We start from the raw sequence: 72089 nt of genomic DNA on the forward strand, positions 1-72089 counted from the left end.
TGCGGATACTTGCACTGTCTAGCCCCATGTACCATCTCAAAGCACCACCAGTTAGATTGTCTTGGAAGTAGTGAATCAATAACTAATCATTATCAGTTTGAGTTGACATTTTCCTAGCATACATAACAAGGGGGCTAAGTGGGCAAGTATTTCCCTTATACTTTTCAAAGTTGGGGACTCTGAACTTCATCGGGATCTTAACATTTGGTACCAAGCAAAGTTCAGCAACACTTTTACCGAACATATTTTTTCCTCTCAATATCTTCAATTCCTTACGCAACTCAAGGAACTGATCCTTCATCTCATCCATCTTCTTATAAACATCAGGGGCCTCAGATGGCTCAGAAGGATATATGGTGTCCTCAATACGAGGCAAAGTATGAACAACTAGAGGAGGCACAGACATGACAGAACTAGATTCCGACATAGAAGAAAAGGTGGGTGCAAACACTTCAGGTACAAAATTCGGTGGCATTCCCCACGGGAATCCAGCAGGCATTGTTGGACCTGACTGAGTAGCAACAATAAGTATGGTTGAGGTAGCAACCTCGGAGATGACAATCCACTGAGGAGGAGGAGTTACAGGAGTTGGAGAACACTGATTCTGAGCAGCTAGAACAGACTCCACCATAGCAGTTAGACGAGCAATCTCATCCTTCAACTCTCTATACTCTTGCTCTAAGTGCTCCATGATTCTCGGTTGATTGGTGCAAGTGTTATATCAGTGAGTCAGTTTGGCTGAAGCACAGAAGAATAACATGTAAGACATCTGGCAGAAGAAAACCTGTTATGCAAATGATGCATAAAATGCAATGTTTTAGTTTGTTTTTATTTTTTAGGAACATACTATTTTATTTGCAAATATATAATAACAATAATAACAATTTGATTGATCATAAAATCTATTTTATTCATATAATTTAGAAGGATTACACTGAGTACAATTTCAGAAACCAAATACAAGTACAAGAGAAAAGGAAACTAATCATCCTAAGGGTCCCTTAGCAAGGGTGTCAGATGATCTGGCTGCTGATGCGTACTTCCTTCGGATGCAACGAATCTCGGACTCAAAATAATTCTTCATCTGAGCCTTCTCGAGGACAAGTCGATCAACAATCTTCTTCCAAGAACCACAAGGTTGAAGCATACTAGAGGAAGATGAACCCTCTGGCTCTCTCTGTCTCTTCACCTCTCGGTCTTCAAGAAGTTCAATAAGTGCTTCTTTATCCTCTAACTCAAGCTGCAACTCCTCATGCTTTCTGCTCAAAGCATGGAACCGCTCTTCCTACATATCCTTCTCTTGCTTCACCTTGGAGAGTGCGCCTTCTAACTCCTCTATATCTTGGTTAGGGAGAGTTGATGACTCAACCACAACCATAGACATAGGTATTTCACAAGCATACAACATCTTCAACTCCAAAGCTCTCTTCTTCAACCAAGTAGTGTCAGCTTCCAAAGCTACACAATTGCGTGGACCATGCTCGGATCTGCCTTTCCTATGCATGTTATGCCACGAGGAAATAACTTAGTGGGGAAAAGAGAAAGGTTAAATTATTTCTTCTTAATGGGCTGACACTCTACCATTGAAGGAGGACAGACGCACCAAACCTGCATGGGGAAATAATGTCACCGTAGCAGGGAATCAGAATAATAAAAAAGCGATAACAAATGCATAATGAAATATTTGATGTTGTATTTTATGCATGAATATGTATATGTTTGATGTTGTATTTTATCACATATTTGAATCACCGTTGCAACACTCGGCTAATCTCAACAAGATGGGAACGCCATTTGGAGAAAAAATGTTAGGGATTAACACCAATAATTTGGCTCTGAATAACTCAACCCTAGCTAGGGAAAGGAGAAAAAGATCTATTGAGGATCCAAGTTGTCAACACTGCGGGGAATTTTAGGTCAACACCATATCAAATGTGGGACAACCTCGCAGGGGACCAAATCAAACATCGCTCAAGATCAAACACTACCAGAAATCAGAGATCTTCAATATCTAAAGATGGACTCAGTTGGGGAATGCCGGAGATAAAACTCTGCACGGGGTCTGAGCCAATTTGCTAGGGATGTGAGCCTTTAACTCAGCTGGGAAAATTGGCAAAAGGGATAGATCACCAGTTCAACTAAAATGGGGATAAATGATAAATTGTTTAGGAGTTACCGCCCAACTAACTGCTTGACGGAGACCAACAAGGCTCTTCATTTCAAGACTTACCTGTTCTCAGGCTGCTATTGATATTCCTTATTAAATCAATTGCTTTTAAAGTGATTGCTTTCATATTCTTAAGAAAAATGATTTTAATTTATTAATTCTTTTCAAAATTATCATCACAAAAATTCAATTTTATTTAGCTGAAATAAATAAGAGTAGAAACAATTGGATAAAAACCTCAACTTTATTTAACATAATGGTAGTCTATAAATAACAAGACTCCGTGGATCTTTTACAAAGTTGAAAGTGGTAATTTATATGGAAAAAGGGCTACATTGAATACAATGATCACTACTCTTCCTACCAGACTTCAATATCCAATGTGATCTTGGATTTGGTTGACAATAGCGAATCAGAACCAAGCGGCTTGCTCAAAACTGCCTCAATGACTAGGACCAACCGAATGCAGTTACTTTCCATAATCCCAAATTTTTGCCTAGATTGCCCCAAGGCGGGGTACTCAATCTAGCAGGATAAAATTTTGGTTTATGTTTCTAATTTTTTCCTGGATCGCCCTTTCAGGTTTTCAATCCACCGAAATGCTCATTTTTTCCTAAGCCGCCCTTTCGGGTTCTCAACTTAGCGAGTTGTTCTTTTCTTTTTAGGCGAAGTATTTCTTGACTGCATCGGCATTCACAAGACAAGTGAACACTTCACCATCCATAGTTGTAAGAATCAAAGCACCGCCTGAAAAGGCTCTCTTAACAACTTATGGGCCTTCATCATTAGGAGTCCATTTTCCCCTAGCATCGGGTTTGAAAGACAAAATCTTCTTGAGCACAAGGTCACCTTCTCTAAACACACGAGGTTTGACCCACTTATCAAAAGCTTTCTTCATTCTCTGCTAATATAACTGACCATGACACATGGTAGTCAACCTTTTCTCTTCAATCAAATTCAACTGGTCATATCTGGTCTGGCACCATTCAGCTTCAGTCAACTTGGCTTCCATCAAGATACGCATTGATGGGATCTCAACCTCTATTGGGAGCAAAACTTCCATGCCATAGATAAGAGAGAAAGGGGTTGCCCCTGTTGAAGTGCGGACAGATGTACGGTACCCATGAAGAGCAAATGGGCATCTCATGCCAATCCTTGTACGTTACAACCATCTTTTGAATAATCTTCTTGATGTTCTTATTCGCAGCTTTGACATCCCCATTCATCTTAGGTATGTAGGGAGAAGAACTATCATGTGCAATCTTGAAGTCTTTGCAAAGAGCTTCCACCATATTATTGTTCAAGTTTGATCCATTATCAGTAATGATCTTACATGGCACACCATAACGGTATATAATCTGATTCTTAATAAATCGGACCACCACCTTCTTGTCACATTTGAATACGACGCCGCTTCAACCCACTTTGTAAAGTAATCAATAGCCACCAAAATGAAACGATGTTCGTTCGAAGCTTTGGGCTCAATCATACCAATCATATCAATTCCCCACATGGAGAAGGGCCACGGAGAGGAAATGAAGTTCAATAGTGCAGGAGGAACATGAGTTTTATCTGCATAAATTTGACAATTATGGCATTTCTTCACAAACTTGCAACATTCAGATTCTATTGTCAGCCAATAATAACCTACTCTCAACATCTTTCTTACCATAGCATGTCCATTGGAATGAGTACCAAAGGAACCTTTATGGACTTCAGTCATCAATAAGTCTTCTTCGTGTCTATCCACGCATCTGAGCAAAACCATATCGAAGTTTCTCTTGTAAAGCACATCACCAGTTAGGTAGAAGTTGCTAGCTAATCCTCTTTAAGTCTTCTTATCTTTCAAAGATGCCCCAGACGGGTAAATCTGACTTTGGAGAAAACATTTGATATCAAAATACCACGGCTTCTCGTCTTTAACTTCTTCGACAACAAACACATGAGTTGGCCTATCAAGACGCATCACAGTCAGGTTGGGAACGTCATTCCAAAACTTTACCACAATCATTGAAGCCAACGTTGCAAGAGCATCTGCCATCTAGTTTTCCTCTCGAGGGATATGATGAAAATCAACCTTTGTAAAGAAAGTCGAAATCCTCCTCGCGTAATCTCTATATGGTATTAAACCGGGTTGATTCGTCTTCTATTCACTTTTGATCTGATTCACAACCAAAGCTGAATCTCCAGAGACGTCTAGATATTTGGTTCTGAGATCAATGGCTTCTACAAGCCCCATAATGCAAGCTTCGTACTCAGCCATATTGATCGTACACTTGAAAGTCAATCTAGCTATAAACGGAAAATGAGTGCCTTGAGGAGTAATAATCACCGCCCCCATGCTATTACCATATGAATTAACAACTCCATCAAATACCATGCCCCAACGGGAACCAGGTTTTGGCCCTTCTTCAAGCAATGGTTCATCACAATCTTTCATCTTCAAGTACAAAATCTCTTCTTAGGAAAATCATACTATACTGACTGGTAATCTTCAATAGGTTGGTGAGCCAAATAGTCAGCCAAGACACTACCTTTGATCTCTTTTTGAGATCGGTATTCAATATCATACTCAGAGAACAACATCTCCCAATTGGAAATTCTCCCAGTTAAAGTAGGCTTCTAAAAAATGTACTTGATTGGATCCATTTTGGATATCAACCAAGTAATATGATTCAACATATATTAGCGCAGAAGCTTAGCAGTCCAAGCCAATGCAAAACAAGTTTTTTCAAGCATAGAATACCGAGTCTCACAATTGGTGAACTTCTTACTGTTTTCCAGATTCATCTTGCTGACCAGGAACACAACCATGCTCTCTTCAAGCATATTCAGATACATGATTAATGGTCTTCGTTCAACAGGTGGAGACAGAATTGAAGGCTCAAGCAAATACTCTTTGATACTATCAAAAGCTTTCTGGAAATCTTCGGTCTAATCACAAGATGGATCTTTCCGAAGAAGCTTGAATATAGGCGCACATGTGGCAGTCATATGCGAGATAAATCATGAGATATAATTCAAGCAACCGAGAAAACCTCTGACTTGCTTCTCAATTTTGGGCGCAGGCATTTCTTGTATTGCTTTAACCTTGGCAGGATCAACTTCAATACCCTTCTCACTCACAATAAAGCCCAACAACTTACCAGATAAAACACCAAAAGTACACTTATTGGGATTCAAGTAGAATTTGTACTTCCTCAAACGCTGGAATAACTTCAACAAATGCTCAACATGTTATTCTTCATCACTTGGCTTGGCAATCATATCATCAACATAAACTTCAATCTCTTTATGCATCATATTATGAAAAAGAGTGGGCATAGCTCTCTGGTACGTTGCACCAACATTCTTTAAATCAAAAGGCATCACTCTATAACAGAATGTTCCCAGGGTGTAATGAATATGGTCTTCTCCATATCTTCAGGTGCCATTTTGATCTGATTGTAGCCTAAAAACCCGTCCATAAATGAAAAGGATTTGAATTTAGCTGTGTTATCTACCAACATATCAATGTGTGGCAGTAGAATATCATCTTTCGAACTAGCTTTGTTTAAATCTCTATAATCAACACACATGCGTACTTTTCCATCTTTCTTAGGAACAGGAACAATGTTGGCCACCAACTGCGGATATTCGGAGGTTACAATAAAACTGGCATCAATCTGTTTTTGCACTTCCTCTTTGATTTTTGTTGCTATATCAGGATGAGTTCTTCTCAACTTCTGCTTGACCGGCAGAAATTTTGGCTTCAACAACAATCCTTGCTCCACAATCTCAGAATCTAAACCAGGCATGTCTTGATAGGACCAAGAAAACACATCCGAATATTCTCAAAGAAGATCAATCAACCCTTTCTTAGCCTCTGGACACAGTTGAGACCCAATCTTGACTTCCTTCACGTCATCTTCAGAACCCAAGTTGACTAATTCAATCTGCTCTTCAAACGAATGAATGGCCTTTTCCTCATGCTCAAGTAGACGAGATAATTCATCAGATACTTCTTCATTATCTGTCTCTTCCTCAGTCTCAAACACAGGGAAATCAAAGTTTGGAGAGGGAGTAGGATCATTGTATTCAATTGGTTTGAAAACCAACCTGCATAATGATTTGATATTTTGACTTTAGAGAAGTGAATCGTGATAAAATATTATGCAAATGGAAGATTATTATTTATTCATGTTTTTTATGATTACCATTTTCAGAAAATAAAAAAGTAAAAATAAAACATCATAGATGTGGATGAAAAAAATATCATTTTATTGATGATAATAGAAATGCCCAACAATGTTCACTTCTCCCTTAGGCGTAGGAGAGCGATGAATAATAGTATGCACATCAACAGCAACCCAATTATTGCAAGTCTGGCCATGCGTCACAAAATTGGCACAAGCTTCATCTTCATTGTCACCATCATCAATCACAACAATTGAGTGTTGATCATTACCACGAATAAACCCTCCACTGCAAAAACTTGGTTGCTCAACTTCAGTGTTGATGTTGAACGGCCCTGGTTGAAATCCAAATTCGGCCCTATTCTTGTTCTCAACAATCTCTATCATACGGCCCCATTGGTCAGTGCTTCTAGCCTCAATAGCCTTTTGAGCATCCTTTAAAGAAGACATGGGTGCCCCAGTTTTCTTCTCCTCAACAATAGACAAGGCTTGGAACGGTGTTCCAATCTCCTCCTCATCTTCCACATACGTGAAAGATGACAGATGGCTCACCAACAATGCCTTCTCTCCAACAAGTAGCTGTAAGCCGGGTGGATATCCATCACTTGGAAAGTAATTTGGAAATCACTCGAATCTATCTTAACTGGAAGGTTCACTTCTCCAATGACGGTTTTATGGGAACCATCAAACACTTTTACAATCACGCCACTATATCTTATTGGGGCGCCTTAATTAGAAAGTTTGGACAGAATTGGCTTTGGAACCACGTTCAGTGATGACTCAGTATCAACCAACACATTGGACAAAGCGTCCTCCTTACAGTTCATTGAAATATGGAGCATCAGATTGTGATTTCTGCCTTCCTCAGGAAGCTCTTCATCACAAAAACTCAAATTATTGCAAGAAGTGATGTTGGCAACAATGTGGTCAAACTGATCCACAGACACATCATGCTCAACATAAGCCTGCTCGAAAAATTTCTACAACGCCTCCCTATGTGCCTCAGAATTCATCAATAAGGACAACATGGAGATTTTTGACGGGGTTTGGAGCAGCTGCTCCACCATATTAAACTCACTTCTCTTTATCAGCTTTAACACTTCATCATCATCACTAGCTTTCAGTTTGCTGGATTCACCAGACTGACACACTGGAGCACTAACTGGATTCATCATTGGAATCTCTATTTTCTTACTGGTTGCAGAATCTTCTACTTCATTCGGGAAAACTGGACCAAACACACGACCACCACAGGTCACCTTCGCAATATCAGTTATATTCACCACAGAATCTGCAATTGGTAAAGGAACCTCTTGACTATTCTGCACCATTGTGGCGTTATACTGATAAGGCGCAGCTTTATCGGATGCATACGGAACAGGGCCCGCTAACCATATTACCAACGGCATTACCGATCTATTAACATTATTGTTATTACTGCTACTGCTGTCAAACTATATAACTACCCGCTCACGGGTCTTGAACACAGACACAATTACATTCACATCATCTATGTCCCTCGACTATTGAATCTGGATTACATTCTCATCCATCAACTTCTAGATATCTCTCTTGACAATCATACACCCATAGGGGTTCATGCTACATATTGCACAACCATCATGGTCGTGCTCACAGTCACTGATCAAACACAAGGTTCTATGTATTTCCATCAATGACCTATGGATATGTCTTACATCGAATACTCGGAAATTTCCTGGACAGCTATCCATCATGTTGACAGTAGCATTACAATGAGCACGCAATGGATTAGCTTTCACATTAGTTGCTCTGTCCTTAAAGGACACCATACCACTCTTCACAAGCTTTTACACTTCATATTTAAATGGTAGAAGTTCGCTATGTCGTGGCCAGGGGCTCCGTGGTGAAAGGCACAACGAAGTTCAGGGTTAAACCACCATGGAAGTGACTTTGGAATTTGTGGAGGCTTTATGGGTTGGATGAGGTTCTTTAGAACCAAGGAGGGACATAATTATGCGTAAGACATAGGTATAGGGTCAAAGGAGACCTTCTTCCTCTCAAAGTTTTGTTTTTGATTATTGTTGTTGTTGTAGTTGGTTCTTTGTTGTGGTTGTTGCTGAATCGGGACCGATTGATTGTTGGAATTATTGGAAAAAACTAGAATCACTGAAGAAACTTGATGTTAATGTTGACGAGGTTGAGAACTCTTTATAACATGAGGCCTCCTCTGCCTCCCCACAATTACTGAATTAGTTTCCCCCTCCTTCCTCTTGGAGAAACTACCCCAATACTTCTTGCTAAACGATGCTTCTTCTTTAGACAAACGTCCTTTACGGACTCCTTCTTCTAACCTCATCCCCATATTTACCATTTTGGTAAAGTCATAGGGGGAACTGGCAATCATACGTTCATAATAAAATGAACTCAACGTCTTCAAGAAGATCTTAATCATTTCTTTCTCTTCCAATGGTGGACTAATCTTGGCAGCAAGTTCCCTCCACCTCTGAGCATACTCTTTGAATGTCTCCTTATCCTTCTGAGACATAAACCTCAACTGGTGTCTATCAGGCGCCATATCAACGTTGTATTTATACTACTTGACAAAGGCTTCACCAAGTCGTTGAAAGTATGGATACTTGCATTGTCTAACCCCATATATCATCTCAAAGCAACACCAACCAAATTGTCTTGGAAGTAGTGAATAAGCAACTAATCATTATCAGTTTGAGTTGCCATCTTTCTGGCGTACATCATAAGATGGCTCAACTGACAAGTATTCCCTTTATACTTTTCAAAGTCAGGGACCTTGAACTTCATCGGGATCTTCACATTGGGTACTGTAAGACCCTAATTTTGACCCTAAGATCCCTCATGTTATCTCATAATATGCATTATCATTGGGATCACACCTTGGCATCCTCCTTACTCCTCATCCATTGGGTTTGCATTGGGAGAGATCACCAAGCACCATTTGATTTTACCACACTTTGTATTTTATCATTTTTACTAACCAAAATACAAAAAATATGTCTTTGTATAATCTAACTCTTTTGTAGGTAGAGCATGTGCTCACCTTTGATCTATCAAGCTCACATCTAGGTTTAAGACCCTCAACGCAAGGAGCCCAATCAAGAATTGGTTTAATATGGATCTAAGCATCATATATAAATCCCCATGATCTTCACATGTTATTTTGATCAAGAAATCATCAAGAGTTTGGAGTTGGTTTGCCTTGGAAACCCTAATTCATCTGGGTATCTTGTGTAACTTCTTCAACAAGCTTCTTCACCAATTGATCAAATATTTCAAGGGATACTTCAAATTTCATCATGTTATGCATATATTATCCTCCATTAGTCCCAAAAGTCAAGAGAATGGCAAGCTAGCAAGTTGGTTCGTGGTGGTTGACCAGAGGAATTCATCTGATCAAAATTGGGGTTCCCTAGACCCTATCTCCTACAATTTATGTCATATGAAAATTCTTCCAAGAGAAACGTTACTCTAAATGACATTCCAAACAACTTTTATGTTTAGTTATAGAGCTATTTTTGCTTGGAAAGTCATTTTGTCTGGTGAAAGATTATAGGTCATTTTGTCTAAACCCTAATTTGGAGGTCAACTTCCTAAGACCATAACTTGCTCAATTTTCATGAGATGAAATATTTACAAGTTTCACAATCAAATTAAAGGTGTATAATTCAACTTTTATGTTTAGAGGAAGAGCAAATTCAACTTTTAAATGCATGTGATATAAGGATACATTATAGGTCATGTTTGATCAATGCCATTGAACCAGTGATTTTCCTCAACTTCAAAGATGCATAACTCCTTCATATTAAATCCAAATGAGGTAACATTTGTGACCATGTTTAAGGACTTTCAGAGAGCTACAACTTTTATGAAGAAACGTTTCTAATTTTAAGCTCACATAAAAAGTTAGCCAAGGTGGAATAAGTGAACATATGGCTTGACACTTAGAAACTTTTTTGATATGTTTGATTTTCCCAACTTCCACCTCAAAATTCATCATGATCCAAGCTTAAAATGAAAACATGTTCAACATGAAAGTTGTTCCTCTTGATATAGCCTTTCCAAAAAGTCCAAATTCATCCCATTTAGACAAAGTATGAGTGATTTGCGCATGGCTTGCACATGGATGACCATTTGGCACAATTGAACTTAAAACTTTCATACACAATTGCATGGCTTACCAATGTGACTTCAGCAATCTTTGTACTCATTTGTGGACCTGAAGAGATGATTACATGGGCCTATCACATGCTCATGCATCCATACAATGTACATTGCTATTTTTGGAACTTTGATTTCAAGTGTGCACTTAGCAATCATATGGCTATAAATAGAGACCCTTGTGATCAGAATTAAAGACCCTGCACACCAGCTTTGAATCCCAATCTCCAAAACCCTCTCATTTAAAGGATAACCTTGAAAATTTCCTTTGGAAATTGAGTTTGAATCTCACTGTTTTGAGATTCAAATCTTCAAGAGTCTTGTACCTTTTGTTGATTCATTTCCATTCCATCAAGTGTCCTGAGCAAGATCAAGAGCAATTAGAAGCAAGATTATGTTCATATAGACCTGCATTGAAGGTATTTTCCAGAAATTTTCATCTCTTCGATTCTCACTCAATTCTCCATAATTCTTCTTGATCTTTGGTTGTCTGAAGTCCTACCAATGTAGGCAACAAGATTGAATTTCTTTGAGGACAAATCGAAGCAATTCAGATCATGATCCTCAAAATTCAACTCCCTGTATTTTTCAATATACTTGGAGTGAGGATAAATTGAGGTCAGATTCGAGCTCCTGAATATTTTTACTTTAAATTCATGTCCTTCTTTTTAATTTTGGTGATGGTTGCGAATGAACCAGTCCGGTGAAGCTCACCGGAGAAGGAGACCAGAGCTTTGGCTCCGGTGGTGTGCTGGCACTCATCTGAACCACATGATCCTTTTGAAATGTTTTAATCTCGTGCATTGGTTTTGAATACCATCCCTGTAGTGCTTTGACTCGTGTCCATCATGTAACACGCGCTGAGGATCACTTGATATGCCACCTCAATTAATGAGGGAGATCAAGTGGTCCATATTTTCTTTTCTATTTTCTGATTTTCACTTTATTTGGTTTATTTTCATTAATTCATATTAATTCTAATATTGATCCAAAAAATATGAGAATTTCACTAAAAAAATTTAAATAAATTCCTCTTTCATTTTCCGAATTAAAATTATTTTTTGGATCACTATTAGTATTTTTTATAATTTAATTGTTTTTGTGTATATTTTAAATTGTTTAAAATTAGTTTTAAGTTTCCAAAATTAATGAAAGTTTTTCTCCAAGGTCTGACATTGTTTGACCTATGATAAATCTCATGGCCTGCTATTTGGTGTTTTGATAAGGTTTTAGGATTTGGGACAACCATAATTTAATTTAATGCATTATTTAATTAATTTTAATTGTTTAAATGCAAAATAAATTGTGTTGGGCTTTTGATATTGACTTGTGGAGTTTGACTTGTGATGTTGGGCCTCGGTCAAGGTTGATTTAACTTTGTTGAATTAAAATCATTGGATTTGGGGGATTGATGAAATGGACATTTCATCTCCTAAAATGAATGAATGATTTGAATTTGATAAAAGTCCTTCTTTGACCAATTTGTGTTGATTCCATTTCCCCCTCCCTCTTCATCTCAATCTCATTCTCTTCTCATTCATTTCATGGACCTATGATGTCTCTATATCTTAAGGCTAGTTGATTGCAAAATCAACATAAGTGTGGATGAGATTAGGTCCACCCATTTTGCATATTGTTTTATGTGTGGTATGTTTTAGGAGTATGATTCATAATACCATATCTCTAACACGCATTAACACTAAAATTTCCATTGCCCGATCTTAAATAGTTGTGACTTCTACATAAGTCCAATTACGATTGCTTAACATAGTGTTAAATTTGTGACACAAAAGGCATAGCATTCTAGTAAGTGAGATTGTAAGTATCCCCTCTTTCATGGTATTATATGGGAACTTGGCATTTATTCCTTCCTTTGGAAGATGTCTTGGTTCAAGGATCCATGTTTGTGAATAGTGGGTTGAGTGTTCTCAAAGAATGACTTAAACAAAACAAAAGCAAAAGCAATACTAACTTCTAATCTATTAACAACTAACATTTAATTTTAAGCTCTTTACTTTTATGAACTTTAATTTTAAGTCTTTATTCATTTGTGTAAGACACCAATTTTGACCATAAGATCCCTCATGCTATCAAAATGTATACATTGGCATTGAGATCACATCTTGTCATCCTCCTTACCCCTCGTTCATTGGGTTTGCATTGGGAGAGATCACCAAGCATATTTGATTGTATCATACTTTGTAATTTATCATTTTTACTAACCAAAATACCAAATATATGTCTTTGTATAAACTAACTCTTTTGTAGGTAGGGCATGTGCTCACCTTTGATCTATCAAGCTCACATCTAGGGTTTAAGACCCTCAAGGCAAGGAGCTCAATCAAAAATTGGTTTACTATGGATTTAAGCATCATATATGAATCCCCATGGTCTTCAAATCAAGAAATCATCAAGAGTTTGGAGTTGGTTTGCCTTGGAAACCCTAATTCATCTAGGTATCTTGTGTAACTTCTTCAACAAGCTTCTTCACCAATTGATCAAATATTTCAAGGGATACTTCAACTTTCACAATCTTATGCATATATGATCCTCCATGAGTCCCAAAAATCAAGATAATGGCAAGCTAGCATGTTGGTTCATGGTGGTTGACTAGAGGAATTCATCTGATCAAAATTGGGGTTCCCTAGACCCTATCTCTTACAATCTTTGTCATATGAAAATGATTCCAAGAGAAACGTTACTCTAAATTACATTCCAAACAACTTTAATGTTGAGGTATAGAGCCAGTTTTTCTTGGAAAGTCATTTTTTATGGTGAAAGATTATAGGTCATTTTGTCTAAACCCTAATTTGGAGGTCAACTTCCCAAGGCCATAACGTGCTAAATTTTTATGAGATGAAATATTTCCCAGTTGCACAATTATATTCAAGATGTATACTTCAACTTTGATGTTTGGAGGATGAGAAAATTTAACTTTTATATGCATATGATATGAGGATACATTATAGGTCATTTTGGACCAATGCCATTGAACAAGTGATTTTCCTTAATTTCAGAAACGCATAACTCCATCATATTAAATTCAAATGAGTTCAAATTTGTGACCATTTTTAAGGACTTCAGATAGATACAACTTTGATAAAGGACCTTTTTCATTTGAAGCTCACATAAAAATTTAGCCAAGGTGGAATAAGTGAACATATAACTTGAAACTTAGAATTTTTTTTTGACATGTTTAATTTTCCCAACTTCCACCTCAAAATTCGTCATGATTCAAGCTTCAAATGAAAAAGTGTTCAACGTGAAAGTTGTACCTCTTGATCTAACCTTTCCAAAAATTCTAATTTCATCCGATTTGGACAAGATATGAGTGACCTATGCATGGCTTGAACATTGGATCATCATTTGGCATAAGTGAGCTTGAAACTTTCATACACAATTGCGTAGCTTTCCAACATGACTTCAGCAATGTTTGTACTGAATTATGTACCAGAAGGAGTGATTACATGGGCCTATCACACAGCCATGCACCCATGCAATGTACATTTCTATTTTTGGATCTTCATTTCAAGTGTGCAAATATCAATCCATATGGGTATAAATAGAACCCCTTGCCTACAGAATTAAGGACCCTGCGCGCCAGCTTTGAATCCCAACCTCCAAAGCCATCTCGTTCAAAGGATAACCTTGAGAATTTTCTTTTGGAAATTGAGTTTGAATCTCACTTTTTTGAGATTCAAATCTCCAAGAGTCCTATGCCTTTTGTTCATCCAATTCCACTCCATCAAATGTCCCGAGCAAGATCAATATCAAGCAAGAGCAAGATCAATTGAATATAAACCTGTATTTATGGTATTTTCCAGAAATTTTCATCTCTTTGATTCTCACTTAATTCTCCATAATTCTTCTTGATCTTTGGTTGTCTGAAGTCCTACCAATGTAGGCAACAAGCTTGAGTTTCTTTAAGGTCAAATCGACGCAACTCAGATCAGACACCTCAAAGTTCAACTCCCAGTATCTTTCAATATACTTGGATTTAGGAGAAATTGAGGCCATATTCGAGCTCCTGAGCAGTTTTACTTTAAATTCATGTCCTTCTTTTTAATTTTGGTAATGGTTGTGAATGAACCAGTCCGGTGAAGCTCACCGGAGAAGGAGATCGGAGCTTTGGCTCTGGTGCTGTGTTGGCACTCATCTGAACCACATGATCGTTTTGAAATATTTTATTCTCGTGCATTGGTTTTGAATACCATCCCTGCAGCGCTTTGACTCGTGTCCATCATGTAACACACGCTGAGGACCACTTAATCTGCCACCTCAATTAATGAGGGAGATCAAGTGATCCACGTTTTTTTTCTATTTTTTGATTTTCACTTTATTTGGTTTATTTTCATTAATTCATATTAATTTTAATATTGATCCAAAAAATATGAGAGTTTCACTAAAAAAGATTAAATAAATTCCTCTTTCATTTTCTGAATTAAAATTATTTTTTGGATCATTTTTACTATTTTTATGATTTAATTGTTTTTGTGAATATTTTTAATTGCTTAAAAATAATTTTAAGTTTCCAAAATTAATGAAAAAATTTCTCCAAGGTCCTTTGACCTTGTTTGACCTATGATAAATCCCATCGCCATTTATTTCGTGTTTTGATGAGGTTTTAGGATTTTGACCAACCATAATTTAATTTAATGCATTATTTAATTGATTTTAATTGTTTAATTGTAAAATAAATTGTGTTGTGCTTTTGATATTGACTTATTAAGTTTGACTTGTGTTGTTGGACCTTGGTCAAGGTTGATTTGACTTTGTTGAGTTAAAATCATTGGATTTAAGGGATTGATGAAATGTACATTTCATCTGCCAAAATGAATGAATGATTTTAATTTGATAAAACTCCTCCTTTGACCTATTTGTGTTGATTCCATTTCCCCTCCCTCTTCATCTTAATCCCATTCTCTTCTCATTCATTTCATGGACCTATGGTATCTCTATATCCCAAGGCTAGTTGATTGCAAAATCGACATAAGTGTGGATGAGATTAGCCCATCCCTTTTGCATATTCTTTTAAGTGTGGTATGTTTTAGGAGTATGGTTCATAATACCATATCTCTAGCATGCATTAACACTAAAATTTCCATTGTCCGGTCTCAATTAGTTGTGTCTTCTACATAAGTTCAATTACGATTGCTTAACATATCACTAAATTGATGACACAAAGACATAGCATTCTAGTAAGTGAGATTGTAAGTCTCCCCTCGTTCATGGTATTGTATGGAAACTTGGCCTTTTTCCTTCCTTTGGAAGATGTCTTGGTTCAAGGATCCATGCTTGTGAATAGTGGGTTGAGTGTTCTCCAATGAATGACTTAAACAAAACAAAAGCAAAAGCAAAACTAACTTTTAATCAACTAACAACTAACATTTTATTTCAAGCCATTTACTTTTATGCACTTTAACTTTAAGTCTTTATTCATTTGCCACTATTCATACCATTCAACTTGTTTACTTTAATGCCATTTTCGCTTTTCTCATTTGAGCCTCATTTTGTGAGTATATTGTGATTGTATATAGTTGCTTGTTTTTGTGGTCTTTTGACCTTAATGTATAATAACAACAAAAACCCTAAAAGACATTTGTGTGGACTGTTGGATTTGATATGAGACATTGGACTTAGAATTAGGCAACACTCCTTATGAAAAAAGACTTGACCAATACCAACTATCATGAAACAAAGTGCTTGTGATTTGAAACTTTATTTGAAGCAAGTATTGTGATCCCATATGAGTTCATCTGCTACATGGTCTTATTGAAGTTGTTACTTTGAACCTGTGCCTAGTGCCTATATTTGAATTCATCTGATACATGGAAGATTATGAAGGAGATCATGAAGTTTCTAAGCTTGGATGTGGCCATCTTTATTTGATGCCTTGATCTTCATCTTGCTATTTGTGTACTGATATTGCTTGATTCTAGAGTCCAAGGGAAATTTGGGTTTCTATATGACATTCTTGTCTATTGGATTGCAACCTATTGGTCAGATCTTTTCAACTCTTAACTTTTAAATTTTTGCTTAGGGTTAGACCATATTGCAAATTAGAAACTTTAGCCTTATGCCATTGAATTTTTTAAACTCTTTTCTTAATCAAATTTGTAAATGAACTTTACTATACTTGACTTAAAATTTCAAAAGAAAAAAAGAACTAACATTCATTCAAACTTTTTAGGCCTTTTGTGCCTTTGTTAAACTTAAATTTTTGTTAGAAGAAATGCATCCACTTTGAAATTGTTACCACAAACTACGAGGTTTTGATCTCTCATTTTATGTTGGTACGTAGGCACATGTCCGAAGGTCTTGTCAAACACAAAAATAAAATCAATGAATTCTTTTCTCATCCCTCCACTCTATTTATTGCAAACATCATTTTGTACAAAAATACATATGCACACAAAAAAGGGATCAATACCTAGAACACTTTGAGTGCTAACACCTTCCCTTTGTGTAACCAAACCCATTACCTGTAATCTCTGGCATTTTATTAGTTTTGATTTGAAAACTTCTTACTTTTCGGTTGTGTTCGTCGTACTTTTCCCCTTTCCCTTGGAAACAATAAAAGCACGGTGGCGACTCTGGTTTAACTGACGTCTAGCTTATCCATAGCTTGATTGTCATGAATTTACCACTACAGAAATTAAGTGGCGACTCTGCTGGGGAGTAGTCTCCAGTGGGTTTAGTCTACTTTTTTCTGTGCATATAATTCTGTATTTGATGTATGTATATTTGTTTGTATGATATAATCTTCTTGTTATGCTTGGTGATCTTTGAGTGGTGAGATAAGTTTTATCCCGAACTTGAGTGAAATTAAGATAGGAGGATAGTATAGTCATGTTTGACTTGTGTGGAGTAGTCCTTAACAAGTTGGCTTGAGACCCATCTACTCAGTGGAGACCCTTTTGAAGCTATTGATGTCACACAAGTTATTTGTGGTTAGGCATTACTTTCTCTGATTTGGGTCCGAGAAGCTGAAGACAATAGAACATTTAACCCATATTGGCCTATTTAGGATGTAGTGCAGAGACTTTTCAAGTGTAGACTTGATAACAGGTTTTACGCGATACTATACTCAAACGAGTTTCTCTTGAGAATATTAAGGGTTGATGAGTCAGTCATCCTAACCTGTAATATCTGACAGATGGAATTAAGACTCTGGGAACTTTTTAGAACATGATCTACAGGTTTTATCCTTAGTACACTCCTTTGGGATGGTTCTTACCCAGACTCCATGCTCGTGACTCACAACAAACCCTTGATTCTTGGTTGATCCAATCAAGTCTTGTCAATTTTAATGGAACTTGGGTGTTGATAAGATGAAAACCATAATCCACCAAAATGGATGATTGATCTTGACAATGACTCGATTCATCCTTTGACCTTTGTTTGCCTCATGTGTGATCCCTTATTTATGATTGTTGCATTCATGCATTCATGCGCATCATAACATTTATCACACCAAAAATAATTTCAAGGAACTGAGGTCTTATTTGCAAATATTTTCAGACCATGGATTGTGGATGAAGGAACACTAATAAGTACAGCTTCAAATGTCCAAATTTGAAAGAGTTAAGGAAGTTGTCATCTTTTGTATTAGATCCCTTGGATTTCAAGCAACATCATGGGAAGCTTCTGTCTATTTTGTCTGCTGATGTGGTTGAAGGACTTCTGAGTGTGTTTGTTCAGTTTTATGATCCTCTCTACCATTGCTTCACTTTTCCTGATTATCATCTTGTGCCTATGTTAGAAGAGTATGCCCATCTCTTGGGAATACCTGTTTCTGAAAAAGTGCCTTTTAGTGGATTGGAAGAGATTCCCAGATCTCATATCATAGTTGAAGCTCTTCATTTGAAGAAGTATGAGATAGAGGCTCATTGGGTGAAGAAAGGAGGATTATTTAGATTGACTTATGAGTTCCTCATCAAGGAATCTACTACCTTTGCTCAAGCCGGTAGTGTGGATGATTTTGAAGTTATGTTTGTGTTGCTCATCTATGGGTTGTCTTTGTTCCCTAACATTGATGGTTTTGTTGATGTTAACACCATTAGAATTTTCTTGATTGGAAATCATGTGCCTACTTTGTTGGGTGATATGTACTTCTCTTTGCATCTAAGGAATTCTAAGGATGGTGGAACTATCGTCTATTATGTTCCTCTTCTGTACAAGTGGTTTATTTCGTACTTGCCTCGGACACCTGCTTTTGTGGAGAACAAACAATGTCTACGGTGGTCTCAGAGACTTATGTCTCTCACTAATGATGATATAGTTTGGTATGATTCTTCATTGGGTAGCTTGGAGATTATTGATTGTAGTGGTGAATTCTCTAATGTGCCTCTCATTGGTACACAAGGAGGAATCAACTACAACCCTGCTTTGGCTCGTCGTCAACTTGGGTTCCCCTTGAGAGACAAACCTAATAACACTTTGTTAGAAGGTATTTTATATCAAGAGGGTGAAGATCCCCAACATTTGAAGTAGACGATTGTGCATGCTTGGCATAATGTGGATAGGAAAGGACTATTCGAGCTTGGTCCATGCAACTGTGTAACTTTGGAAGCTTACACTCTTTGGGTGAAGAAGATAGCTTTGGAATTGAAGATGCCTTATGCTTGTATGAGACCTGTGTATATGGTTGTGATTGAGCCATTAACTCTCCCTAACCAATATGTAGAGGAGTTGGAAGATGCACTCGCCAAGATGAAGCAAGAGAAGGATATGCGGGAAGAATGTTTCCATGCTTTGAGTCGAAAGCATGGGGAGTTGCAGCTTGAGTCTAAGGATAAGGATGCACTTATTGAGCTTATTGAAGACCGAGTAATGAAGAGACAGAGGGAACCATAGGTGTCATCTTCCTCTAGTATGCCTCAGCCCTCCGTTGCTTGGAAGAAGATTGTTGATCAGCTTGTCCTCAAGAAGACTCAGATGAAGACTTCTTTTGAGTCCGAGATCCGACGCATCCGAAGGAAGTACGCGTCTGCGACGCAATCTTCTGACGTTGTTGTTAGGGATCCTTAGGATGATTAGTCTCCTTTTCCCTTGTATTTTGTATTTTTGGTTTTTGAAATTGTATTCAGTATAATCCTTCCAATTATATAAATAAAAGAGAATTTTTATGGTCACTCAAATTGTGCAATTGTTATTATTATATATTTGTAAATAAAATAGTAAGATCCTTGAAAACAAAAACAATCAAGCATTTCATTTCATGCATCATTTGCATAGCAGGTTTCTCTTTCGCCAGATGTCTTATTGGTTCTTCTTCTGTGCTTCAGCCAAGCTGACTCATTGATACAATACTCGTGCCAATCATCCGAGGATCATGGAACATCTAGAGCAAGAAAACAGAGACTTGAAGGACGAGATTGCCCGTTTGACTGCAATGATGGAGTCAGTCCTAGTTGCTCAAAGTTAATCTTCTCCAACGCCTGCAACTCCTCCTCCTCAGAGGACGGTCATATTAGAGGTTGTTTCTTCCACCGTGTCTGCCACTCATTTCGCTCTTGCCATGCCTTCCGGATTCCCATGGGAAATGCCGCGCAACTTTGTACCTGAAGGTTTTGCACCTACTTTTGCTTCCTTGCCGGTATCTAGCCCGGTCATGTCTGTGCCACCACCGGTTGTTCACACTCTGCCTCGTGTTGAGGACACCATCTATCATTCTGAGCCGTCTAAGGGGCCGGATGTTTATGAGAAGATGGATGAAATGAAAGATCAATTCCTTGAGTTGCGAAAGGAGTTGAAGACCATGAGGGGAAAGGATTTGTTCGGTAAGAGTGCTACAGAACTTTGCTTGGTTCTTAATGTCAAGATCCTGATAAAGTTCAAAGTCCCTGGCTTTGAAAAGTCTAAGGGGAATACTTGTCCACTCAGTCATCTTATCATGTATGCTAGAAAGATGTCGATGCAAATCGATAATTATCAATTGTTGATTCATTATTTTCAAGACAGTCTGACTGGTGTCGCTCTAAGGTAGTACATGGGTTCAGATAGTGCGAGCATCCGCATGTTCAATGATTTGGGTGAGGCTTTCGTGAAGCAGTACAAATATAATGTGGATATGGCGCCGGATAGGGACCAGTTAAGTTCATTGTCTCAGAAGGACAAAGAGACGTTCAAAGAGTACGCTCAGTGATTGAGAGAACTTGGCGCTCAAATTACCCCTCCTTTGGAAGAAAAGGAGATGACCAAGATTTTTCTTAAGACCCTGAGCTCATCTTACTATGAGCGCATGATTACCAGTGCCCCCAGCGATTTTACCGAAATGGTAAACATGGGGATGAGGTTAGAAGAAGGTGTCTGAGAGGGACGGTTGTCTAAAGAGGAGGTTTCGTCTAGCAAGAAGTACAACAGTGGGTTTGCCAGAAAGAAAGAAGGTGAGACTAACGCAGTATCAGTTGGGAGGTAGAGGAGGCCTCATGTTAGAAGGAGTCCACAACCCCGTCAACACCATCATCAAGTATCGTCTGTTATTCCTGTATTTTCAAACAATTAATCAATGCATGTTCAACAACAACGTCAACAACAACCACCGCCAAGAACAAGCAACTACAATAATAATACCAACAATCATCAACAACAACAAAATTTTGAGAGGAAGAAGGTCTCTTTTGACATGATTCCTATGACTTATGTTGAATTGTATCCATCATTGGTTCTCAAGAACCTTTTGCAATCGAGAAATCCTCCACAGATTCCTGAACCACTTCCATGGTGGTACAAACCAGAGCTTCACTATGCCTTTCACCAAGGGCTTCCTGGTCATGATATTGAGAACTGCTACCCCTTGAAATACGAGGTTCAAAAATTAGTTAAAATTGGGATGGTGTCCTTTGAGGACCGTGCTCCTAATGTCAAAGCTAACCCATTACCTGCTCACGAGTAACATGGTAGATGGTTGTCCTGGGGATTTTAAAGTATATGATGTCCATTTCATTAGAAGGTCTTTGGTGACGATGCATAAGGAAATCTGTTTGGTAAGTGATTGTGAGCATGACCATGATGGTTGTGCAATCTGTAGTGTTAATCCTAGAGGTTCTATGGTTGTGAAGAGAGACATCCAAAGGTTGATGCATGAAGGTATGATCCATATTCTTCAGTCCCGTCACCGTGAATGTAATATATCATGTGTTCAAGACTCCAGAAAAAGTGGTGATTCAATTTGACAATAGAAGCAGTAACAATGTTAGTAATAGATTAGTATCGTCATTGGTTATACGGTTAGCGGGTCCAGTCCCGTATGCATCCTATAAGGTTGTTCCATACCAGTATAATGTGACTATGTTAGAGAATGGTCAAGAGGTTCCTTTATCTACGACCAATTCTGTTGTGAGCATTGCTGATGTTACGAAGGTGAACTATAGTGGTCGTGTTTTTGGGCCGATATTCCCAAAGAATGTTGAAGATGTATTTGCCAATAAGAGTGTTGAAGTGCCTGCAGTTGATCCAATTAACGCTCCAAAGTGTCAGTTTGGTGAATCCTGCGATTTGAAGCCTAATGATGATGATGAGGTACTCCGGTTGATTAAGAAGAGTGAGTTTAATGTGGTGGAGAAATTGCTCAAAACCCCTTCCAAAATTTCAGTGTTGTCTCTGCTTATGAATTCTGAAGCGCACAGAGAAGCATTGCAAAAAGTATTGGAGCAAGCTTATGTTGAGCATGACGTTACAGTAGATCGGTTTGATCATATTGTGGCTAACATAACCTCTTATTACAATTTAAGATTCTGTGATGAAGAACTCCCTGAGGAGGGTAGAAATCACAATCTAGCGTTGTACATTTCAATGAACTACAAGGAGGATGCTTTGTCAAACGTTTTGGTTGACACCGACTCTTCATTGAATGTTCTTCCTAAATCAACTATTTCTAAATTGACATATCGAGGAGCTCCGATGAGATATAGTGGCGTGACCGTCAAAGCATTTGATAGTTCTCGCAAGACTGTGATTGGTGAAGTGGACCTTCCTGTGAAGATAAGTCCGAGTGATTTCCAAATTATTTTCCCAATAATGGATATCCACTCGGCCTATAGTTGCTTGTTAGGAAGGCCATGGATAGATGAGGCAGGAGCAGTGACGTCAACGCTACACCAGAAATTGAAGTTTGTCAAGAATCGAAAACTTGTTATTGTCGGTGGGGAGAAGACTTTGTTGGTAAGCCACATGTCGTCTTTCTCTTATGTAGAAGCTGAGGATGAGGTTATAACTTTGTTCCAAACTCTATCTATTTTCGAGGAAAAGAGATATGGTCACCCGTGTCCTCCTTTAAAGACGCTCAGAAGATTGTCGAAGACGGTATTTCAGATCAGTGGGGCCAGATGGTAGAGGTCACCGAGAATAAGAGCGGAGTCAGTTTGGGATTCCAACGAGGTTCATCTGAGACTAGAGCTGAAGATATGCAACCCAGTTTCTGTAGCGGAGGGTTCATTCATGGTAATAAATAACACTTAACTTCCATGATCGAGGGTGATGAAGATGAAGACTGCACCAATTTTGTGACGCATGGAAAAGCTTGCAACAATTGGACTACTGTTGATGTTCCTGTTATCATGCATCATTCTAAGTAAAATTAGAGACAAAAATGAGTGTCTCGGTGGATTGAAACCCGAAAGGGCGATCCAGGCAAAAATTAGAGACATAAAATAGAAAGAATCATCCCAATAAATTGAGTACCTCACCTTGGGGAAATTTATGCAAAAATTAGGGATTATGGCAAGTAACTGCATCCTGCTGATCTTCAGTTTCGAAGACATTCTTGAGCAAATCAATCAATTCTGATTCACCATCTCCGATGAAGGCTCCAAGAGCACAGTGAACATAAAAAGTTGGTAGAAGGATTAGTGATCATTATATTCAATGTAGCCCTTTTCCATGTAAATTACCATTTTTTCAACTTTTGTAAAGATCAATGGAGTCTTGTGATCAGCTATTTTACCTTTTATAGTAATCATGGGGAAATTCTCCGAATGTCGATCTCAAGGACTGCACGTTAGTATTGAGTTTAAGTTATCATTCAATTAAACAAAAAGTATTAATTTGGTTTTTGAGTGTAAAAATATAATAATACAGTAAAGGTAAAGAAATATGAAAATAAGGGTTTATAGGGAAAAAGGAACAATGTCAGGGAAGGTGTATGATTTATCCCTGTAACAACTCTGAGTTACTATTGCATCAACGAATATCAATTACTACCAGTTCTCAAGGGTATTTTCTCCCAAGTCCTTGGTGAGAAAACCTTTAATCAATCTACCCTAATTCCTATGTCCATAGCCAATTAGGGAGAAGTTAAGCTGTATAATGTAACACCCTTCTAAAATACCCCAAATATTTAATTAAAATAACACATATCAATCAGAGTAAATATGCAATCAAGGGTGTCACACAACATTTCACACCATAATAACTGTCATGCTCTTTATTTAATCAAAACAACATTTTTGCATAATTCGCAGCGGATAGAATCAACCAACCATTCAAAACATATAACATATTACAGGTAAAAAGGTTCAACAACCAACAATAAACTAATTAAAACATCCCGTCCCGATGTTACATCTATCAGAGCACGACCCACTAAGTAGACGACACTAGACTCCAAGCATTAGCTTCTACTCAATCACTGCTCGTTACCTGAAAAATAGTCGTAAGGGTGAGTTCCTCAATCGATATAATAAGCATTATAAATCATCATGTAATGCTAAGTAAATTCACACATTTCATCACCCTAATCGTAACATACATCCAGTAACGGCACATCAACTCAAACATCATACTTAATATCAACACAATTCCACTCCTCAATTAAATTAAATATCCATACAACAAGCCAACAAAATGCAACTCTAATGAGACTCGACTCGTCATGCATGTGGTACCATTCGGAGTAAAACTCCCAACTTAAAATCATTGCCATTTTATTGGGCATCAAGGCATAAGCCTTCAACTTTCAACTTAAAATTTGCCAATCCAGGCCAACGTGGTGTGAGCAAAGCTCCGACTTAATGCATATGAATGTACATGGCATACACGACTTTACAATTCCGACAACATAATAATAATAGCAACACAACAGGGTTTTCAACATAATCAACTTATAATCAACTTTGGCTCATCAAGCCTACAACTCAGTGTTTTTAACAACTTTTCGTACACTGAACAACTTAACAACTCAGTCATACTTGTAACGACACTTCATAACATAAACTCAACAAGATTTCTCATCAACTCACCATAATATTACTACATAAAATAACCCAATCCCTACTACGTCACACACCGACATAGGCAAGTCACCAAATATGTTCACAACATTAAAAATATCAATTTTTCTAATTTCCAACAGTGTTAACCGGTTAACGCCCTGGGTTAACCGGTTAACGCAGGACAAAACACACTTTCTGGCAAAACGCAACAGTGTTAACCGGTTAACGCCCTGGGTTAACCGGTTAACGCAGGCAAAACAACACATTTCCACAAAATATAACAGTGTTAACCGGTTAACGCCCTGGGTTAACCGGTTAACGCAGACAAAACAGCAGTTCCTGCGCTAACACAAGGCAGAATGCAGAGTTCTCCGCATTTTCCGCCGTTGGAGGACTTCCGGACCTCCGATTCAACTTCCGTAAAAAGCTACATTATCGGAAAATCACGACACATACAATTATCGATTCAATTTCAGTTTTCCTACAACTTATTTGTCACAATTTTCTCAGCATTCTAAATCCCAATTAGGGTCACTTCAACGGTTTATCACTACCCATGACATGTTAATCTATAATACCCAGTAACCGACGATAAACCCCCCTTACCTGAGATAATCCGGCAATCTCTAAGCTTCAAGTTTTTCCGTTCTTCAACCTTTGCTCTCTAGCTCTTCCTCGTTGCCCTTTCTCCACTTTCCACTTTTCAGCCGCTTCTCTGTTTCACGTGAAACTCTTTACCAAAAATGAAAACCCTTTTTTTTCTTATTCCAACTTATATATTTTCCACTAATTATTATTCCAAATAATAATAATAATAATAATCCAATAATTCAATTTATTTAATTAAATTAATAAATATATTATTAACTTAATTTAAATAATTCTCTTATTTTATTCGGGGTGTTACATATAATATCAAGAATGCTCTGGTTCATACAGGGTATCCCTAGTCCTAGGTGATACCTACTGTAGAGTAACTTGATGAAAACCTTTTCAATGGCGGTCCAGCCTAATTGATAACCACAAATCAATCTCAATTGGTCCGAAAGAGAAAGCAATAAACACATCAAAAGGTTACCGTAAACAAAACATTATAAATGCAAATGTAAACTCAAATTCATTACAATTCTAAATCAGGGACACCCCCCTAGCATTACGGACTCAATTACAGCTTTAATACAACTTATTCATCACAATATTTCAGCATTCAACATCCCAATTAGGGTCACTTCAACGGTTTATCACTACCCATGACATGTTAATCTATAATACCCATTAAACGACGATAAACCCCCCTTACCTGAGATAATCCGGCAATCTCTAAGCTTCATGCTTTTCCGTTCTTCAACCCTTGCTCTCTAGCTCTTCCTCTTTGCCCTTTCTCCACTTTCCACTTTTCAGCCGCTTCTCTGTTTCACGTGAAAACTCTTTACCAAAAATGAAAACCCTTTTTTTTCTTATTCCAACTTATATATTTTCCACTAATTATTATTCCAAATAATAATAATAATAATAATCCAATAATTCAATTTATTTAATTAAATTAATAAATATATTATTAACTTAATTTAAATAATTCTCTTATTTTATTCGGGGTGTTACAACTCTCCCCTACTAAAAGAGTTTTCGTCCTCGAAAACATACCTCAATCAAATAACTCTGGATAAGACTCTTTCATCTGACTCTCCAGTTCCCAAGTCACATTGCCACCTGCTGGTCCTCCCCAAGCTACCTTCACCAAGGCAATCTCTTTACCCCGCAACTGCTTCAACTCTCGATCCTCGATCCTCATAGGCGATGTTTCAACAGTCAGGTTATCTCTCACCTGTACATCATCTACTTGGACTACATGCGACGGATCATGAATGTACCTCCTCAACTGAGACACATGAAAAACCTCATGCAAATTCGCAAGTGACGGCGGTAAAGCGATACGATAGGCTACCTCTCCTATCCTCTCCAAAATCTGATAAGGACCAATAAATCGAGGTGTCAACTTCTTTGACTTCAAAGCTCGACCAACCCCAGTTATCGGAGTAACACGAAGAAACACGTGATCTCCCTCTCGGAACTCAAGTGATTTCCTCCTCTTGTCATGATAACTCTTCTGACGACTCTGAGCAATTCTCATCTTCTCCTGAATCATCTTAATCTTTTCCGTAGTTTGTTGAACAATTTCCGGTCCAACCACAGCACTCTCACCGGACTCATACCAACATAAAGGTGTCCGACATCTCCTACCATACAAAGCTTCAAACGGCGCCATACCAATGCTCGAATGAAAACTATTGTTGTAGGTAAACTCAATCAAAGGTAAATAACAATCCCAAGCACCTCCCTTTTCCAAAACACAAGCTCTCAAAAGATCCTCTAGCGACTGAATCGTCCTCTCAGTCTGACCATCAGTCTGCGGATGATATGCAGAACTCAATCTCAGCTTAGTTCCCAAAGCCTTCTGGAAACCTTCCCAGAATTTCGATGTAAATCTAGGATCTCTGTCCGAAACAATACTCGACGGAATACCATGCAAACTTACAATTTTCTCAATATACAGCTCAGCTAATTTCTCTAACGGATAGTCCATTCTGATTGGAATGAAATGAGCCGACTTTGTCAATCTGTCAACAATCACCCAAATAGCTTCAAAATTCTTAATTGTCCTCGGTAAACCAGAAACAAAATCCATACTGACACTATCCCACTTCCACTCTGGAATAGCCAACGGTTGCATTAGCCCAGACGGCTTCTGATGCTCAATCTTTGACTTCTGACAAGTCAAACAGGAATAAACAAAACTCGCAATTTCTCTTTTCATTCCCGGCCACCAAAATAACTTTTTCAAATCATGATACATCTTCGTAGCTCCAGGATGAATACTCAACCCACTACGATGTCCTTCTTCAAGAATACTCTTCTTAAGTTCGGTAACATCCGGAATACACACCCGATTACCAAATATCAAAACATCACTCTCATCAACTCTGAATTCGCCACCTTGACCTTGATTCACTAGAGTCAACTTATCAACCAAAAGCACATCGGATTTCTGACCCTCTCTGATCTCATCCAGAATACCACTTGTTAACTTCAACATTCCCAATTTAACACTATGGTGAGTACTCTCACACACCAAACTCAAGTCTCTAAACTGCTCAATTAAATCCAATTCCTTAACCATTAGCATAGACATATGTAACGATTTCCGACTCAATGCATCAGCCACTACGTTTGCTTTACCCGGATGGTAATTCAAACCAAAGTCATAATCCTTCAGAAACTCTAACCATCTTCTCTGTCTCATATTCAGCTCTTTCTGATCAAACAAATACTTTAAACTTTTATGGTCACTGAAAACCTCAAATCTTGACCCGTACAAGTAATGCCTCCATAACTTCAGAACAAACACCACAGCCGCCAACTCTAAATCGTGCGTCGGATAGTTCCTCTCATGAACCCTCAGCTGTCTTGAAGCATAAGCTATAACCTGCTTATTCTGCATCAACACGCCACCCAAACCCAACAATGAAGCATCACAGTAAACTTCAAATGATTCCGACGAACTCGGTAATATTAGAATAGGAGCAGTAGTTAACCTTCTCTTTAACTCTTGGAAACCTTCTTCACATTTTGAGTCCCAAACAAACGCTTGCCCCTTCCTAGTCAACATCGTCAATGGTAACGCCAACTTAGAAAATCCCTCAATGAACTTCCTGTAATAACCAGCCAAACCAAGGAAACTTCGAATCTCAGCAACAGACTTCGGAGCTTCCCACTTAGATACCGCTTCTATCTTAGAAGGATCAACAGCAACACCACCTCTTGAAATCACATGACCAAGAAAACTAACCTCTTCTAACCAAAATTCACACTTGGATAGTTTAGCAAATAACTTCTTTTCTCGTAGAATTTCTAAAACCACTCTCAAATGCTCAGCATGCTCTTCTTCAGACTTCGAATACACCAAAGTATCATCAATAAACACCACAACAAACTTGTCTAGGTACGGATGGAAAATCCTATTCATATACTCCATAAATACTCCAGGCGCATTTGTCACACCAAAAGGCATTACAGAATACTCATAATGTCCATATCTTGTTCTGAAAGCAGTCTTCTGAATATCCTCGGTTTTCACACGAATCTGATGATACCCAGATCTCAAATCTATTTTGCTGAACACTCTTGCACCAACCAACTGATCCATCAAATCATCAATCCTCGGCAAAGGATATCGATTCTTGATCGTCACTTTATTCAGTTGCCTGTAGTCCACACACAACCTCATAGTACCTTCTTTCTTCTTAACCAATAGCACTGGTGCACCCCACGGTGACACACTCGGACGAATAAATTTCTTATCCAACAGATCTTCCAACTGACTCTTCAATTCAGTTAACTCAACAGCAGACATACGGTACGGAGCCATCGATATCGGCCTAGTACCAGGTACCAAATCAATCGAGAACTCCACTTCGCGCTCTGGCGGTAATTCATTCACCTCTTCCGGAAACACATCAGGAAAATCACACACCACGGCTAGATCGCCAATCACCAGTTTATCTTTAGCCTCCAAAGTCGCTAACAGCATAAACAACTCTGCCCCATCAGCTACTTCCTCATTCCCTTGCCTTGCTGATAGAAACAAACTCTTTCCCTCCTCAATCTCAGGAAAGACCACCGTCTTATCAAAACAATTGATAGAAACTCGGTTAAACACCAACCAGTTCATACCCAGAATAACATCAATCTGCACTAGTGGAAGACACACTAGGTCCATCCCAAAGTCTCTACCAAAAATACTCAAAGGACAATTTAAACAAACCGAAGTAGTAGTCACTGAACCCTTCGCAGGAGTATCAATTACCATACTACCAAACATCTCAGATATCTCTAACTTAAGTTTCACAGCACAATCCAAAGATATAAAGGAATGAGTCGCACCTGTGTCAATAATAGCTACAAGAGGAAAGCCATTAATATAACACGTACCTCAGATAAGTCTGTCCTCACTGGAGGTTTGAGTTCCGGTCAAAGCGAACACCTTTCCAGTCTGAGATTTCTTTGGCTTCTGACACTGACTTCCAATATGCCCTTCTTCGCCACAATTAAAACAAATCATTTCCTTGTGCTTGCAATCAGCTATTGCATGACCAGTCTTACCACAACGAAAACATCTCTTTACTTCAGCAGTGCATACATTACTCTTATGACCAGCCTGACCACATTTGAAGCAAACTATACCAGCAGGAGCACCTCCCCTACTAGTCCTCTGAGCCGGAGCAGCTCCTTGTTTCCCTTTTCCCACTGGAGCATCATACGGCTTTCCACGGTTTTGATGTTGCTTGCCCCTGCGGTCACTGACAATCTTGTAATGAGCATTATTGTCTTCTTCAAATATCCTGCAGCTATCAACCAATTCAGTAAAAATGCGTATCTTCTGATACCCAACCGCCTTCTTAATTTCAGAGCGCAGTCCATTTTCAAACTTGATGCACTTTGAAAATTCAGCACCAGCACCAGTGTAATGAGGATAAAATTTGGACAACTCCACAATTTTCGCAGCATAATCAGTGACAGACATGTTTCCTTGCTTCAGCTCAAGGAACTCAATTTCCTTCTTACCACGGACATCTTCCGGATAATACTTTCTCATGAATTCCCTACGGAATACATCCCAAGTAATGACTTCACCTGCCACGGTCAACCTCTCGTGAGTCTCTAGCCACCAGTCATCAGCTTCGACTGCTAGCATGTGAGTACCATACCGAACCTTCTGAGCTGGAGTGCAATCCATAACACGGAAGATTCTCTCAATCTCTTTCAACCATCCCAAGGCTGCATCTGGATCATGCTTCCCTTTAAACACCGGCGGATTCTCTCTCTGAAAAGTCGCCAAGCTACGTGATCCAGCATCACCACCAGCATTTGGCAAGTTCTGCACAGCTTGTGCCATCGCTTGCATTGCGGCAGCCATTGCAGCGTCATTCCTTCCAGCCATTTCAACTTATCACTACAACACAACTTAAAAGTTAGACTAGTAACAATTACACAATTGTTAGACAGTAACGACACGACAACTGGCCGGACAGACCGACCTGCTCTGATACCACTAATGTAACACCCTTCTAAAATACCCCAAATATTTAATTAAAATAACACATATCAATCAGAGTAAATATGCAATCAAGGGTGTCACACAACATTTCACACCATAATAACTGTCATGCTCTTTATTTAATCAAAACAACATTTTTGCATAATTCGCAGCGGATAGAATCAACCAACCATTCAAAACATTTAACATATTACAGGTAAAAAGGTTCAACAACCAACAATAAACTAATTAAAACATCCCGTCCCGATGTTACATCTATCAGAGCACGACCCACTAAGTAGACGACACTAGACTCCAAGCATTAGCTTCTACTCAATCACTGCTCGTTACCTGAAAAATAGTCGTAAGGGTGAGTTCCTCAATCGATATAATAAGCATTATAAATCATCATGTAATGCTAAGTAAATTCACACATTTCATCACCCTAATCGTAACATACATCCAGTAACGGCACATCAACTCAAACATCATACTTAATATCAACACAATTCCACTCCTCAATTAAATTAAATATCCATACAACAAGCCAACAAAATGCAACTCTAATGAGACTCGACTCGTCATGCATGTGGTACCATTCGGAGTAAAACTCCTAACTTAAAATCATTGCCATTTTATTGGGCATCAAGGCATAAGCCTTCAACTTTCAACTTAAAATTTGCCAATCCAGGCCAACGTGGTGTGAGCAAAGCTCCGACTTAATGCATATGAATGTACATGGCATACACGACTTTACAATTCCGACAACATAATAATAATAGCAACACACCAGGGTTTTCAACATAATCAACTTATAATCAACTTTGGCTCATCAAGCCTACAACTCAGTGTTTTTAACAACTTTTCGTACACTGAACAACTTAACAACTCAGTCATACTTGTAACGACACTTCATAACATAAACTCAACAAGATTTCTCATCAACTCACCATAATATTACTACATAACATAACCCAATCCCTACTACGTCACACACCGACATAGGCAAGTCACCAAATATGTTCACAACATTAAAAATATCAATTTTTCTAATTTCCAACAGTGTTAACCGGTTAACGCCCTGGGTTAACCGGTTAACGCAGGACAAAACACACTTTCTGGCAAAACGCAACAGTGTTAACCGGTTAACGCCCTGGGTTAACCGGTTAACGCAGGCAAAACGACACATTTCCACAAAATATAACAGTGTTAACCGGTTAACGCCCTGGGTTAACCGGTTAACGCAGACAAAACAGCAGTTCCTGCGCTAACACAAGGCAGAATGCAGAGTTCTCCGCATTTTCCGCCGTTGGAGGACTTCCGGACCTCCGATTCAACTTCCGTAAAAAGCTACATTATCGGAAAATCACGACACATACAATTATCGATTCAATTTCAGTTTTCCTACAACTTATTTGTCACAATTTTCTCAGCATTCTAAATCCCAATTAGGGTCACTTCAACGGTTTATCACTACCCATGACATGTTAATCTATAATACCCAGTAACCGACGATAAACCCCCCTTACCTGAGATAATCCGGCAATCTCTAAGCTTCAAGCTTTTCCGTTCTTCAACCTTTGCTCTCTAACTCTTCCTCGTTGCCCTTTCTCCACTTTTCACTTTTCAGCCGCTTCTCTGTTTCACGTGAAACTCTTTACCAAAAATGAAAACCCTTTTTTTTCTTATTCCAACTTATATATTTTCCACTAATTATTATTCCAAATAATAATAATAATAATAATCCAATAATTCAATTTATTTAATTAAATTAATAAATATATTATTAACTTAATTTAAATAATTCTCTTATTTTATTCGGGGTGTTACATATAATATCAAGAATGCTCTGGGTCATATAGGGTATCCCTAGTCCTAGGTGATACCTACTGTAGAGTAACTTGATGAAAACCTTTTCAATGGCGGTCCAGCCTAATTGATAACCACAAATCAATCTCAATTGGTCCGAAAGAGAAAGCAATAAACACATCAAAAGGTTACCGTAAACAAAACATTATAAATGCAAATGTAAACTCAAATTCATTACAATTCTAAATCAGGGACACCCCCTAGCATTGGGAGGTTTAGCTACTCATATTGTTTAAAAAAAATCAAGATAAAAATTACACATTACAAGTAAGTGGATGACTTTGAGCTTCAATCGCTCCCGCTCATGAATCTCTTCAACTCTCCAAATGCCTTGATCTTTGTAATACTTGATTGCTTCACAATACTGTGGTTTTCTGTATTGCAAGATGATTTTTCCTTTGGCAGAAGACCTTCTTTTATAGTGAAAATTCCCAGCAAAAGGTGGAAATCTCTCAAGCCCGGTGAAAAAGCCCGAAAACTGAAAAATCCACGTTTTGGCTTGACACGGCCGTGTCAGGCTGACACGGGTGGCCGTGTCAGCTCTCTGCCTTTTTATTTCCTTGCTGACATGCCCCAGGTGACCTGACACGGCCGTGTCAGGCTGACACGGGCGTCCGTGTCAGGCCAGTGTTTTGGGCATTTCTTGTATTTTCTTGGCCTTCCTCCTGACATGGCCCATGTTAGGTGACACGGGTGGCCGTGTCAAGCTTCGTGAACTGGGAAATCTTCTTTTTTCGAACACCTAAACTTTTCACTTTCTTGCATTGAGTCCATTGGATCTTCTTTGTGGACCTGGAGGGCATAAACACGACAACCGAAGCGTAAAATCACGAAAACACAAAATAAAACTGATAATTAATAAAATTGCTTAAATAACTTACGGGAATGAAATTTAACTTTAAAGGTACCATAATGCGTACACAGTGTCTCAAAATCCACGTTTTTTCTTTTTAGCAGCCTTTTTCTCTGTCGTCGTGACAATATTAACATTCTCCTGACCTCTCGGATTTTGAACTGTTTCACTTGGTAAGGAACCTGGTGTTCGAGAACTTGCTAGTTGTTGTGCTATCTGCCTCAGCTGAACTTCAAGATTCTTTAGGGAGGCGGTGGTGTTTTTCTGATTGTTTCTAGTCTCTTCTTCAAATTGCCTATTTTGAGTTGCCATGTTTTCAATGGCAATCTCCCAGTCTACTTTCCTTGGAGCTTGCTGTTATTGATATTGAGTCTGATATTGACCTTGACCCTGTTGTGGAACATTCCCTTTTTGATCTTTCTAGGAGATGTTTGGATGATTCTTCCAACCTGGATTGTAAGCGTTAAAATAGGGATTATTCTGCTTCAAGAATTTGATCTCTTCAATTTGTTGGGGAGTCACAAAGCAATAGACCGTGTGATGAGGTCCATTACAGATTTCACAAGTGCTCGCCTGAGCTGGCTGAACCTGCGCTATCTGTTGAGTACCTATATTCATAGCTTTCAGCTTTTTGTCTATTTCGGCAGCAACTGTGTCTTCCAGACGGATTTTATTTGTCTCTAATTTTAGATCAATCACCCCATTTGGCTGACTGTTACAACTTTCGTATAGCTCTAGATGCTCATTGGCAACTATTGCTTCAATAATCCTCTTGATACCAGTGGCTGTTGAGAAATTTGTTGAGCCATCGGCTGCTGTATCAATCAATTGTTTTGTTTTTATTTTCAGCCCATTAACGAACATCTGCATTTGTTCGGTCTGATCTATATTATCAGTGGGACACGCAACTAATATCCTTTTGAATCTTTTATAAGTGTCTCCCAATGATTCACCATCCTTCTGTTTGAAATTAAGAATTTCATACCTTTTTCTCAGGAACACTGATGCTGGAAAGTACTCATTTAAGAATGCAGTTTCCATCTCCTCTCAGGAAGTGATACTACCGGCAGGGAGAGAATAGAACCATTCTTCTGCGTCTTAAGCTAAAGTGAACGGGAACATTCTTAATTTTTTTGCTTCATCAGTATGACCATCAATTTTTAAGGTGGTGCTCATGGTCAGAAATCTTTGCAGGTGTTTGTTGGCATCTTCATTAACCTTTCCGGTGAAAGGTTTTCTCTCCAATTGATTGATTGTGCTAGGATGCAGTTGAAAATTCGTCACATTCACCGGTTGGTTAAAAATGGTCAGTCGACCACCCGGTGCTTTTGCACCTCCATAGTCACCCAGGAGTCTTTCCGGAGGTGGAGGAGGTGGAATTGGAGGAACTTCAACCATTGGTTCCTTGACTTCTGAGTGATCAGAGGTACTCTCTTTTGTAGAATCCACTCTTTGTTCTCTTCGTCTTCGGTGAAGGGTTCTCTCAATCTCTGCGTCAAAAAGAAATTCAGCTGAGGGTTCTCCTCGCATACACAAATTAGTAAATTATAAATGACAGAAAAATAATTTTATTGCAGAGCAACAGAATTTTAATTGAAATAAAATTAAACTCTATATTTTTTGCAGTCCCCGACAACAGCGCCAAAAACTTGATCGGGAAAATAGCAAGTGTACTATTTTGCCTTTTATAGTAATAATGGGGAAATTCTCCGAATGTCGATCTCAAGGACTGCACGCTAGTATTGAGTTTAAATTATCATTCAATTAAACAAAAAGTATTAATTTGGTTTTTGAGTGTAAAAATATAATAATACGGTAAAGGTAAAGAAATATGAAAATAAGGGTTTATAGGGAAAAAGGAACAATGCAAGGGAAGGTGTATGATTTATCCCTGTAACAACTCTGAGTAACTATTGCATCAACAAAAATCAATTACTACCAGTTCTCAAGGGTATTTTCTCCCAAGTCCTTGGTGAGAAAACCTTTAATCAATCTACCCTAATTCCTATGTCCATAGCCAATTAGGGTGAAGTTAAGCTGTATAATATCAAGAATGCTCTGGTTCATACAGGGTATCCCTAGTCCTAGGTGATATCTAATGTAGAGTAACCTGATGAAAACCTTATCAATGGCGGTCCAGCCTAATTGATAACCACAAATCAATCTCAATTGGTCCGAAAGAGAAAGCAATAAACACATCAAAATGTTACCGTAAACAAAATATTATAAATGCAAATGTAAACTCAAATTCATTACAATTCTAAATCAGGGACACCACCCTAGCATTGGAGGGTTTATCTACTCATATTGTTTAAAACAAATTCAAGATAAAAATTACACATTACAAGTAAGTGGATGACTTTGATCTTCAATCGCTCCCGCTCATGAATCTCTTCAGCTCTCCAAATGCCCTGATCTTTGTAATACTTGATTGCTTCACAATACTGTGGTTTGCTGTATTCCAAGATGATTTTTCCTTTGGTAGAAGACCTTCTTTTATAGTGAAAATTCCCAGCAGAAGGTGGCAATCTCTAAAATGTCCAAGCAGCTCAAGCCCGGTAAAAAAGCCCGAAAATTGGAAAATCCACGTTTTGGGATGACACGATCATGTCAGGCTGACACGGGCGGCCGTGTCAGCTCTCTGCCTTGGTATTTCCTTGCTGACACGCCCCAGGTGACCTGACACGGGCGGCTGTGTCAGGCCACTGTTTTGGGCATTTCTTGTATTTTCATGGCCTTCCTCCTGACACGGCCCGTGTCGGGTGACATGGGTGGCCGTGTCAGGCTTCCTGAACTGGGAAATCTTCTTTTTTCGAACACCTAAACTTTTCACTTTCTTGCATTGAGTCCATTGGATCTTCTCTGTGGACCTGGAGGGCATAAACACGACATCTGAAGGGTAAAATCACAAAAACACAAAATAAAATTGATAATTAATAAAATTGCTTAAATAACTTACGGGAATGAAAAGTAACTTTAAACGTACCATAATGCGTACACAGTGTCTCAAAATCCTTGGGTTCTTGTCGGATAAGCAACGAAAATATAGTGAAAATGGTGATCGATCATCCTGTCATTTAGAAACTACCATTCCATTAAATAAAGTTGAGCTTTTTATCCAATTGTTTCTACTCTCGTTTAATTCATCCAAATAGATTTAAATTTTATTATGATCATTTTGAAATTAAATTTTAAATTAAAATCATATTTTCTTCAATATATAAAAGCAGTTATTTTTAGCAATTGATGTCATTTAAAAGAATATCAACAGCAGTTTGAAAAGCGGTAAGCCCTAAAATACGGAGCATTATTGGTTCTCCCCGAGCAGTGGATGTAATCCCTATTTCATCCCCGACAGTATTTCAGTAACCTAGTTCTGTTGATTTCCCTTGCCGAGTTTGTTGGCCTCCCTTGAGTTGTAGGCATCTTATTTCGGCAGTTTGCACAGCATCGACAAAAATTTTAATTCCTCGCAAATCGTCAAAGTTACTCCTGATTTTGAGCAGCTATTGATCCCCTACAGGGTTGTCTCCCATTTGATATGGCATCAACCTAAAGTTCCCCGCAGTTTGTAGCAGCTTCCTCAGCAGATCCTCTCCTTGTGCTTTACCCAACCAGGATTGAGCCTTCAAGGTGTTTATTTGTTTTTCTCCAGCAGTTGTTTCCTTCCCGTGATGATTGGTTAGGGGTTGTATCGATGATTCAAATTAGTGACACTTGTATCCTTTGTGATCGTTTTGTCAGCATAATCATCATATATACATATACATATACACTCATAGAATTTCATTATTGCATTGTTGCACTTTATGATTCATTGTTCGTTTTGATCCTCTACTATGGTGGTTTACTTTTTCCCCATACATATGTGGTATGTCTGTCATCTTTCAATTGTAGAGTGTCATCCCATTAAGCAGAAAGACTTTAACCTTTCTCTTTCTCCACTGAGATATTTCCTCGTGGGTGATCATTATTTCAGCTTCCTCCCTAATTGATTATCTGGATGAAACCACTCCCCTTGAGTTATATCCTCATTGGAATGAGTCCTTTGATTGACCTTTCTTTCTATATCTTACCTAGATAGATGCTTTTGGTCCCCTGAGAGTGTATTACCCAGTAACTGGTAATATTCTTCTCATGTGTGTTACTTTTTCCCAATACCCGACGAAGGTAACCTTGTTTCCCTAGAGGATTCGTCTCTACGACTTCCAGGAAGTATATCCTTGATATGTTCATCCTAACCGGTGACGAATATTCTCTCCTTTTGATATTCTACCCAATAACCGGTAGATGTAATCCCTATTTTGTTCCCCAGAGAGTTGATCCTTGATATGTTCATCCTAACCGACGACGAATTTCCTCCTCTTTGTGGTCTTCTACCCAGTAACCGGTAGTTGTAAATTCTGCTTTTCCTCCCCTTGCAGAGTTTATCCTTGATATGTTCATCCTATGACGGATACTCTCTTTTTGGTATTCTATCCAGTAACTGATAGATGTAATCCCTATTTCCACCCTCTGAGTCTATCCTTGATATATTCATCCTAACCGATGATGGATATTCTCTTTTCGGTATTCTATCCAGCATTCGATAGATGTAATTCCTACTTTTTCAGGCAGTATATCCTTGATATGTTTATCGTAACCGATGACGGATATCTTCCCTAGAATCCCAAGGCAAGTCTATCCTTGATGTGTTCCTCCTAACCGGTGACAGATTTTCTTTCCTTTTTGAGTCTATCCTTGATATGTTCACTTTAACCAGTGACAAATATTCTCTCTCTGTGGTCTTCTGCCGAGTAACTGGTAGTTGTAAATCCTATTTTGGCTTTTCCCCAGTGGTTTATTCTTACCTCGTAACCGGTAATGAATACACCTTCTGTTTGCCCTCAGCGAGTCATCCTTGATATATTTACCCTAACCGTTAATGAATGTCCTCCCTGTCATATTTTTGTGATCTCCTTACCTAGTAACCAGTAATAGATAATAGATTTCTGCTCCTCCTGTGTTAAAGATCTTTTCTTTCCCCAGTCGAGTTTGAGTGTGCATTCCCTTAGTGGAATCGTTGTTTTCTGCTTGGTTCGAGTATTTCAACTTCGTTCTGATTTACCCGTTTCCCCTGCAGATGTTCATTATGTTCCCCGACTGAGTCTTTCCATTTATTCATGGAATCCCTCGATTCCCCCGGTATTTCTTGAGTCGTAGCCTGGCCTACGCACAACCCTTTTTCCCCAAAGTCTTTGTCTCCCTAGTGAGTTTTCCTTATGGAATGCAGTATATTCCTGTGGACCTTCAGTCTCTCCGGATTTTATTCCTTTGTGGCAATATTTACCCGCAAATATTATTTTAACATTCACATCATTATGCATCATAAGGTCTCTTAGGGACCAAAATTTGTTTCAAGGTATACTTCAAATTTCATCATCTTATGCATATATGATCCTCCATGAGTCCCAAAAGTTAAGAGAATGGCAAGCTAGCAAGTTGGTTCATGGTGGATGACCAGAGGAATTCATCTGATCAAAATTGGGGTTCCCTAGACCCTATATGACATTACAAACAACTTTCATGTTTAGGTCTAGAGCTAGTTTTTCTTAGAAATTCATTTTTTATGGTGAAAGATTATAGGTCATTTTGTCTAAACCCTAATTTTGAGGTCAACTTCCCAAGGCCATAACTTGCTCAATTTTTATGAGTGAAAGATTTCCAAGTTGCACAATCTAATTCAAGGTGACTAATTCAACTTTTATGTTTAGAGAAAGAGAAAATTCAACTTTTAAATGCATCTGATATGAGGATAGATTATAGGTCATTTTGGACCAATGCCATTGAACCAGTGATTTTCCACAACTTCAAAAATGCATACCTCCTTCATATTAAATCCAAATGGCTTGAACATGGATGAGCATTTGGCACAATTGAACTTGAAACTTTCATACACAATTGCATTGCTTACCAATGTGACTTTAGCAATGTTTGTACTCATTTGTGCACTTGAAGAGATGATTACATGGGCCTATCACATGCCCATGCATCCATACAATGTACATTGTTATTTTTGGAACTTTGATTTCAAGTGTGCATTTAGCAATCATATGGTTATAAATAGAGACCCTTGTGATCAGAATTAAAGACCCCGCGCGCCAGCTTTAAATCCCAATCTCCAAAACCCTCTCATTCAAAGGATAACCTTGAGAATTTCCTTTGGAAATTGAGTTTGAATCTCACTGTTTTGAGATTCAAATCTCCAAGAGTCTTGTACCTTTTGCTGATTCATTTCCATTCCATCAAGTGTTCTGAGCAAGATCCAGTGCAATTGGAAGCACGATCGTGTTCATACAGACCTGCATTGAAGGTATTTCCCAGAAAATTTCATCTCTTCAATTCTCACTCAATTCTCCATAATTCTTCTTGATCTTTGGTTGTATGAAGTCCTACCAATGTAGGCAACATGATTGAGTTTCTTTGAGGTTAAATCGAAGCAACTCAGATCATGATCCTCAAAATTCAACTCCCTGTATCTTTCAATAAACATTGGAATTAGGAGAAATTGAGGCCAGATTCGAGCTCCTAAGATTTTTTCTTTAAATTCATGTCCTTCTTTTTAATTTTGTGATGGTTGTGAGTGAACCAATCCGGTGAAGATCACTGGAGAAGGAGAACGGAGCTTTGGCTCCGGTGGTGTGCTGGCACTCATCTGAACCACATGATCCTTTTGAAATGTTTTAATCTCGTGCATAGGTTTTGAATACCATCACTGCAGCGCTTTGACTCGTGTCCATCATGGAACGCATGTTAAAGACCACTTGATCTGCCACCTCAATTAATGAGGGAGATAAAGTGGTCCACATTTTTTTCTATTTTCTGATTTTCATTTTATTTGGTTTATTTTCATTAATTATTTAATGAGGGAGATAAAGTGGACAACTTGATCTGCCACCTCAATTAATGAGAGTTTCACAAAAAAAAATTAAATAAATTCCTCTTTCATTTTCTGAATTAAAATTATTTTTTGGATCATTATTAATATTTTTTATGATTTAATTGTTTTTGTGAATATTTTAAATTGTTTAAAAATAGTTTTAAGTTTCCAAAATTAATGAGATTTTTTCTCGAAGGTCCTTTGACCTTATTTGACCTATGATAATTATCATGGCCATTTATTTGGTGTTTTGATGAGGTTTTAGGATTTGGACCAACCATAATTTAATTTAATGCATTATTTAATAAATTTTAATTGTTTAAAATGCAAAATAAATTGTGTTGAGCTTTTGATATTGACTTGTTGAGTTTGACTTGCGTTGTTGGGCCTTGGTCAAGGTCGATTTGACTTTGTTGAATTAAAATCATTGGATTTGGGGGATTTATGAAATGGACATTTCATCTCCCAAAATGAATGAACAATTTTAATTTGATAAAAGTCCTCCTTTGACCAATTTATGTTGATTCCATTTCCCCCTCCCTCTTCATCTAATTCTTATTCTCTTATCATTCATTTCATGGACCTATGATGTCTCTATATCCTAAGGCTAGTTGATTGCAAAATCAACATATGTGTGGATGAGATTATGTCCACCCCTTTTGCATATTCTTTTAAGTGTGGTATTTTTTAGGAGTATGGTTCATAATACCATATCTCTAACATGCATTAACACTAAAATTTTCATTGCCCAGCCTCAAATAGTTGTTACTTCTACATAAGTCCAATTACGATTGCTTAACATAACGCTAAATTTGTGACACAAAAGGCATATCATTCGAGTAAGTGAGATTGTAAGTCTCCCCTCTTTCATGGTATTGTGTGGAAACTTGACATTTTTTCCTTTCTTTGGAAGACGTCTTGGTTCAAGGATCCATGCTTGTGAATAGTGGGTTGATTGTTCTCCAAAGAATGACTTAAACAAAATAAAAAGCAAAAGCAATACTAACTTCTAATAAATTAACAACTAAGATTTAATTTCAAGATCTTTACTTTTATGCACTTTAATTTTAAGTCAATATTCATTTGCCATTATTCATACTATTTAACTTGTTTACTTTGATGTCATTTTCACTTTGCTCATTTGAGCCTTATCTTGTGATTATTTTGTGATTGTATATACTTGTTTGTGTTTATGGTCTTTTGACTTTAATGTACATAATAATAATAATAATAAAAACCCTAAAAGACATTTGTATGCACCGTTGGACTTGAACTGAGACATTGGACTATGAATTAGGCAACATTCCCTATTAAAAAGGACTTGGCCAATGCCAACTATCATGAAACCAAGTGCTTGTGAATCGAAACTTCATCTGATGCAAATTTTGGGATCCCACTTAAGTTCATTTGCTACATGGTCTGATTGAAGTTGTTACTTTATGTAAGACCTCAATTTTGACCGTAAGATCCCTCATGCAATTTCATCTTATGCACTAGCATTGGGATCATAACTTGGCATCCTCCTCACCCCTCTTTTATTGGGTTTGTTTTGGGAGAGATCACCAAGCACCATGTGATTGTATCATACTTGTATGTTTATCATTTTACTAACCAAAATACCAAAAATATGTCTTTGTATTTGCCTAACTTTTTTGTAGGTAGGGCATGGTCCCCATTGGTCTATCACATTCATACCTAAGGTTTAAGACCCTCATTTCTAAGAGCACAACCATGGAATGATCCACAATGTCTCTAAGCATCATATATGAGCCCCAATGATATCTACATACCACTTTGATCAAGTTTTCTTCAAGATTATGGAGTTGGTTTGCCTTGGAAACCCTAGGGTGTCTGGGTATCTTGAGTAACTTCTTCAACAAACTTCCTCATCAATTGATCAAATTTATCAAGGAACCCTTCAAAATTCATAATCTTATGCATATATGATCTACCATGAGCCTAAAAAGTCAAGAGAATTGCAAGTTAGCAAGTTGGTTGATGGTGGTTAGGCAGGTGAATTCATCTAACCAAAACTGGGTCTCCCTAGACCCTATCTCCTATAATTTTCACCATATGAAAATGATTCTAAAAGCAACGTTACTATAAATGACATTCCAAACAACTTTCATGTTTAAGTCTAGAGCTAATTTTGCTTGGAAAGGCATTTTCTATGTTGAAACATTATAGGTCATTTTGCCTAAACCCTAATTTGAAAGTCAACTTCCCAAGGCCATAACTTTCTCAATTTTTATGATATGAAAGCTTTCCATGTTTCACAATCAAATTAAGGATGTCTACTTCAACTTTCATGTTTAGAGTGAAAGCTAAATCAACTTTTATGAGCATGTGATATGAGGATACATTATAGGTCATTTTGGACCAATATCATTGAACAAGTGATTTTCCTCAACTTCAAAAATGCATAACTCTCTCATTCTAAATCCAAATGATGTCAAATTGGTGACCATTTTGAAGGTATTTTAAATAGATACAACTTTGATGAAGACATGTTTCTCATTTGGAGCTCACATAAAAAGTTTGGTAAGGTGGAACATTGAGGTATATGGCTTGACACTTAGAAAAGATTTCAACATATTGAAATTTCCAAACTTCCACCTCCAAATTCACCTTGATCCAAGTTCCAAATGGAAAAGTGTTCAACATAAGATTTGTTCCTATTGATCCAATCTTTCCAAATAGTCCTAATTCATTCATTTTGGACCAAGTTTGCTAGGCTTGTGCATGGTTTTAACAGGCCTACATCATTGGTGGAAATCAAAGCTCAAATGATCACATAACATTGCCTTGCCATTCAAGCTTCATTCTAACATAATTTTAGATGAATTTGGACCTAATTGGATTTATTCATGGGCCTGTACACGCCCATGCAAGCATGCATCATGCAATTTCCAAATTGGAAACATTTTCAAGTGTGCAAATAACACTTCCAAATGCTATAAATATGGACCCTCTGAGCTCATTTAGGAGGATCCTTACTTCTCATTGTTTGGAGATTCAAAAACTCCAGGATCCAAAGCTTCTTTCCATTCCTAATCAACTTCTGCAAGTCATTGGAGCAAGATCAAACAAGAATTGAAGTAAGGAAGAGCAAGTTCTGCACATCATTGAAGGTATTTACCAAAAAAAAAATCTCTTTGATTCTCACTCAATTCTCATCAATTCTCATGGATCTTTGGTTGTCTGAAGTCCTACCAATGTAGGCAAGAAGATTGAGTTGCTTTGAGGTTAAATCGAAGCAACTCAGTTGACACACCTCAAAATTTAACTCCTCATATCTTTCTATATATGTGGAGTTAGTTAAAATTGAGGTCAGATTCGTGCTATACGTCATTTTTCTTTCAGATCATGTCCTCTTTTTTCATTTATGTGATGGTGATGACTAAACCAGTCCGGCGAGGTTCGCCTGAGAAGGTTACCGGAGGTTTAGCGTCGGTGATGTGTTGGACAGGTTCTAAGCCACATGATCAATTCAAAATGTTTTAATCTCGTGTGTTGCTTGTAAATACCACTTATCTTACGCGTTGACTAGTGACTATTGTGGAAAGGACGTTGAGGACCACTTGATCTGCCACCTCAATTAATGAGGGAGATCAAGTGGTCCATGTTTTTTTTGTATTTTCTGATTTTCATTTTATTCCTTTGATTTTTATTAATTCATATTAATTTTAATATTGATCCAAAAAATATGAGAGTTTCCCAAAAAATTTAAATAAAATCCTCTTTCATATTTTGAATAAATATTATTTTTGGGTCCTTATTAATATTTTTCATGATTTAATTGATTTTGTGATTATTTTAATTGTTTGAAAATATTTTTAAGTTTCCAAAAATTCTGAAATTTTTTCTCCAAGATCCTTTGACCTTGTTTGACCTATGATAAATCTCATGGCCATTTCTTTGGTGTTTTCATGAGGTTTTAGGAATTTGACAAACCATATTTAATTTGATGCATTATTTTTAGTATTTTTAAATTGAATAAATGTCAAATAATTGTGTTGAGCCATTTTGATTGTTTGTATGAGTTTGACTTGTGTTGTTTGGCCTTTGTCAAGGTTGATTATACTTTGTTAAGTTAAGATCATTGGATTTAGGGGATTGATGGAATGTACATTCCATCTCCCAAAATGAATGAATTATCTTAATTTGGTAAAAGTCTTCCTTTGTCCAATTTAAGTTTTGATCCATTCCCCTCCCTTTTCATCTCATTCCCCTTCTTTATGCATTCATATCATGGAGCTATGATATCTCTACATCCTAAGGCTAGTTGAGTGCAAAATCAACATAAGTATGGATGAAATTAGGCCACCACTTTTTCTTATTCTTTTTGTGTGTGGTATATTTCATCAGCATAGTCCATTATATTATGTCTCTAACATGCATTAACACCAAGATTCTATTGCCCAACCTCAATCAAGTTTTGACTTCTACATAAGTCCAATTACGATTTCTTAACATAACGCTAAATTTTTGATACAAAAGGCATAGCATTCTAGTTAGGGAGATTGTAAGTCTCCCCTCTTTCATGGTATTGTATGGAAACTTGGCCTTTTTTCCTTCCTTTGGAAGATGTCTCGGTTCAAGGATCCATGCTTGTGATAAGTTGGTTGAGTGTTCTCCAAAGAATGACTTAAAATAAAAAGCAAAAGCAATACTAACTTCTAACTCATTAACAACTAACATTTAATTCCAAGTCTTTTACTTTAATGCACTTTATTTTTAAGCTTTATTCATTTTTCATTATTCATACCATTCTAAGTGTTTATGTTAATGTCCTTTTCACTTTGTCCATTTGGATCATATTTTGTGATATATTTTGCTTGTGTATATTGTGTTTGATTGTGTGGTGTCTGACCATTAATGTACATAATAAGAACAAAAACCCTAAAAAACACCTTGTGTGGACTGTTGGTTTGATTTGAGACTATTGGACTTAGAATTTAGACAACACTCCTTATGCAAAAGGCTTGGTCAATGCCAACTTTCATGTAACCAAGTGCTTGTAATCTAAATCTTCATCGGATACATAATTAAAGATCCATTTGAGTTCATCTGCAACATGATCATTATGAAGCTGTTACTTTGAACCAGTGACTTATGGCATTGTGGAATTCATCTGCTACATGGGCAAATTTGAAAAAGATCATGGAGTTGCTAGGCTTGGATGTGGCTATATTTATTTGATGCCTTCTTCTTCAAGTTGATATTGTGTGCATTATTTGTTGCTTAATTCTAATGTCCAAGGGAATTTGGGTTTCTATATGACATTCTTGTCTAATTGATTGCAACCCAATGGTCGAATCTTTTCAACTCTTAACTTTTAAATTTATGCTTAGGATTAGTCTCTTCATCTCGTCCCCACTTATTTAATTTCAAATTCTCTCCCCCCTTTTAGAAAAACTTCTTTGTTTGTACTTGTCTTTTTCTAAACTTTTACCACTTTTGTAAACTAGAAACTTTGGCCTTATGCCATTGCCTTTTCAAACTTCTTTTCTTAAATAAACATGTAAACAAATTTAACTATACTTGACTTAAAGATTTCAAAAATCCAAAAATAACTAACTCATCTAAACCATTTTTAGGCCTTTGTGCCTTTCAAACTTAAATGTTTGTTAAAAGCAATGCATCCACTTTGAAATTTGTATCACGAAATACGAGGTTTTGATCCCTCATTTTTTATGTTGGTACGTAGGCACAAGTCCGAAGGTCTTGTCAAAGACAAAAATATAATTAATGAATTATTTTCTCATCCCCCCATTCTATTTGATTGCAAACATAATTTGTACAAAATACATACGCACACAAGAAAAGGCTCCCAAGGAGTACCTAGGACACTTTGGGTGCTAACACCTTTCCTCTATGTAACCAACCCCCTTACCTATAATCCCTGGCATTTTATTAGTTTTGATTTGAAAACTTCTTATTTTTGGGTTTTGTTCATACTTTCCCCTTTTCCCTTAGAAACAATAAAAGTGCGGTGGCGACTCTTGTTATTTGATGTCTTGCTTATCCATAGGTCAATGATCATGAATTTACCGCTACAGAAATTAAGTGGCGACTCTGCTGGGGAGCATTCTCCAGTGGGTTTATGTAGAAGTTTGATTGGCTGCATTTTGTGTTAAAACACTAACTGTACTCTGATGTCTTGACCGATGTCATGACATGCTTAGTAGATGTTTGACTGGCTGAATTTTGTGTTAAAACACTAACTGTACTCTGATGTCTTGACTGATGTCATGACATACTTGAGTAGTATGCTGCAGGTTTAGCTAATACATGATTTACTGAATGTCAAACTGGATGTTATGACATTCATCCATGACAGCAGATACTGAACTATAGAATGGTTGGTTGTTTCTGTTATAGCTCAGTATTGAGTTCAGTCTGCTTTTCAGGAGAGTAGCAGATCTGGTACATAGCCTACTGTCTGAATGTCAAACTGGATGTTATGACATTCTTCATTGACAACATATCCTGAATAATAGGCAGGTTGGTTTTTTTGCTGCAATTCAGTATTTATTTCAGTCTGTTTTTCAGGAGGATAACAGACCTGGCATAAGGCCCATTGCCTAAATGTCAAACTAGATGTTATGACATTTATCTCTGTCAGCTGATACTGAAGTATAGACTAGTTGGTCTATTACAGTACATCATTTAGTACAGTCTGTTTTCAGGAAAATAACAGACATAGCATATGGTCCATGTTCTGGACGTCAAACGGAATGTTGTGACATTCATTCCTGACAGCATATGCTAAAGTGTAGGATGGTTAGTTTTTCTGTTTCAGTATTTTTCTCAGGCTATTTTTCAGGAATCCAAGAGCTGAGCTAAAATCCAAGAAACTAACAACTGAGCTACAATTAATGAACCTAACAAATAGCCTATTTGTTAGCACCCTAATATGTGGAAATTAGGTTAACTTGCTTAACCTTAATTTTAGGAAATACAAGTACAAGGCCCAAGTGCTGCAATATAAAAGGATGGCAATCCTTCTTTCGAAATTCAGGGGTTTTAGGCGTGAAGCTTGCATTGTACCATCATACTTCACTGCTGTATTTGTGTTTATGTCTTGTATTAGGTTTATATTGTGAGCCAAGCAATTATCACCTAGATGATTGCATTGGACTAGGGTGTTCATTGAGTTGTAAGTGTTGTGTTACTCTAAGCTTTTAAGCGTGAGTGCTGTGTATCTTGATTAAAGTTGTTAAGCACAATCAAGAGTTGTTTGAAGTAATACTTCACCATTGACTTTAAACTTAATTAAAGGTTGTAATCACTGAGGTGATTGAGGGGGAGTGAGTAGGAACTCTGATCTTAGTGTAAGATTAAAATTGCATTGGGTAGGTATTAAGTGATAGGATTAAACAGTTGATTTAAGGTCTGAATTAATACTACTAATAGTGGATTTCCTCCCTGGCCTGGTGTAGCACCTCAAATTTGCCCTCCTCATTCATGCATTCATTTTAGGTCATTTAACATTTCATATTGCATTTCATCATGTCAATCAGAATTAGCTCCAAGAGTTTGTCTTCCAAAAAGCTTGGATATCATCCAAGTCACTTTGTGGATTCTATCTAAATGATCAGTCAACACAAGGGAAATCGTGCATCAACTAGGGTTTTTCTCAACACTCAAGGAAGTTTGTATTCATCTGGGTATCAAGGGTGCATCACCATCCTCATGATCTTTCTTTCCTCAAATTTTCATTTCTTATCAGCAAAGTTCATCTGAATTAGGGTTTGACCTCTGGTCAACTTTGGTCTACTGAAGCAGTCAAAGTAGAGATCCTCAAGGATTGAGATGCATTCTTGGTTTGAAGGTCTTATGGATATTGTGTAGAGCTCTTGGGAGCTAGGGTTTCATTTCCAGACATTTTCTGTAAAGGATCAAGCTTAATGGGCTCAGTATAGTTCAAAATTCAACTATGAAGTCAAAGGTCAACTGTTGGTCAACTGAGGGTCAAATGGCTAGGGAATGACTTGAGATACTTCCAACATGTTCAAATGGAGTCTATTCTTCATTCAAAACATTAATCTTGAAGGAACAAAGGTCCAGTGCACAGGTTACCAAATTTGGAAAGATGTTCCCGAGCTGTCATGCTCGCTAGGCGAGCAGAATGGTTCGCCTAGCGAGCCCCAAAATAAGCCACCAGAGCCACCAAACTTCCCAGAAAGAACTGTCATGCTCGCTAGGTGATCAATCCTTCACAGGGCAAAGCCCACGCTTCCTCCTTCGCTCCAGCGAGCCTTGATGATGTTGCTACTGGAATTGTTCGCTACCTGCTCGCTACCTGCTCGACTAGCGATCAACTGCTAGCTATGATTTTATCCAGGTCTGGGAGTGTTCGCTGGAACCTCGCTGAGTGCTCGCCTAGAGAGCCCGTTCGCTACCTCACTCGCCTAGCGAGCTTGCTGATATATCAAGATCATTTAACATTTTTCATCACCAAGGAAGCTCCAAATGAATTTTTCTCAAACATGAAAGTTGCAGATCTTTGTCTCCCCTTTCCAAAAAGTCCTATTTCAAGGCCATATGATGAATGGTTGAAGATTTATGGCTCTTGGATGGTGAAGCGTGCATGAAGGCTTCAAAGAGGCATAACTTGAGGTTGACAAGCCCAATTGGTGTGGCTCTTTTTGCTATGGTTTTGTTTTGAGAAGTACTTCAAAATGGCATGCAAAGTGACCTATAATTTTGCATGATTCATCAATGGTGCAAGTCATTTTTCAAGCTTTCTTTCATGAAAAGTCAAAAGGACTCATAGTGACATCATGGAATATTCTCATGTGCCAATCATTGGGAATTTTTTCAGCATTGTTTTTTTGGGCCAAATCCACCTTGGGATTTGAGCCCATGCATTCCCACATGTGTGGAAGTCTCACTTTCACAAAAATGACAAAAAATCATGGACTTGGATTTCCTTCATTTTGAGCCCACCAAGCCACAAAAATCAGAGTATAAACTCTAAAATTCATTGGAGCAAAACCCTAACTCGTGCAGCCTCCATACACTCCAAAAATCTGCCTTTCCAAAAATCATCTCACACTCGATTCTCATCAAATCCCTCCATACATTCATGGAAAATGAAAACCAATAGCATATTCTTGATCTACACACTCTAAGGATCACAAACCACCCTTCACTTGAACCATTCCAAGCAGTTCGTAAACAGAGCTTTAATGGAGGTTGCTTCTTGAATCTCAAGATATGGACCGTTTCAAGCACAATCAACGGTTTCAAACATTCATAGAAGGTCAAGGGAGGTATTCTGGAGTTTATCTCCTCACCATATTGATGTCTCGGAAGGCGCCCTTTCCGTAACTCAAATTTCGACCCTCTTATTTTGCTCATTTTTTATGCCTAAATGAAACTACATGCTATGGTGATGATGTAGATGTGTTTACTTTTTAAAATGATGCAATATTGAGTGAGAAATCTTGATTTAAAGTTTTGATGTTCAACCTTTTTGTTTGTGATTTGAGAAATTGGTGAGGATTCATGAAAAACTAATGTGATTTTTGAGTTCCTAGCATATGATTTAGGGGGGGTAGCCCCATTTTCGTGAATTTCTGGGCCGCGCGTGGCGGCGGCTGTAACACCCTTCTAAAATACCCCGAGTATATACTTAAAATAACACATATCAATCAGAGTAAATATGCAATCAAGGGTGTCACACAACATTTCACACCATAATAACTATCATGCTCTTTCATTAACTCAAAACATAAAACATTTGCACAATACGCAGCGGATAGAGATCAAATCGATCATTCAAAACATGCAACATACTACATGTAAACTGGTTCAACAATCATCAACAACAATATTAAAAATGTTCCCTCCCGATGTTACATCTATCAGAGCATGACCCACTTAGGAGACTACACTAGACTCCAAGCATTAGCTTCCACTCAACTCATTTGTTCGTTACCTGAAAAATAGTTGTAAGGGTGAGTTCCTCAATCGATATAATAAGCATTATAAATCATCATGTAATGCTAAGTAAATTCACACATTTCATCACCCTAATCGTAACATACATCCAGTAACGGCACATCAACTCAAACGTCATACTTAATATCAACACAATTCCACTCTTCAATTAAATTAAATATCCATACAACAAGCTAACAAAATGCAACTCTAATGAGACTCGACTCGTCATGCATGTGGTACCATTCGGAGTAAAACTCCCAACTTAAAATCATTGCCATTTTATTGGGCATCAAGGCATAAGCCTTCAACTTTCAACTTAAAATTTGCCAATCCAGGCCAACGTGGTGTGAGCAAAGCTCCGACTTAATGCATATGAATGTACATGGCATACACGACTTTAAACTATCGACAACATAATAATAATAGCAATACAACAATGTTTTCAACAACATCAACTTATAATCAACTTTGGCTCACCAAGCCTACAACTCAGTATTTTCAACAACTTTCCGTACACGGAACAACTCAGCAACATACTTGTATCAACACTTCATAACATAAATCCAACAAAAATTACTCATCACAATTAACTATAATAGGCCAATCACCAATGAGGTTCACAACATTAAAATATCAATTTTTCTAATTTCCAACAGTGTTAACCGGTTAACGCCCTGGGTTAACCGGTTAACGCAGGACAAAACACACTTTCTGGCAAAACGCAACAGTGTTAACCGGTTAACGCCCTGGGTTAACCGGTTAACGCAGGCAAAACAACACATTTCCACAAAATATAACAGTGTTAACCGGTTAACGCCCTGGGTTAACCGGTTAACGCAGACAAAACAGCAGTTCCTGCGCTAACACAAGGCAGAATGCAGAGTTCTCCGCATTTTCCGCCGTTGGAGGACTTCCGGACCTCCGATTCAATTTCCGTAAAAAGCTATACGTTCGGGGGAACACGACTCACACAATTACGGACTCAATTACAGCTTTAATACAACTTATTCATCACAATATTTCAGCATTCAACATCCCAATTAGGGTCACTTCAACGGTTTATCACTACCCATGACATGTTAATCTATAATACCCATTAAACGACGATAAACCCCCCTTACCTGAGATAATCCGGCAATCTCTAAGCTTCAAGCTTTTCCGTTCTTCAACCCTTGCTCTCTAGCTCTTCCTCTTTGCCCTTTCTCCACTTTCCACTTTTCAGCCGCTTCTCTGTTTCACGTGAAAACTCTTTACCAAAAATGAAAACCCTTTTCTCTTATTCCAACTTATATATTTTCCACTAATTATTATTCCAAATAATAATAATAATAATAATCCCATAATTCAATTTATTTAATTAAATTAATAAATATATTATTAACTTAATTTAAATAGTTCTCTTATTTTATTCGGGGTGTTACAACTCTCCCCCACTAAAAGAGTTTTCGTCCTCGAAAACATACCTCAAGCAAATAACTCTGGATAAGACTCTTTCATCTGACTCTCCAGTTCCCAAGTCACATTGCCACCTGCTGGTCCTCCCCAAGCTACTTTCACTAAGGCAATCTCTTTACCCCGCAACTGCTTCAACTCTCGATGCTCAATCCTCATAGGCGATATTTCAACAGTCAGGTTATCTCTCACCTGTACATCATCTACTTGGATCACATGCGACGGATCATGAATGTACCTCCTCAACTGAGACACATGAAAAACCTCATGCAAATTCGCAAGTGACGGCGGTAAAGCGATACGATGGCTACCTCTCCTATCCTCTCCAAAATCTGATAAGGACCAATAAATCGAGGTGTCAACTTCTTTGACTTCAAAGCTCGACCAACCCCAGTTATCGGAGTAACACGAAGAAACACGTGATCTCCCTCTCGGAACTCAAGTGATTTCCTCCTCTTGTCATGATAACTCTTCTGACGACTCTGAGCAATTCTCATCTTCTCCTGAATCATCTTAATCTTTTCCGTAGTCTGTTGAACAATCTCCGGTCCAACCACAGCACTCTCACCGGACTCATACCAACATAAAGGCGTCCGACATCTCCTACCATACAAAGCTTCAAACGGTGCCATACCAATACTCGAATGAAAACTATTGTTGTAGGTAAACTCAATCAAAGGTAAATAACAATCCCAAGCACCTCCCTTTTCCAAAACACAAGCCCTCAACAGATCCTCTAGTGACTGAATCGTCCTCTCAGTCTGACCATCAGTCTGCGGGTGATATGCAGAGCTCAATCTCAGTTTAGTTCCCAAAGCCTTCTGCAAACCTTCCCAGAATTTCGATGTAAATCTAGGATCTCTGTCCGAAACAATACTCGACGGAATACCATGCAAACTTACAATTTTCTCAATATACAACTCAGCTAATTTCTCTAACGGATAGTCCATTCTGATCGGAATGAAATGAGCCGACTTTGTCAATCTGTCAACAATCACCCAAATAGCTTCAAAATTCTTAATTGTCCTCGGTAAACCAGAAACAAAATCCATACTGATACTATCCCACTTCCACTCTGGAATAGCCAACGGTTGCATTAGCCCAGACGGCTTCTGATGCTCAATCTTTGACTTCTGGCAAGTCAAACAGGAATAAACAAAACTCGCAATTTCTCTTTTCATTCCCGGCCACCAAAATAACTTTTTCAAATCATGATACATCTTCGTAGCTCCAGGATGAATACTCAACCCACTACGATGTCCTTCTTCAAGAATACTCTTCTTAAGTTCGGTAACATCCGGAATACACACCCGATTACCAAATTTCAGAATACCATTTTCATCAACTCTGAATTCACCACCTTGACCCTGATTCACCAGAGTCAACTTATCAACCAAAAGCACATCGGATTTCTGACCCTCTCTGATCTCATCCAGAATACCACTTGTTAACTTCAACATTCCCAATTTAACACTATTGTGAGTACTCTCACACACCAAACTCAAGTCTCTAAACTGCTCAATTAAATCCAATTCCTTAACCATTAACATAGACATATGTAATGATTTCCGACTCAATGCATCAGCCACTACGTTTGCTTTACCCGGATGGTAATTCAAACCAAAGTCATAATCCTTCAGAAACTCTAACCATCTTCTCTGTCTCATATTCAGCTCTTTCTGATCAAACAAATACTTTAAACTTTTATGGTCACTGAAAACCTCAAATCTTGACCCATACAAGTAATGCCTCCATAACTTCAGAACAAACACCACAGCCGCCAACTCTAAATCGTGCGTCGGATAGTTCCTCTCGTGAACCCTTAGCTGTCTCGAAGCATAAGCTATAACCTGCTTATTCTGCATCAACACACCACCCAAACCCAACAATGAAGCATCGCAATAAACTTCAAATGATTCCGACGAACTCGGTAATATCAGAATAGGAGCAGTAGTTAACCTTCTCTTTAACTCTTGGAAACCTCCTTCACATTTTGAGTCCCAAACAAACGCTTGCCCCTTCCTAGTCAACATCGTCAATGGTAACGCCAACTTAGAAAATCCCTTAATGAACTTCCTATAATAACCAGCCAAACCAAGGAAACTTCGAATCTCAGCAACAGACTTCGGAGCCTCCCACTTAGATACCGCTTCTATCTTAGAAGGATCAACAGCAACACCACCTCTTGAAATCACATGACCAAGAAAACTTACCTCTCCTAACCAAAATTCACACTTGGACAATTTAGCAAATAACTTCTTTTCTCGTAGAACTCCCAAAACCACTCTCAAATGTTCAGCATGCTCTTCTTCAGATTTCGAATACACCAAAATATCATCAATAAACACCACAACAAACTTGTCTAAGTACGGATGGAAAATCCTATTCATATACTCCATAAATACTCCAGGCGCATTAGTCACACCAAAAGGCATTACAGAATACTCATAATGTCCATACCTTGTTCTGAAAGCAGTCTTCTGAATATCCTCGGTTTTCACACGGATCTGATGATACCCATATCTCAAATCTATTTTGCTGAACACACTTGCACCAACCAACTGATCCATCAAATCATCAATCCTCGGCAAAGGATACCGATTCTTGATCGTCACTTTATTCAGTTGCCTGTAGTCCACACACAACCTCATAGTACCTTCTTTCTTCTTAACCAATAGCACTGGTGCACCCCACGGTGACACACTCGGACGAATAAATTTCTTATCCAACAGATCTTCCAACTGACTCTTCAATTCAGTTAACTCAACAGCAGACATACGGTACGGAGCCATCGACACCGGCCTAGTACCAGGTACCAAATCAATCGAGAACTCCACTTCGCGCTCTGGCGGTAATTCATTCACCTCTTCCGGAAACACATCAGGAAAATCACACACCACGGCTAGATCGCCAATCGCCAGTTTATCTTTAGCCTCCAAAGTCGCTAACAGCATAAACAACTCTGCCCCATCAGCTACTGCCTCATTCACTTGCCTTGCTGATAGAAACAAACTCTTTCCTTCCTCAATCCCAGGAAAGACCACCGTCTTATCAAAACAGTTGATAGAAACTCGGTTAAACACCAACCAGTTCATACCCAGAATAACATCAATCTGCACTAGTGGAAGACACACTAGGTCCATCCCAAAGTCTCTACCAAAAATACTCAAGGGACAATTTAAACAAACCGAAGTAGTAGTCACTGAACCCTTCGCAGGAGTATCAATTACCATGCTACCAAACATCTCAGATATCTCTAACTTAAGTTTCACAGCACAATCCAAAGATATAAAGGAATGAGTCGCACCTGTGTCAATAATAGCTACAAGAGGAAAGCCATTAATATAACACGTACCTCGGATAAGTCTGTCCTCACTGGAGGTTTGAGTTCCGGTCAATGCGAACACCTTCCCCGTCTGAGATTTCTTTGGCTTCTGACACTGACTTCCAATATGCCCTTCTTCGCCACAATTAAAACAAATCATTTCCTTGTGCTTGCAATCAGCTATTGCATGACCAGTCTTACCACAACGAAAACATCTCTTTACTTCAGCAGTGCATACATTACTCTTATGACCAGCCTGACCACATTTGAAGCAAACTATACCAGCAGGAGCACCTCCCCTACTGGTCCTCTGAGCCGGAGCAGCTCCTTGTTTCCCTTTTCCCACTGGAGCATCATACGGCTTTCCACGGTTTTGATGTTGCTTGCCCCTGCGGTCACTGACAATCTTGTAATGAGCATTATTGTCTTCTTCAAATATCCTGCAGCTATCAACCAATTCAGTAAAAATGCGTATCTTCTGATACCCAACAACCTTCTTAATTTCAGAGCGCAGTCCATTTTCAAACTTGATGCACTTTGAAAATTCAGCACCAGCACCAGTGTAATGAGGATAAAATTTGGACAGCTCCACAAATTTCGCAGCATAATCAGTGACAGACATGTTTCCTTGCTTCAGCTCAAGGAACTCAATTTCCTTCTTACCACGGACATCTTCCGGATAATACTTTCTCATGAATTCCCTACGGAATACATCCCAAGTAATGACTTCACCTGCCACGGTCAACCTCTTGTGAGTCTCTAGCCACCAGTCATCAGCTTCGACTGCTAGCATGTGAGTACCATACCGAACCTTCTGAGCTGGAGTGCACTCCATAACACGGAAGATTCTCTCAATCTCTTTCTACCATCCCAAGGCTGCATCTGGATCATGCTTCCCTTTAAACACCGGCGGATTCTCTCTCTGAAAAGTCGCCAAGCTACGTGATCCAGCATCACCACCAGCATTTGGCAAGTTCTGCACAGCTTGTGCCATCGCTTGCATTGCGGCAGCCATTGCAGCGTCATTCCTTCAAGCCATTTCAACTTATCACCACAACACAACTTAAAGTTAGATTAATAACAATACATAATTGTTAGACAGTAACGACACGACAACTGGCCGGACAGACCGACCTGCTCTGATACCACTAATGTAACACCCTTCTAAAATACCCCGAGTATATACTTAAAATAACACATATCAATCAGAGTAAATATGCAATCAAGGGTGTCACACAACATTTCACACCATAATAACTGTCATGCTCTTTCATTAACTCAAAACATAAAACATTTGCACAATACGCAGCGGATAGAGATCAAATCGATCATTCAAAACATGCAACATACTACATGTAAACTGGTTCAACAATCATCAACAACAATATTAAAAATGTTCCCTCCCGATGTTACATCTATCAGAGCATGACCCACTTAGGAGACTACACTAGACTCCAAGCATTAGCTTCCACTCAACTCATTTGTTCGTTACCTGAAAAATAGTTGTAAGGGTGAGTTCCTCAATCGATATAATAAGCATTATAAATCATCATGTAATGCTAAGTAAATTCACACATTTCATCACCCTAATCGTAACATACATCCAGTAACGGCACATCAACTCAAACGTCATACTTAATATCAACACAATTCCACTCTTCAATTAAATTAAATATCCATACAACAAGCTAACAAAATGCAACTCTAATGAGACTCGACTCGTCATGCATGTGGTACCATTCGGAGTAAAACTCCCAACTTAAAATCATTGCCATTTTATTGGGCATCAAGGCATAAGCCTTCAACTTTCAACTTAAAATTTGCCAATCCAGGCCAACGTGGTGTGAGCAAAGCTCCGACTTAATGCATATGAATGTACATGGCATACACGACTTTAAACTATCGACAACATAATAATAATAGCAATACAACAATGTTTTCAACAACATCAACTTATAATCAACTTTGGCTCACCAAGCCTACAACTCAGTATTTTCAACAACTTTCCGTACACGGAACAACTCAGCAACATACTTGTATCAACACTTCATAACATAAATCCAACAAAAATTACTCATCACAATTAACTATAATAGGCCAATCACCAATGAGGTTCACAACATTAAAATATCAATTTTTCTAATTTCCAACAGTGTTAACCGGTTAACGCCCTGGGTTAACCGGTTAACGCAGGACAAAACACACTTTCTGGCAAAACGCAACAGTGTTAACCGGTTAACGCCCTGGGTTAACCGGTTAACGCAGGCAAAACAACACATTTCCACAAAATATAACAGTGTTAACCGGTTAACGCCCTGGGTTAACCGGTTAACGCAGACAAAACAGCAGTTCCTGCGCTAACACAAGGCAGAATGCAGAGTTCTCCGCATTTTCCGCCGTTGGAGGACTTCCGGACCTCCGATTCAATTTCCGTAAAAAGCTATACGTTCGGGGGAACACGACTCACACAATTACGGACTCAATTACAGCTTTAATACAACTTATTCATCACAATATTTCAGCATTCAACATCCCAATTAGGGTCACTTCAACGGTTTATCACTACCCATGACATGTTAATCTATAATACCCATTAAACGACGATAAACCCCCCTTACCTGAGATAATCCGGCAATCTCTAAGCTTCAAGCTTTTCCGTTCTTCAACCCTTGCTCTCTAGCTCTTCCTCTTTGCCCTTTCTCCACTTTCCACTTTTCAGCCGCTTCTCTGTTTCACGTGAAAACTCTTTACCAAAAATGAAAACCCTTTTCTCTTATTCCAACTTATATATTTTCCACTAATTATTATTCCAAATAATAATAATAATAATAATCCCATAATTCAATTTATTTAATTAAATTAATAAATATATTATTAACTTAATTTAAATAGTTCTCTTATTTTATTCGGGGTGTTACAGCGGCCGCCGCTGGTGGTGGCCGGAATCCCGCCGGCGTTACTGTTCACGGCCGGAGTGTCTTGAGGAAGAAGACGATCCCGTGACCGTTAGATCTTGTTGACTTGGTCTTTTGATCCAAGGGCCCATGCTTTTTTCATATTTTTTGTTTTTGATTTATTTTATTTAGTCACTTAAGTGACTTATGGACCAATTGATATTGTTGCATATTGTTACATGCCATGTACATATTTCATCCCGTTTTATTTTATTTTTTAAAAATAGCAAAAATATTCTAAAAAATTAGAAATTTTATGTGAATGATCTCTGATGAGGCCTTGATTTTTTGGTACCATTGCCCAATTATTTCATGAGACGTGGAATTTAATATGAATTTCTGATTCATTTATGTGCATTTTCGACCATTTGCATTCAACCCTTCATGAAATCCCATATTTTAATCATTCTGACCCAAGCTTTTGCACACACTATCCTCATACATGATACTAAGATGTGGTAACTGGTTTGATTATTTTCTATGTCACCGCTGTTGCTACCAGCCCTGTCAACAACTATGCTACTGGTGACGAATTGCATGGTATTAGAATCGATGGACAACCCATCATTACAGAGGCTGCTAATGTTCGAGCGACACGTGCTCCAGTTCACCATCCTTCTCATTTGGTTGACAAGCAAGAAGATATGTTCACTATTCCCAGTGATGATGATGAATTTGGAAAGGCGGAAGAGAGAGATAGAAAGGTTGACGCCCTTGCTGAAAAGATTCGCGCCATGGAGTGCCAGAATTCTTTGGGCTTTGATGTTACTAACATGGGTTTAGTAGATGGGTTGAGGATCCCGTAAAAGCTCAAAGCGTCATCTTTTGACAAGTACAATGGCACTTCTTGTCCCCGAAATCATGTGCAAGCTTACTACCGGAAGATATCTGCTTATACTGATGATGAAAAAATGTGGATGTACTTTTTCCAAGACAGCTTGTTTGGAGCCTCTTTGGATTGGTACATGGACTTGAAAAAAGAATCTGTCAGAAGCTGGAGAGAGTTAGGTGAAGCTTTTCTGAGGCAGTACAAGCATAACATGGACATGGCTCCGAGCAGAACCCAGTGGCAGAATTTGTTTCAAAAGACCGGTGAGAGTTTCAAGGAATACGCCCAGAGGTGGCGTGAACTAGCTGCGAGAGTACAACCTCCGATGTTGGAGAGAGAATTGACTGATATGTTCATTGGAACCCTGCAAGGTGTATTCATGGATCGTATGGGAAGTTGCCCATTTGGTAGTTTTTCGGATGTTGTGATTTATGGATAAAGAACTGAAAGTCTTATCAAAGCGGGAAAAATCCAAGACCCTGGTTCTTCAAGTTCTTCAAGTGCTAAGAAACCATTTTCAGGGGCATCTAGAAGGAGAGAGGGTGAGACAAATGCTATACACAATCAGAGAAATGGAAATAGAGGACAACAATACCGTTAAATTGTTGCTGTGACTATTCCAGCAACCCAACCTCAACAACCACAAAGAGGACAACCACAACAACAACAACGCCAATTCCAACCAAGACAAAGAATGCCAGATCGTCATTTTGATCCGTTGCCAATGACTTATGCTGAATTACTCCCTGAACTGCTCAGGTTAAAGTTTGTCAAACTTCTCACTATGGCTCCATTAACAAGGATTCCCGCTGGTTATGATGCTAATGTCCGTTGTGATTTTCATTCTGGTGTGCCAGGGCACCACATCGAGAATTGTCGGGCTTTTCACCATAAAGTTCAAGATTTGATTGATGCCAAGACGATTAACTTTGCTCCTACTCCGAATGTGGTGAGTAATCCTATGCCTCAGCATAGAGGGCCCAGAGTAAATGGTGTGGAAGATGGAGAAAATTTGAACTTGGTAGTCGATATTAATGATGTTCAGACTTCGTTGTTTGTGGTGAAGGAACGTCTGCTTAGAGGGGGAGTATTCCCGGGATGTGACAAGAATTGTTCAAATTGTGGTAATCATGAAAACGGCTGTGTGAAATTGAAAGAAGGTATCCAGCTACGTGCGAACCGATATTTAAATTGTTGAGAAAAGATCAAGCAATCAGGTGGAACAGTGATTGTCAAAAAGCTTTTGATAAGATTAAAGAATATTTGCATAAACCTCCAATTCTCATACCTCCAGTTCCTAGGAGGCCTCTGATAATGTACCTTTCAGTAACAGAGAATTCGATGAGGTGTGTATTGAGACAGCATGACGAGTCTGGTCGAAAAGAGCATGCAATATACTACCTTAGCAAAAAGTTTACCGACTGTGAAACAAGATATTCGCTGCTCGAGAAAACTTGCTGCGCTTTGGCATGGACTGCTCGCCGACTAAGACAGTATATGTTGAACCATACTACCTTGTTGATTTCTAAGATGGACCCAGTAAAGTATATCTTTGAAAAGCCGGCTCTTACCGGACGAGTGGCTCGTTGGCAGATGATTTTGATAGAGTATGATATCCAATACACGTCGCAAAAGGCCATCAAGGGTAGTATTCTGTCGGATTACCTTGCCGAGCAACCAATTGATGACTATCAGCCGATGATGTTTGAATTCCCCGATGAAGATATCATGTACTTAAAGATGAAAGATTGTGAAGAGCCTCTTGTCGAGGAAGGACCGGATCCCGATGACAAGTGGACACTGATGTTTGATGGGGCAGTAAATGTGAATGGAATTGGTGTTGGGGCAGTACTCACTAATCCTAAAGGTGAACACATACCTTTTTCTGCTAGATTGACTTTTGAAGTAACCAACAACGAAGCTGAGTACGAGGCCTGTATCATGGGGATTGAGGAAGCCATCGATCTAAGGATCAAAACTATGGACATTTATGGAGATTCTTCTCTAGTGATTAACCAAGTCAATGGAGACTGGAATACTCATCAGCCGCATTTGATTCCTTATAGAGATTACACCAGAAGGATCCTGACTTTCTTCAAGACAGTAAAGTTGTATCATGTACCCCGAGATAAAAATCAAATGGCTAATGCCTTAGCCACATTGTCTTCCATGATTAAAGTTCATTGGCAGAATCATGTGCCACACGTTGCTGTGAATTGACTCGAGAGGCCTGCGTATGTGTTTGCAGTCGAGTCAGTTATTGATGAGAAGCCATGGTTTTATGATATTAAGAATTTCCTCAAAAGCCAAGAGTATCCTGAAGGAGCTTCAAAGAATGACAAGAAGACACTGAGAAGGCTATCTGGAAGCTTTTACTTGAACAAGGATGATGTGTTGTACAAGAGGAACTTTGACATGGTTCTGCTCAGATGCGTGGTTAGACACGAAGCAGACATGTTAATGCAGGAAGTACACGAGGGATCTTTCGGTACCCATGCTGGTGGTCATGCAATGGCCAAGAAGTTGTTAAGAGCCGGTTATTACTGGATAACCATGGAATCTGATTGTTTCAAATACGCTCGGAAGTGCCACAAATGTCAGATCTATGCAGATAAAGTGCATGTACCACCAAACCCTCTGAATATTATGAATTCTCCTTGGCCATTCGCGATGTGGGGCATCGATATGATTGGAAAGATTGAACCTACTGCTTCTAATGGACATCGCTTCATCCTAGTCGCGATTGATTACTTTACCAAGTGGGTGGAAGCAGCTTGCTATGCCAATGTTACCAGACAAGTGGTTGCTCGATTCATTAAGAAAGAAATTATCTGTCGTTATGGGGTTCCTGTGAGAATCATCACTGATAATGGTTCGAATCTCAATAACAAGATGATGAAAGAGCTTTGCAAAGACTTTAAGATCGAACACCACAATTCTTCTCCTTACAGACCAAAGATGAATGGTGATGTAGAGGCGGCAAACAAGAACATCAAGAGGATTGTGCAAAAGATGGTTGTGACGTACAAGGATTGGCTTGAGATGTTGCCTTTCGCTTTGCATGGATATCGTACCTCAGTGCGTACGTCAACCGGGGCAACTCCATTTTCACTTGTGTATGGCATGGAGGTAGTCCTGCCAGTAGAAGTTGAAATCCCTTCTTTGAGGGTGATGATGGTGTCGCAACGCGAAAAACAACCGGCGGGGAAAATACAGAGCCGCCACCGACGCTATTCATCCTATGACAGAAAGGGAGCGCAGGACTAACCTAAGAAAGGGAAAGGAACGGTCTTACGACCAAAGATTACAAGGTACGGGAGTCGGTTACGCAAGGAGAAGGATTAGCACCCCCTCACGTCCGCCATACTCGACGAGATCCACGCTCAAAAGATAGCTCAAAGAAAAGGAAAAGGGCTGCTAATAAACTGCTCAAAGAAATTGCACAAACTGCAACGATAAACAGGTGGGGGAGAGAAAGAAGACGGAGGAAGTGGACTCGGCAGGATGTTGCATCCTGATCCTACGTAGTTTGTCAGAAACAAACATCAGAGTCAACGTAGTTCGGGAAAAGGAGACATGCTCGCTAAGACATCGCATCCTATGCCTACGTATCTTCTCTATCCAGAGGAGAATCAGAGCACTCGTAGCTCGGCTAACGCACGCTGAAACAAGACACCAAAAAGGGACGCTTAGACGTCAAAATAAACACCCAAAAGGAAACAAAATGCCAATACATGGACTTACACCCGACTCCCAACAATAACAAACGCTAACCAGTGAACGCCAAAGAAAAAGGTTATCAAAACGAACCCCAACAAAGTAAACAAATATCCAGAATAAACTCCCGATATGTACGACAAGTCACCACAATGAACCCCAAAGATGAACCCTAAGTGAATAACAATCGTCATAAATGAGCCCCAAGATGAACCCCAAGTGAATAACAATCATCATAAATGAACCCCGAAGATGAACCCCAAGTAATAACAAAAGAAATCCCCCAAGTCAATATAGGTCAACCCCGAACGGATAATAGGTTACCAAAGTGAACCCCAACTAGTGAACCTCGAATAATAACAGAAGAAATTCCCCAAGGTATGAACATACAACACACACACACGTTGAACAAACGGGTACTCACACCAAAGAAAACAAATGCCAAAAACAAAGACACGAAACAGTAAACACAAGTTGAGAATAAGGGTGAACAAACAGAGACTCAACAATGGAAGAAGGAAAGAGGAAACAACACAAATATAAAAGAAAACAACTAAATGGTGAACACACGCGAAAACAAAGAAAAGGGTGCCCGTTGAGATTGCCCTCAACCTCCTGCCTACGTATCTCATCTGGTATGAGAATCAGGGCGATGTAGTTCCCCTCACCAGGGATAAAACACTCTCCTAACCAGAGACCGGGGAAACAACAAACTAATAGGGAGACTAAGACTCGAGCCTAATAGTTGTCATGCAATCAATATCCCTAAGTTGAGGTCTCTAACAAGAACTTAACTCATCCTGGAAGCGAGTCAACTCAAGTCTAAACTCTACATACGTTTAACTTCCTCAGAAGTTAATCGTACGACTCCTACAGAAATGGAGATGAGAAGAGGAAAGCAAATAAGCACACCAACACAAGTAAACAAACATCACACACTATATCCATACAAGAGGCTCAAACAATGGGTGGGCTTTAGTCAAGAGGGAGTGCTCAACCTCGACAAACAAGCCAAACTGTAAGGGGTAATCTGTAGCTCTTAATCGCTAACATTGAACGTCAGGGTGAAGCTGATCAAAGTTTAAATGAGGATGAGACCTCATGCTCTTAACCCTGGCCAGGGTGAGCTCGTGATACAGAAAGCGTGGGGATCCAGAATGTGGGATCCTTTTCCACTTGACAGACTCTGGACAAAAGATCTGGGGCACATGTTCAGAAGCATCAGCATGTAGTGCGAGCATAAAGAACGACACACTGAATAATAGGGAATTGGTTACAGATTCCTACCTTCCGTCAATTGTCTCTTCTCTTGGAGGTCTTATCAAATATAACACATGCCTCTTCTTGGAGGTCTTTGGGCACAATTTTAAACAAACACAAACAGAGCCTCTGAAGGAGGACTTGCCAGCAAAATGCTTGCCAAAAAGGTGACAGGACTCCAGACTACATCAAGTAAGAAGCTAACTACCTGAGTGATGTGTCAACCACAATCCAATGCTCAAGCAAGAGCTAAAGTAAGTAAGCAGCTAAGGTACATGTACAAAGACTAAACAGTTAGTACTTCAGTCATAAAACCAGAAGACAAGCAGTGAAACCCTCTAACAGTTACACAATTCAATGCATAAGTGCCCTATCACTCAAATGAGCTCATGAGCTCACCATATCAATTAAAACCCTACAAAACAAAAATACGTCAGAACTCAATGCATTTTGTATCTCACAAGGTGAGAACAAACCCAATCATCAATGATGAGTATCCAAACCTGAAACAAGAGACAAAGTTAGTTTATGTACATCCAATCAACACAACAAAGCATAAACAAACAATGGCATGAGATGAATTGAATCAAAATCACTCCAAGTCAGAAGTAGGGTCCTTCAAATGACCACCCAATAATCCATACTCCAATGATCCAAAATCAACCATAAACCCCTTGAAAACTCAAGTAGAACAAGCTTGCACTCAAAACTTGCTCACACCTCCTCAAATGGCCTCATAAACTCCTAAATGATGATCATCTCCTAAGTGAATTTGATCCAACTATCCCATCCTCCAAACAGCATTATATGTGACCTATAAACCCCTTTTTCAAGTTCTTAAAGTCATCAAACCTCATCCATGAACACCATGCATCAAAACTCCTCACAATGGCTTCATACCTCTTCAAACACTTCTTAAAGCCTCCAAAAGATGTGAGAACCCCAAATAAACTCCAACCAATGATCACAAGCCCCAATCAGAACCATATGAACCCCTAAACATCAATCACCAAGGCCAAAGATCCACCATACTTCAAATGCCATTCAATTACTTCAAAAGCTCCAAAATATGCCTAAATCACTTCAACAAGTCACCACAAGCCTCAAACCATTCCAAAGTTCACAAGTCAGTAGGATCATGCTTCTAAAATCATCTCTAATGAGTCACAAATCCAACTTATAAGCCCATCAATTCATCTCATACCAATAAGAACCTCCACTCCCTCAATACCTTATAAGTCTCCTTGAGAATTCACTTGTGTTCCCAACCTTCAAATAAGTACCAAATAAAGTATGACTTGAATGAATGCGCCAATCAAATGACTCAAGACTCAGAAATCAGGGATCAAACCAATGCAAAAGAGGCAAAGGCCCACACTACAAAGAAGACCCCAAACCAAGTCAAAGAATGGACCAAGAGCAAACCCTAAAATTGGGTCAAAACCCTAGTACAAAGACACGATTCAAAACCTAACCAAATGACCAATCCAGGACCCATCCTTTTGCACATCACACATTCAAACACTCCCTCCAATGTCCTCAAAAAGACCAACATCAAATCAATGATCAAGTATCTCAACTTGCCTATGCAATGTAATGACCAAAAATATGCATAAAATGAACTTCCAACTTAGAAAATTCATATCAAATCATAAATGCATGCAATGACTTTGGGATTTTTCATATAAGTTCCTTATGCCATTAATGTTTAATATGCAAAAGATCAAGTCCAAAATGATGCAAATGCTACGTGAACAAAAATGCACCAATTCAATGTCAAAAATGTGACACAAATTGTCACATTTTTCTCTATGTGTCAAAAATGATGATAACATGTGAGAAAAAAATCCAAACCAGTGACCAATAATTCATGTCATGTATGAATGTCATGTATGCAAAAGAGTGGATCAAAAGGTTCAAAATTGAGGATTTCACAATACTTTGAATGCACTAGGTCAATTTGGCACAATATTGATTCAAAAATTCCCACATAAAGATCCAGACATCAAAAATTCTTGAATTTAACACCATAAAAAAGTAGACACAAATACAAAACTATGAAAAAAAATTGGGACTCAATTGGACAATTTTTGGATTTTTTATGAATTAAACAAAATGACCAAAATAATTGAAATATAAAATAGAAAAAGGAGGGAAACGAATTATTTTAATTAAATCAGGAAAAAACATGGACCACTGGATCTGGCGCGCATTTGAGATCAATGGTCCATATTCAAACTAGTGAAACGCACCATTTCACTAATTGAGTCACCCACCCCAGTCAGCATTCAACACCTGCGTGTCCTTAGTCAAATAAATATCATCCAATCAATCTTCCACGCGTTGAACCACATGGCACACACTCAGCAAAACCCTAGTTATAACACAGACGCCGGAGCTCCGCTCCGGTCGTCTTCCTCAGTGAGTTCCCGGTGGCTCCCACGGTGGCGCCACCCTAAAATTTTCCAGAAATTCATCAGACCAGTGTCATTCCACTCAGATTTCCACGCTGATTCCAAAAATCATATTAGATTCTCCTGATTCTTCCTAGGTTTTGCAATTCGAAGAGGAGAAGTTTTCAGATCCAAACTTCCAGTCACAATGAAATCCTTAATATTCACTCAATCTCAATTCTAATCACATATTCATGACCTACACAGCAAGATCTTCAATTCTATAAGCTAAAAACAGCAAAAGAAGAGAGTGAAAATGGATTCACCTGAAACTGGAGATCTCTGGAATCACGATCTCACGAGCTCTACTACTCAGGATCAACTCCTTTGAACTTCCTTTGAAGCTTTATGCAAAAAGAAATGGCTGAAACCTCTTGAATGTGCCTCAATTTCCAAATCCGATCATCATGATAATGCACTTGAACTGCTTGATTTCTTGAGGAATAACACCAAATGATGGGTGATTCTTGATCAGTGAAGTGTGAGGATCAAGAATCTGCAACAATCTTTGAGATTTGTATGAAGAAAAAGCAAATTCGAAGAGAGAAAGTTTGAGAGAGTTTTCTTGAATTCTAGATCTGAAATGGAGTTATGAGGCTTGTGATTAGGGTTTCCCTACTTATACTTCTTTCTAATAACACTGATAATCAATTTAGCAATTTACTAAGCATGATTAGTGAGTTGTTATGCAAATTGCAAAAAATGAAAATTGAGTTCCCATGGCCATAATGCACGTGCTCATCCCTATGTTAGGGTTTGAATCCACTCAAGAGCAACCAAGGGTCAGGATTTGAAGGTTGTTTTGCTTGCATCTTAAGCCAAGAATGAATGGTGAAGATTTGCTTCATTTTGAACATGTGTGAAACAAGGAACATACACGCCTCTTTCATGCATGACAAGGGCTCATTTTTACTCAAATATGGTCTATGAAGAAGGCTGAAGTGAAGCCTTGCCTTGGTTCTTTATGAATCTTGATTTATAGCATGATATCATCCTTAAAACAAATGTGAAATAATGTGACTTTTGACCATGACTCCTTGAGACTTAGCTTGCACAATTGAGTCAAATGATGTAATTTTGAGATGCCTTGAACATGAGAAGCACTTTGCAAAAAGAATGAACCAATTTGAAGCATTATATCAAAAGTTATGCCATTTTGAATTTCCATGCACACTTTATGATCAAATGATCATAACTCCTCAACCATTCATCATATTGACATGAATTAGGACTTTTTGGAAAGAGGAGACAATGATCTACAACTTTCATGTTCAACAAAAATACATTTGAAACTTATTTGATATTGAAAAGTCAAGTTGAAAGTGGACCAAAACTTGCCAAATTTGGAAACTTTTAATTATAGGTCATTTTCCATTTTTAGTAACTTTTGCCATGACCTTTGAATCTTCAAGATGGATGTTTAGAATGATGAATAGACCCCATTTGAACATGATTGAGGTGTCTCAACTCATTTCCCCACCTCATAGCCCTCAGTTGACTACACAGTTGACTTTTGGTCCTCAGATGACCTTGAAATGTCTTGATCAACTTGAGCCTCTACCACTTGGTGAAATTGCTTCTAAATGAAACCCTAGCTCATGTAAGCTCCTTATAATAATCATGTGATCCTCATCCCAAGAAAATACCTCATCTCTTTGAGAAACCCTAGTTGGAAGAACTGCATTGATTAGGGTTGACCAGAGGTCACAACCCTAATCCAGAGGAACTTGAGGATGAACTCTAAAACCCTTAATGATGATAGAACCATGATGATGGTGATATATCCTTGCAGATAAGATGATGCTCAAGACCTTTGAAGAATCAAGAAACCCTAATTGGAGCCCATACCCTCAGATGGTTGATGATCAATTCATAGAGACCCTCAGGCTTGAATCACCTAACTCTCCCATCTTTTGAAAAGACTTTGGAGGATGACCTTCTCATTTTCATATGAGATGCAAAATGCAATGCCTAATTCCCTAAAACATGAAATGCAATGCCCCAAACTAGTCTCAAGAAGAGGAGGGCAAATTTTTAGGTGTTACAACTGCCCCTATTCAATCCATTATGAACCTGTCGATATGAACAGCCTCGGCTTTCAGATGATCAGGGTGAAGAGTGGTTGAATACCAAGAACAAACGAACAATTTACGCTCCACTGGAAATTTTCTTTTTGTTATTATTTTTTTTGCTTTTCTTGAACCCCCAAAAACTTCTTTGATTTTTTTCTTGGACCCCTACACAAATATTTTTTCTTTCGCGCGGATGATCCCTGATCACCGCATTTTAACCCCGACAACTTCATGTCACTCTTGCTGCCAAACAATGAACCCCGTTCTCCATTTGAACCCCAGTCGCCTGACGATAACTCTCGATCGTCGTTGTGAACCCCATTCTCCAGAAGACACCCTGTGTCTCCTTTTCTCCATTTGAACCCCGTTCTCCATTCTCTTATGATAATTCAGTTGGCAACGTCGGAAATAACACCAAACACCACTCTGATGGCGACATACCAGAGGGTACACCTTCACAAAAGGAAGGTAACATGTGCATTTCTTCCCTTGAAGACACCCATAACGACTTCTCTTGGCCTCGCCAAAGTCTAAGGTGACACATGATCAGAAGACAATCCTGAGGACCTCATCCCGGATACAATCTTCAATTCCAATCTCCATCTCCAGTTGAACCCCGTTTTTCAGAAAATGCCCAGCACTTCCTTTTCTCCTGGTGGACCCCAATCTCCGCGTTGATCGCGTAACGTGCTCCAATCTTCATTTCCATCTCCGAACGACGGAAACTCTTCCTCCAATATCGCTCTACTGGGGAATACTGTTAATTCAAAATCACGATGCCAAACTCCTCAGAGTAACATCTTGACCAACCAGCTAAACCAACTCTCAAACGGTAACCACGGCTCGAGACTAGCTTATGCTTGCAATGTCGATGCATGAGTTTTACAGCGTAATGCTCCATAACCATGGAAATGCTACGCAATTAGTTATGCAATATGCTATGCTTCTCTAAATGATGAATGCATAAAAGTATCCCCCTCAAGGGACGGCACGAGCAACTCTGTTGAGGAACTCGATATCGCTCCAATCTCCAACCCTACTTGGGATAACACTGATGCCGAGGAAAGAGTAACCCTCACTGGGGATGACCTCCACTGAACTCGATCTGCTTGGGGGAAGAAAATCTACCAACACACACCCCTACCGGGGGAACAACAACCTTCAGGCCCGGCTGCTAAGGAAACACCGACCTCGTACCCGCTGGGGAGATACTGAATATTTGACACGGAACACCCGTCGACTCGTCGAACACTGGTATTCACCATCTAACCGCAGTGTCAATTTTCCACTTTTGAGAGCTCCCAGACTCATCCGGTCTTTTCCGATTCATCACCTTGTACTCTCGACTTCTCCCTACTTCAAGAAAATCGACCTCCTTAGATTCGTGCCAACTCTCCAGTCTTCAGACTTTGAAGAGTCTTCTTGATTAACACTCTAGGATCGTCACAATTCTTTCGCCGTCTCTACACCATTCTTGAATTCCTCGTCCCTGATTGGACCTCAAAGGAATCTTTTGTCAAAAAGAAACGCTTTGCACCACAACCTGCAAGTGAGTGAAAATAACCAACAGCACCTGCAAAAGAGATCGTCAGATAAAACGTGCCTCAGGCGCAGAAAAATTTCAACACCCAGGTCACTCAACCTTCCGAATAAGATTTCAAGTTTCAATCCTCTAAACATGCATTGGAAGAGACCCCTACATCTCAAAATGCAAAGATTCTTATCAAAATAAACGGATGTTTTTGCAACCAAAGCGGTAATGAAAGCAAAAACAAAATTATTTGATTGAATATGCATTTTATTGATTGAAAAAGGTGGCTCGTAACTGAGCAGTACACAGGAAGCAATCCCTGAAAAAAGGTAAATGCGCAGAAAAAGAAAATCTATCCTAATGGCAATGTGAACCCGTGATCTCATCAAGTTCCAACCCGGTTACAACCCATATGTCCTCAAGACTCTCCGCGCTTTCTGCCTTCCGAAACAAGACGCTTCCGACCGATCTCCGCTTTTAGATTATCCATGTGTCATATCCATAGTACAAACGACCATGCTAGACGCAGTTGTTCGTTTCACTCCCTCTTTTGCCTGGACCACCCTTTCGGGTTTTCAGTCCACCGCGATACCCTTTTTTGCCCAAGCCGCCCTTGTGGGGTTTTCGACCTGCCGGGTGTACAGTTTTTTCTTTTTATCCCTAATTTTTGCCCGAACCTTTTTCATTTTCATTTTTTATTGTTAGCCGGGATGCCCGTTTTTGCCTGGACTATTTTATTCTTTCCGTCCAGCGGGTCTCTTATAAGAAGTAGTTTTTTAACTGCGTCCTGTAACACCCTTCTAAAATACCCCAAATATTTCAATTAAAATAGCAACATATCAATCAGAGTAATTATGCCCCGAAGGGTGTCACACAATCATTTCACAACCATCATCAGAATATCCTGTCATGCTCATTTATTTAATCCAAATTATAAAGTATCTGCATAATACGCAGCGGATAAAATCAATTCAATTATTCACATCATGTAACATATTACATGCAAAATGGTTCACAACCAATCAATAAAATATTCAAACATCCCTTCCCGATGTTACATCTATCAGAGCATGACCCATTAGGAGACTACACTAGACTCCAAGCACTAGCTCCTATTCAACTCACTGCTCGTTACCTGAAAAATAGGTGTAAGGGTGAGTTCCTCAATCAATATAATAAGCATTATACAACATTATGTAATGTTAAGTAACTAACGCATCAAATCACTCTAACCAGACTACACACTCAATAACGGCAGTATCAATTCAAACATCATATTCAATACCAATACAACTCATATTCATACTCAATATCAATACAAACACACGTATAATATTGGAATACATCCATTCATATTATACGCCATACACATATTATGCAATGAGACTCCATGCATGCGGTACCGACTATTTGTGAACATATAGTTCACCTCACCGTCCAAATCCAGGCACGGCTACCAAGTCCAACTAGTCCCACTCATTTGAGACCTAGTGACTCACTCACTAATTCCTCACCACGGGAATTAGCTACCACCCCTCAAGGGCTATGCTATGCACACTAATTCACCTAGCATGCAAACATCGACAACAATCCATAATGACTAACTCACTAATTCCTCACAATGGGAATTAGCTACCACCATAAAGGCCACAATATGCATGCTAATCACCTAGCCATGCTACATCATCAACAACAATTCAAGAATAGACATATGCTCACACTCTAAGCCATAAAACAGTCTATTCACAAGTGCACACATAACTGATACATTCACAGCATCATGCATACCATCACACATCATCAGTATATTATCACATAAGCATATCATATCATGCCACATAATCAAAAACAGTATTAGCACACTCTACTAATGCCTATACTACTCAAGACCCAACAAAACAACAACAACATTACCACGATATCACATCTGGGAGTTTAAAACGCGAAATCTGCCCTTCAAACTGATATGGCGAACGCCATTAGGCTAATGGCGAACGCCATTAGCGTTACACGCTCTCATTCTGGAAAAACTGTCTGTCAAACTGATATGGCGAACGCCATTAGGCTAATGGCGAACGC

The sequence above is a fragment of the Lathyrus oleraceus genome, chromosome 4 (assembly GCF_024323335.1).
Source record: "Lathyrus oleraceus cultivar Zhongwan6 chromosome 4, CAAS_Psat_ZW6_1.0, whole genome shotgun sequence".
Lineage (NCBI taxonomy): Eukaryota > Viridiplantae > Streptophyta > Magnoliopsida > Fabales > Fabaceae > Lathyrus > Lathyrus oleraceus.